Source organism: Pyxicephalus adspersus, chromosome 5 (assembly GCF_032062135.1).
Source record: "Pyxicephalus adspersus chromosome 5, UCB_Pads_2.0, whole genome shotgun sequence".
NCBI classification, from domain to species: Eukaryota; Metazoa; Chordata; class Amphibia; order Anura; family Pyxicephalidae; genus Pyxicephalus; species Pyxicephalus adspersus.
The window spans coordinates 59239579-59311667 of record NC_092862.1 but is presented as its reverse complement, the minus strand read 5'-3'; positions in this window follow the sequence as shown (position 1 = coordinate 59311667).

Here is a 72089-nt window from a genome sequence, read left to right as displayed (position 1 = left end):
TGAATATCCTCAGCAAAAAACAGAAAAGAAACATTACAGAATTTGTGAAACAATCATATCTTGCATATTTTGGCATTAAACTGGGGGAAAAAGATAAGTATTGGGCTCCCTATATGGTATGCAAAACTTGTGGAAAAATGGAAAACTGAAAAGTTTGAAATTTGGTGTACCTCTGGTATGGCGAGAGCCCAAAAATCATCAAAATGATAGTTATTTTTGTGCTGTGAATGTAAAAGGTTTCAATCGTTACAAGAATCAGCAAGATGACCTGTGCTGCATGGTGCCGATTTCCCTATAACAGTTTTCAGTACACTCCCTGACATGCCTGTTTTTGACATGGAGGATATACAGAGTTTGGAGTGTAATCCAGGAGTTAGTAGTGGAAGTGAATATGAAGGAAGTGTTTCATCAAACCAGCAGTTCTCCCAAGAGCTCAATGATTTAATACGTGACCTAAGTCTGTCAAAACAAGCATCTGAGCTTTTAGCATCCAAGCTAAAAGAAAAGAACTGTCTGAGACCAGAAATTAAAATAACAGTTTATAGGACAAGAGAGGTGACACTCCTACCATATTTCAGTGAAGATGGAGACTTTGTGTACGGGTGTAACATCCCTGGACAACTAGCCCATATGGAAGTACCAGAATACCGAGCAGAAGACTGAAGGCTTTTTATAGGCAGTTCCACATGAAGTTTGAAATCTGTTTTACTGCATAATGGCAACTGCTATGCATCAATTCCAATTGGTCACTCAACAAAACTTAAAAAAGAATATGAAAATATCAAAATGGTCCTACAAAAGCTTTGCTATCATAAACACCAATGGTGCATGTGCGTTGATTTAAAAATGGTGAACTTCCTACTTGGACAGCAAAGTGGATATACAAAGTACCCATGTTTCATCTGCTTGTGGGATAGTAGAGAAAAGCAGGATCACTGGAAAAAAAAGTGACATGGCCTCAAAGAGAAAACATGAAAAAAGGTGCAGCAAACATCATTAACGAGCCAATGGTTGACAAAGAAAAAATCATTCTCCCTCCACTATACATAAAGTTGTGAATAATAAAGCAATTTGTTAGAACTCTGAACAAGGACGGTGATTGCTAGAAATACATTTGTAGATTCTTTCCTGGATTGAGTACTGAAAAATTAAAAGCAGGAATCTTTGATGGACCCCTTCTGCCTGGCACAGCTATGTCATGGTTGTCAAGAACTTCTTGGGTAACCATGAAGCACACAACTATGAGGAACTGGTACTGGTTACTATGAGCATAAAGGTACACTATCTCCATAGCCATTTGCAAAAATTTCCCGAAAATCTTGGCGATTTCAGTGAGGAACAAGGGGAGAGGTTCCATCAAGATATAAAGGTGATGGAAGGAAGGTATCAGGGCAGAATGGATAGACACACAATGGCAGACTACTGCTGGAGCCTTCAACGTGATTGTCCTGATCATCAGCATAAAAGGAAATCATAAAAACTGAGTTTTTCAATGATTTCTTTGTGATTAGCTCTGTAAATATACTGAATATAGAATATATTGGCATTAAGTATTTCAAAAATATAATTTTGTATACGTAGGCATATCTAGTTTAATTTTGCTTAATTTTCATGTTTCATTCATTTTTAAGAGGTTATTATTGAGGTCATTATTTTAGAATCTAGAGCCAATCTAGTAAAACCAATACCATGTTTGGAATCTGTGCATCAAACATAACCTAAAATGACTTTAATCTGTTTTGCATGAAAATGTTTGTTGACCAGTGTAATAGGTAGATATACTGTAACGTTAAGAGCTACTAAAATCAACCAGCACAACAGTACTGAAAACCTAATATACCAGGCTGTCTATATGTAGTGCTTTTACTGCATTAGGCATTATCTACAAAGAACTGTTGTCTTTGCCTGGCCAATCAAAAGACTGTGGTGCACCATGCTGAGACAGTCACTTGCTCTGAGAAGCAGAGGAAAAATTCTCTGTTCTATTTAGTGGGCTGTACAATCTCTTATAAATATGTATGATACATATTTACATCTTTATGGTTTATTGCAAATCCATGTAGACTTGAAGAAAGTAAATATAGAAGACATGATAACAGCTATTACATAGGATGTGTTAAGTTGCAGCTTCTGGTTGTTCATATACTATATCATTTTCATACATTGTTGTGTGCAGGTCATATGCCCTCATAAATAGGTGGTGACTACCTCAGCCTGCAGGTTACTTTACAGACAATGGAGAACACGTGGTCAACAACACATGGCCTGCTGACACAAAGTTTATAGAGGATTTGACTCTCAGAGGACTGGCAGGGGAGCATAAATCACGCTAGGTGGACTGTGGAGTGAAGGTGGTAGACTATTCAGAAATTTCTCACATTGCCCTGAATGTAAGTAACAAATTAGACAGGTCAGCAAAAAAATTATTTTGAATCATCTGAAACTTCAGCAAACTTTTCCAAATCCATTTTTCAAGCAGATTTCAGAACTGTTTTTTTCTAACATGTACAGTTCCTGAGTTATGAGTACTATTATAGTTAACATTGTACGTGCATGTATTTTGTACTAAAACGTAAGCACCATTGAAGAGAATTTTAATACATCTTCAGTGTGCAGTAAAATAAGGCAAACTGTGGTATAGATCTACTGAACAGTGTCAGTCAGGTACCATTGTTTCTTCAGAAATGCTTAGAATTTGATTTTTTGTGTACTCTTTGTATGGATTGTTGCGGTACAGCATCCAGCAGTAGTCAGCCATCATACTTTCATTCCAGGAACCTTGGTAACGGTGATCCATTAACTGAATGTCCTGGTGAAAACATTCCCCTTGTTCGTCACTCACCATACCAAGATTTTCCGGTAAGAATTCCGGTAATGACATGCGACAACCCAGTTTCTGGTATGAATCAAGCAGATTCCGAATTCCTTCCTTGTGTGCAAGAGACTTATGGTTGCCCATGAAATTTTCACACAGCCACTTGAATGCATCCCAAGCTTCTAGCTCAGCTGCTGAGAGAGATTGTTTGAAAACATCATCCTGCAAAACAGACTTTTATTTATGTGGCCCTATAAATATAAATATATATACTGAAAACCCACAGAGTTTCATTTACTTATGGCCTTTACAAGGTTCTTCATCAAGCCTAACTTGATATGGAGAGGTGGCAGAAGTAATTTATGCGTATCAACCGAAAGCAGAAACTTGACACTGCTTGTTCCGGGCTTATAGGTATCTCTTGGTAGCCAATCACGCTTGGCATTTTGGTCTCCCATAGATTGGCTGTCCCACAGGCAAAGGAAACAGCAAATTTTTGTGAATCCTCCTTGCATTCACATCAGCAAGGCAATGACCTTTAGATCCCCATAGATGTTCCACTGCTGTGTTTTATACTGCATTGCTTCAAGTAGTAACTTCATGTTGTCATAGGACTCCTTTAGGTTAATGGATTGGGCAATCGTAAACTTGGTTTGGAATTACCATTATGCGGCAAGACTGCTTCCAAGCTTCTATTAGAGGAATCATTGAAGATACGCCATTCAGATGGAACATCCTCTTGTGACAAACTGTTAAAGAGTGCATTTATATCATGACAGTAGCACAGTGAGCCATTACTAATGAAGAACATTGTCAAGTTATGATTTCATTTTTTGTATTGAGTTACAGTTACACCCTTTTCAAGCAAGTTCTTCTGTTTAAGCCTTGAAGCAGGAAGTTCTGCTTTGTCTTTGGAGGCATTTACATCACGAACGAGATCTTTCAGCTCTGCTTGTGTAAAGGTCTCTTGCTCTGAATCTTCAGCCAAGTAGTCAGGATCAGATGATTCGGGTTGTAACTGGCTGCAACTCCAGCGCATTCCTTATCATCTTCTACAGAAGCGAGTCCATCATGTGGCGGTACTGGAACTGGTAATAAATCATCATGGGGAACAGGCCCACTTGCAGAATCCAGGCTGGGATATACAATTTTGTGCTTAGTTTTACCTGAGAATCTACTTTTGCCGATGCGGCAAAAATAGCAGTCGATTAAATGGTTTACGTCAATTTAGCCAGTCACACAGTCCGTTGGAAAAACTGATATAGATGACATGTGGAGCCCCAGATTTATCCTGGTCACCAAGTGGACAGCCGAAATATAATTTTTATATCTTTTTAAGTTCCATGGTAATTTGTCGTGAATGAACCACACACCTAACAGAAACTGTCTGGATCATTAAGGCAATTTCTAGGCATGATGACAAATGAAATCAATCGCAGTTAGTGCGGTGTCTAACCTTATAAAAAGAAAACTGTCAGTAAATGTTATAATATGTTAAGGCTATTTAAAATAAATTTCACACAATGTATAATTAGCTGCATCACAAAAACTAGACGTGAACACAGATTTGAAATCTGCATAAAAAATACTACAAAGCCCACATAAAATTATATCGCATGAAAATGACATGTTGACCTGTGTTATCTTTGAAGGCACACCTGTACCCTGTACTATGCACCTGTGCCCTGTGCCATGCGTAGCTCAGCTTTAATGGTCGGCACATCCTAGTTTCCCTTACAGTTGCCAGGACTGAATGAACTCTTATGAGTCTGCAGAGGAGTACATCATCATTGCCAATCAAGATGGCCAAAGATGGCAACAAGAAAGAGAAGATGAAAGAAGATGGGGGTGTTTGTCATTAAACTGGGACATGTAGGTATACCAGGGTTTAGTTCCACTTTTATAACACTAAATTAAACAAGCCATCCCTGATATCACTAGCTGTTTTAAAGTTAGTCATTTTCTATAATCCCCAAATATCACACTTAAAGACTCTAGAGTCAAATTTCAGTGGATTTTTAATCCAACACAGGTTCCCTGTAAAAATAGGTCCGCTTTATTGTTACTGCATGAAAGGCTTTTTCCTTTAAGAAAATAGAAGGTGATATGTGTAATTGCTCAGTTCTTCCATAAATTATGAATAAATTGCAATGAGGGTTCATTTTGGCCAGATGAGGTGCAAGGATTGCTAGAACTCATTACTGTATTTTTCCTGAAATATATTCAGGGATTTTACAAGTGTTGTAATATTCTTGTAAATTACTCAGTGCATCATTAAAATGCTTCACCTTCCTTGGTGAGAGATGTAATACTAATGGCTATCCGGATGCATGTTTGGGTGAACATCAGCCGTAAGAATTTCTTGCAATTTGAAAATAGAAAATTGTCCTTTGAGACCTGTTCCATATATGCAAAATACATCTGAATAAATGAGTACCTTATTTAAAGTAGGAGCATGCTGCATCTTCCATCTGTAGTCTGAATGATTGCCCCATTCCAAGCCTCCCGACTCTCATGGAGCCATCTGGTACATGTGCCATTGTGAATGGATGTAGGTAAGGGCTCTTGTTAACACAACGATCTTCAACCAACTGTGTATCTTCATGCTCAGCATTCGCTTTCATTTATAAGTGGAAAGACAGGATGGAATCAATACACACTCGTCACATCTCTTCTGTTCTAATACAGTTTCATTTCATTGGGAATAGGCTCTTTAAAAAGCAACTGGTGCATTGTAAATACACAGAACTTTTTAATAATATATCATTATCACAGTAGATACTAGCAGATGCCAGCAGAGACATATAAAAGCTGATTCATTAAAACTAAAGAAAAGAAAATGAGCTCAAAAAGTGTGGTCTATAGTGACCAATCAGAATTCCTATTTAATTTTTCAATAAAATATAAGATGAAACCTGATGGTCTGTGATAGGCAACAGCTCTAGATTTATGTTGTTTCTTCAGTTTTTTGTAAATAAGTTCCAGAGGTTTAAAGATATGTTATATATACTTTCAGCTAAAACTAAATTGATCCTGCTACTACACAAAAATGTTTTATCCAAGGTATACCTGTAAAGGGAGAGCGTACATACTGACATTTCCTGCTGCCTGTGACATTTAGAACATAGTCCAGGGGTCAATAACAATACCGACAGTGGTCCTTAAAAAATTGTGGACCATTTCAAATGTTCATATTTTTATTTTAATTTGACCTAAAACATTATCTGTCTTTCAAACAAGTCCTAAAATTGAATAAACAAATCCTAGTTAAAAAAATAAAGCATAAATTGTTATAATTAGTAACATTTATTTAAAAATAATTATCCAATATTATATCTGTGCATGACAAAAGTAATGGAATTTCAATTAGATCAAAGTCAAGATTTTCACTTGTGCATTCCAGAACCTTAACTTTAACCATTCTTTGGCAGAATTAACTTGTTTAGGATCCTTGTCTTGTTGCATGGCCCACTGTCCATTGCAATTCAGTTCATGGACAAATATCTTGACATTTGCCCTTAGAATTCCCTGGTATAGTTTATAATTCATTGTTTCATCAATGATGGCAAGCTGTCCAGGCCCAGATGCAGGAAAAAAGATCCAATTTAGAATACTTCCTCCAGCCGGTTTCACAGATGCGCTAAGGTACTTATGCTGGAACTCTGTGTTTTTCTTTGTTTCAAATGTAACGCTCCTCATTTAAAAAGTTTTATTTTAGCTTCATCCGTCCTCCAACCATTCTTTTAATATCCTTGTGGTCTGTCCACATGACCTTTAGCAAGCTGTAGATGGTCAGAAATATTTTGGGGGGACAACAGTGGCTCCTCCTTTCTACCCTGGCATACACACTATTGCTCTTCAGTGTTATTGGACTCATGAACATCAACATTTGCCAGTTTTGAGACTAACCTCTCAGACTTTTACAGGCCTTGAAGTTGGAGTCATCTGTCTGATGATATTTTGAATTTCCTCCATTTGTACACAATCTGACTGTTGATTGGCAGAGTCCAAACTCTTTAGAGATGGTCCTTTAACTTTTTTCAGCTTTATGGGCATCAGCAACTGTTTTTCTGAGGTCCTCAGACACCTTTATTGCTGGAGCCATGACACATGCAACACATTTTTGGATCTGTGTGATTAGGTTTTGCAAAATCCCTGTCCTTTAAACAAATCAGGATCTCTTTACTGATACTGCAGTGTTTCTTTACTTTTTAACCATGTGGTAACCACTTGAAATAACATGCAGGTCTTCAGGCCACCCCTGCTATATATTTACCATATCCACAGCTCACAGTACATTAGTGCGGTGGTCAGTAGAAACAATGCTTCCTACATTGCTGGCCAGTGAAAAGAATGCCACTTTTACAGATAGCCAAAGACATCGTTGGTCACAGGTAATCTGACCCGGGACCCACACCTTTCTCATTGCACAAGGAGCTCCTAGCAAGCTTTGGAAAAACCTTGGTTGAGAAATATTGCACTAGAAGATTGTTTAAAAGAAAAGTGGTCACTTTAAACTGAGAAGAATTTTAGAACTTAGAAATACTGTCTAAATAAATGTATTATATATTGCATTTTTACTGTAAGTGTATTGATGGTTTTTGTTTTAACTGATGTTCTTGTTATCAATTCACACATAAGAATCATTAACATAATTTTAAGATATATAGCAGATAGTGGATACCTTAAGCTATAGGAACATACTTTTTTATTTTAGGGGCCTAAATTTGACCACAGTGTTTGCATTTCCTAATAAAGATCACCGAACATGCCCCCTGCCCTCATCCCACAATGCAATGCTCATTGCTGGAGCAACCTATCAGTAGACTATGTGTTGGGCATGCCTGCAGCTGTGCAAATGACTTAAATTTCCATAGTTGCCTGGGGAGTGCCCCAGGCTGTGAGGGAGTGACAGCTTCTAGCATGAGTGGTATTATGACAGGTTATGTTGTCAGGTATTTGCAATAGATGTTAGTTACCTAGTTACCTAGTACCTATCAAAGTATCAAAAAACTTTTTTTTAAATAAAGAATTTGGTTTGAAAGAAATGTAGCTATCAAGCATATTTGTCATTGATTACAGCTGTTCCTCACTTAGAATCAGATCTCTCTTTCTCCCTTTCCTCCTCGTTTGCCCTTTTGTTTGGTGAGGTTTTTTCCTTTTTTTTTTTTTTAAAAAAAAGCAGTTTACCTACTAAAATCATACTATACTAAACATTTCAAATAAACCCTATATTATTGTATTTTTTACCTTAAAAAGTTATATAAATGAAAAGAGTAGGTAAAATGCAATTGTGGGTGTAACCAAGGTTTTGGCACATGGTACACTTCCTCTTTGATTGTATGTAAACCCCAAATCTTTTTTCAGTATGTTTGACATCATGCTGTACCAAGGAACCAAATATCTATTCTGTTTTTTCAGAATTGTTTGACACAAATTTTCTTAACTGAAGATCTGGCCACTAACAGCAGTTTTTGTTTTAGGGTGACAACACTAAGCTACTGCCTTTGCCAAATTAGCGGAAACCTTACCAGGTCTTACAACATGCCTAGTTGTAAGGGCTGGTAGGGTGCTGTAGATATTTGTGTATATGAAAACATCCAACCTTAGTACTCTTCTCAAGAGCCCTCAAGGTGCAAGCAGTGGGATAGATTTAGGAAGGTGTTATGCATTAATCAAAAATGTCTTGATGGGTGGATTTCAGACTACCCTAGGTAATGCCCACATGTGATGCTTCGAATCCATTAACAGGTCAATGAAAGGGTTGGGCCCTGGACTGTAGTCCTGGTGAGGAAAGGGCTAGATGATGATTGACATCCAGGATTCAAGAAATTAAACCAGAAGGAAGAAGAGAAGGAGAAACACATCCTACTGTGAAAGAGAGAAGCCTGGAAATCAGATTTATTCATGTTTTAGTTAGCCATGTCTACAGAACTAACTGTCCAGGTGACCCCCCAATGTTGCCTTATGGTATATTTAGACACTGTACAAAATGACAAGTTTGAAGTTTGATCTCTTGTGTGTGTGTGTAGGGCCACTGTACAAGACCTCGAGAATTACATTTAATTTTTAATTAAAAATTCTAATTCTTCATCTTTAGCATTTCCTAAATGAGGGGGTTTAGGAAACGAAAAAAATGTGAATAAAATAATCTAAGAAACACCCCAAAATAAATCACTTATAATCATGTGTAATTATAATTACCTTTAGAAACATGCTGAAGGTATTTTTATTTCTAAAATGAGTTAGTTGCTAAAACAAATAATGTCTTTTATATTTCAGCTGTAACACATTAACCTCAACACACTAAATATGTTTTAAATGCAAAGCTAGTTGTTCTCTCCAATTTTCCAGAGAAGTTGCTTGTAATTTTAAAATCTTAAATACAAAAGGCTTAATTCAAAGAGAAATTGCAATCTGCAAATGTAATTCACAATCAAGATCCTCAAAGTAAGTATGACTGCATCTCTGATTGCTAATTTAATCAGTCACCCAGAGCACTTATATGAAGAACCCCAAACACACACAGAATGTGTGTTATGAGTGGTATAGCAAGAGGAGCTTTTAAGATACGTCTTACTTTAGGAATAAACCAATGCTCAACAATACATTTTAAAGGGAAATCCCATTTGAAACAGAAAAGTAAAGCCCAACTTAAGCTTGTTTAAGCTTCAGATTTATATCTACTGTATGGTTTAGGTCATGATAAATTTAAACAGAAATATATAAATACATGTTTAACAATACATGCACATTTCCCAATGTATTTCCCTTTTTTCTGCCACCTTATGTATTAATGCACATCAATATTAGTATGTAATAATTCGGGTTCCTGTAAGCCACGCAATAACTTCTAAATGCCATGGATATACCCTCCTCCAGGGTTTCCCCTAGCTTACCTAACTTTAATTTTTTTAAAAGATATTAGTAACATCATATATTCTATATCTTTTTTTTGTTCCTCAAAAGTTGAGCTTACCTTCCATAAATTTGTGGTTACCAATTCTACTCCTACTAACAGAAAACAAATTCAATGTTTAGCAATGGTTAAAGTTAAAAACTTTCCTGAATCCTGCTAGATATTTCTCGGTGCATCTCCTGCACAGCTGTAGTAAACTACACTTGGCAGAAATGTCTTAAGGTGGTTCTCTTTTATTCATTGGTGGTGTAAAAAAATTATTTGAAGGTAGGTACCAAGTGCTGTTGGTTAGTCTATTTCCATCTTAGTAATAAACACTCAAATCTCAAGACAACCCAACAAAAGAAAATTGTCTCTTTAAACTCTGCTTTGGAAGCAACCAATGTCTCTAATATTTTGACTCCTAGATAACATTGGTTGCCAACCAGTGGTCTGCAGGAGAATTTTGGTGGTCTGCGGCTCTGGCCGGTGCACCCCCGAGCGAGGTCAGGAGAAGGACCCTGCTGGGGGGATGCACGGGCTAGAGCCGCAGACCACGACCCCCTACAAATCCCAGGCTCAGGCAAGTGGGCAGGCTGTGTCCCTGAACATAACCGACCCACTCTCCCATCGCAGGCTTTGATCTACGATAGGAGAGTGGGTGGGGTTATGTCGCTATGATGTCACTATGGGGGAGGTTCTTCCTCTCTTTGATTGACACCCGGCTCCCCGCGCATGCATGGTCAGAAGCCGGTGAAGTGTTGATGACCGCTGTCCCAGACCACATGTGGGAAATGAAGTTTATCCTATTTACATTCACTAAAGTGAGAAAGTCAAAAAAATTGGCTCCTGCCACACTGGCTACAGGGAAATAGAACAAGCACTAGTTGAAGGAAGGGATTCAGGAAAATACATTAACCACCCAAGTTCCTCCCACTCAGTTCTAGCCATTACATGGTTTGTAAATGGAATGTTACAATGGGTAAGAGATGGGGGCTGTGGCAGTGCCCCACTATAGTATACCACAGAGGCTTCTGTATATAGTATATACACTATATATACTATATATATATACTATACACTATATATAATCCACTATATAGTGGCCACAGACATTTTGTGGTTTGGGCTATTAATATCAGAATCTACCGGAGTTTTCACAGCCTTGGCTTTCACAGGCAATAATACGTTTTACAGCATACGTAGGCATCAGTAATAGAACTCTTGTCAGTTTCAAGAATTCCTAATGAACATGATCTGTAGCATAATCCCATACTGGCAATTCTTCTTGTTCAGGTTCACATTTTACAAATTTGTTGTGTTGATGCATGTATATGCATGTTTTTTTACACAATGATGTGCAAATACACATCATTGTGTACAAACAATGATACAAATACAACTGGATTGTAATCTTTTGGGCCTCTACTCCTCCTGTGTCATGATTTGTATCTGTCTGTCATTGGTGACCCCTACATATTGTACAGGGCTGCGTAATATGTTGGCGCTATCTGCATACAGTGTAATAGTAACTGAAGTTTTTTTTTAATAAAACAGCAAAACATGCCAAGCTGAAATGTTTTGTATACCAAAATAATCACTGGTTGGTTGCTGTGGGTGGCTGACTTTTACACTTTGGTTTTTGTTTTACTGAATATGTCTGTTGAAATGAAATGGTGGAATTTACTATAACACATTTGGGCAATTCTGCTTCACAACAACCTATTTAGTTAAAAGAATGATTTGGTCCACACATGACCACTCAAGGAACAAAATTTATGTCAATCTTAATTTTCACACAAGCCTGGATATCTCAAGTTGCCAGGCTGATGTAAGCAGGGTTTTGTGCAATTTTTTTCAAACAGTTTTATATTGGAGTTCAAGGCTTACTGCACAAATCCACCCAAATTCTAGTTTAAATGACATTGATGAATTGCAATGTATGCTCAAGGTCAGTTCCATCACCTTGTGTGTTGAATCAAATAGAAAACACAAAAATAGATCAGACATTTTAATCCCAGCACAGAAAATCTAAGAATCGCTTGTGTTCCTCATTAAATAATAGGCACCGCCAACAAATGGAACAAAGAAATGCAGCCACCTAGATTACCGATAAGGCCTGACAAGTATTAACCACTTAAGGTCCAGGTGCTGATTTGATGTCTGCACTGGGCTGAGGTTATGTTTACATTTGTGCATTTTAGGGCTGTGTGTTCAATAAAAAATTATGTTTGCTGCATTTTTGGAATAGTTTCCAGTAATGAAAATCTTCCTTAGGAATGAATACTAATGAATACTATAAAACATAACATTTGCAATTACACTGCATGAAATGCAGCCTAAGAAGGAATGTGGACTGGAGACAATGGCTGCCCACTGCTGTAACCCAGCCTAAAGTGAAGCAGATTAATTGATTCTGAGTGCGCACCACAATGTAAATCACATTATGTTTACTGTAATATACTATATAAATGGGAGATCCAGAAAAAATAAATTGCCACTACAATAACCTTCTTATTCTATTGATCACACTGATTTGATTGAGGTTATTGCATGAGCACCAAATGAACACCTAAAGTGGACCTGCTATAGGCAGGAGGAATCACTTTCTCGATCCATTAATCAGATATTGTAAGTTTGTTGCAAACCAAACAACCAGCATGAGGTTGATATGTGCCAGATATTTGTGAACACAACTAAATGCACATGCACCAGGTTTTACGTGAACTTAAACTCTCTGAGCCAGCATCTCTATCTGGTAAGAAGTATCTAACCTAGAAACATTTTGTATAGAGATGGCAATGTTCTTGAGAAAGAAAAAGAGATATATGTATTTTCAGGTAAAGTACACCAAACCTCAGTACTAAATAACTGTATCTGTTACACTTAGATACTATTTAAAATACATGCATATATGATAAAAATAAAAAAAAAGATATCTGACAAAATAATAGGAAACAATTACCATGTGTTTAAACAATTGTAGGCCTTTAATCCAAAAGGACTAATTGTACTGAATAAATATTCACATATTATCTTCTTATAAAGTGAACAACTAAAAAAGTCCTGGCTTTAGCAAACCAATATTTGATAATGTAATATAATTTATTCCTTCTTTTTTTCCGATACAACACAAAATGGTTATAACCCCTGCCAAAGAGATTTTCTCTTGCTTCCTGTCACATTGATAACACTGTCACCATGAAAAGAAACAAAAGGAAACTTACTAAACTGGACACACCAAGGACAATCTAAAAACTGTTCACTAGCTTAAACTGGATAGAAAAAAAGTTTTGCTGGTAAAGCATTTTAATGCATACTAAGTTATATGTGTATGCCATGCTTCTTTATATCTCTCCGACAAGGTAATGTGAATGGAGACAAGTGTGTCTGTATTTGTTCCAAAATAGAGAAGTGGCATGACATGCAAAAAGTGTAAAATGAGATTTAGGTGATTGGGTTTTGATGTACGTTAGGGTTGGAAAGATGACATTCCAGTCTCTGTACAAGAGACTTTTATCTTTTATCATTGCCCACTCCAACAGCTTGCTTCTCAGATCATTGTTAGATGAGACTATTTTATTATAAGTAACTATTTTATTATATTGTAGTAAGCTGAAAATGTTACATGACAGGATTTTTATGTGAATAACATCTGCAGTAAAAGTGCAAAGTTAACAAAAAATGAAAATAATAAAATTAAAACTAAGAGTAAGGTTCACTTACAAAAATCCCAACTGGCAGGCTTCTTTTCCTGGCATAAGAGACTAAGACGTCTCCTCTTATAAGATATTTTTGTCACCTGACTGTACAGGCCTGGCATGATTTTGAGCGGAGATAAGGTAGCTCCTGTGCATGGAAGTAATGGCATCCCCACCTCACCAATGAAGAAGGCTGAAGACTTTAAACCTGGAAGAAGACCAGTTGAGAATGACCGCAGCAACAACATAATAATGTAAACCATTATGACACACAGGTAAGTGTGCCATGATATGCAATTATTCTTTGCATATTTGCACGTTGTGGCGCTGCCAGTAGAATTTCCACTTTACCACTTGGATAATCCTAAGTGACCCATTTTGTTTCCATACCCTGTTTTTTTAATATTTACCATTGGCACAAGGAAAAACATTAACATTTACTACCCTTGTACCACCATACAGTGTTTTTTAAAAACTTAAGCTGACATTTCTATTGCGTCTGACAATTGTAGGAATGCTGAAAAGTTGTGTTCACTCGCTGTGTTCTGTGGTTTTATCTGCTGGAACCTGCGTCACTACATGACACAGTATGATGTAAAGGGCAGTGGAAGGAACCACAAAGAGCCACAAGGGATTAGGCATCTGACACATCCCAAGATGTGCTGGAAAATAAGGATTTTTTTTAGCAAGCTTTTGTCTTTGTCAGCTTGGGAGTAGAAACAGTAAATAAACTTTTCTTTGCAAGGGTGTTTTTTTTTCCAATATATGAAATAGCAACAGGGTTGCTTTAAAATATGTACACTTTTTTGGGCAGGGTCCTCTCCTCCTCCTGTGTCATTGTTTGTATCTGTTTGTCATCTGCTGCCCCTATTAAATGTACAGCGCTGTGTAATATGTTGTTTTTTTATAAATAATGTTTATTAATATTATTATTATTATTATTATTATTATTATTATTAATAATAATAATAATAATAATAATAATATTAATATTTATAAATATTTATTTGAATAAACCATCAAAAGATTTTTTGTTGTTGTACAGAAAATGCAGTTGTGTGTTTCAAGGTTATGACAAAGTTGCTGCCAAATCAGGAGGCCCATAACAAAACTGTGAAACTTGCTCTGGCCTTGAAAGACAGTTGCAGAAGCTGGTTAGTGAAAAACAAGGATGGTCGTTGGATAGTCGCAGCTCTAGTGTACCATGCTTTGTTTTTTGCAAGAGAACATTACTTTTTTTATATTTTACTATGTTAATGGTAATTTCACAAATTTCATTAAAACATACATAATTAGATAAATTCCCTTAAGTTTTTCATTATAGTTCCATCAAATTAAATTAATTAGCTGGAAATGTAACTATAACTCATTACACTTCTGATAAACATATCTGTGGATTAGTGAAGAAATCCTTTCTCTCTCTCTCCGCATATCTACGGTAGCTACATTTATTTTTTTTTAACAAAAATGTATCTGGAGTTTTAAATATGTACAAAAAAAAAATCACAATTTCCTAAATAATTGAATAATCAGACCTTTCACTTACCCAGTACTTCATTTGTGTTACATCTGGCTGCTCCTATTTAAACTTTCTTAGCAGGCCAAGATCAGCTCCAATCCTGCCCCAGCCCCACTGTTTTATAAGCATGTATTGCTTGATTGAGGTGAAGGCTTTTACATGCCTACTGTGGTGGTAATATTTGGGATCTCTACATCTTCAAGCAGTTCATTGATTCATTTCTGGAGGCTTCTTGTGAGATGTAAGATAGCATAAGCCAACCTCTTACCATATTTCTGTAGTTATAAAACTTCAAAAAATTCACCTGTGGCCACATATTTCTAAACTCTCCTGATTTCTGTTTTCCTAGTGGATGGCTCCAATGTGCTGTCTAAGAACATGTCTACATAACTTGTTGACATTTAATTCTGTATCACAGCATAGTCACATTGCTACCATATACTTGACATGAGATAGCATACTGTATCTAGTGCAGTGCTTTGTATCAGTGCCCTTTGCATGCGTTCCATATGTATCAAAGAAAGAGGCCTACAACACCAAAAATGTCTACTAAGTGTCTATTGTAAAGCGCTCTTGCTAATTTTATAACCATGTAAATATCATGTTCCGTGATCTGCTCTTTGTCCTAGCACACATATCTGAATGAGATCTTGATTTTCTACTCAGATCTTGCTCCTCTCTGTTTCCAAGTAAAGAAGGGAATAGGAAAGTTGTCTTAGTGATGTTGGATTGTATTCCAAATTTATATCTTCATTCCTAATTTGCCTTCAAGCCCTCTATTAGAAACATGTGCAAAGTTTCCTTGCAAAGTTTCCTGGGTTCCTGCAATTTCAATCTTTTACAAGACTAGTTACTATTTGACTAGAAGCAAATGTTCAATCTGAAGTTCATGTTCCCCAATCATGAACTAAGTCAAAAATTACCAGCATTTATTCTACCTGCATCTCATCTCAAGTTGTCATAAATCCCCCTTGGGCAGACCTTTTTGTACCATCCAAGAGATTTTATAAGATAAGAGTTTTTTTTCAATATATTGCCTGTTAACCTAACTGCAAACAAAATGTTTGAATATGTCCCATTTTGTGAGATTTTAAAACAAGAACTCCGGAAATCACTTTTGACATTATTTGCTTTAACATCTTTGGACACATTACTCTATTCTGTTACTCACCATTATATAATGCTTTTATACCAATTTCCTCTTGAATCATTAGTTCCATTCACAAATGCATGATTTCTGTTTTCTTAAGATCACCAATTCTTTCTATTTACCTCTGTCCTGAGTCCTGTGATCATAAACAGTAATTCGAAAAATACTTTGAAACCAGTCAAATCCAGGAATTGAAAATAGGAAGAGGAAAACCCAGTAATTGTTATTTTGAGGAGCAAAAGCCCAAAGAATATATTAGGACATTAGGATTAAGACTTTCTTAATCCATGATGATGAAGCATTTCCACTGATGTTTCCTGACGTACCTGATCCTTAAAGAACTAGGGGTGATAAGAACCTATAATGGTGTGCCAGTGGATGCTTACTTTTGCCAGCTCTCGTTAGCTTGTTCATGTCCTTTCCAGATTCTTCCTTTGCTGTTCAAGGATACCATGCCTTGTGAAGATCAATCAGACCATGGTTTTGTAGAATTTCAGTTAGCCACTAAAATGTATCACTTTGATTATATATATTTATTTCCTTCTCTACTTCTGTATTTATTCCTGGCTATTGTAAGGTTGAACTTTAGTTCACTGCTTTCTTCAGCAACAAAACATGTAACTATATCTGCAAGGACAATATCTATGTGTTGAATTTATCTTGTGAAAATTTGTCTGGAATTTAGAATATGCTGGCTGTAGCCTTATCTAACACTGGAATTAAACTAATCCTTTGATTCCTGCGTTCTTCAATTGCCTTTAGATATGACTTTTATAACCAAAATCTGCTCTGTCTTTCACCTGTCCTAGCATTTTGCCTTTTAGCTACGGCCCAGATAACACATAACAGCTTTAGTGAACTTTAATTAGCTGTTTTTTTCTGTATCCCACAGGTTGTGGCTCACATAAGCAGTTACTCTTTCACAAGTCTCAAAATCTTTTGTTAGCTGGTATTAGTATGCAGTATCAAAACGTCCACAGAACCCCTGGGAACTCACTCCTTTATAAAAGCTAACAACTTTAAAAATAGCCCTAATAAAGACAGCTTTTTAAGAAAAAAAATGAGGACCCTAAATTTAGCAATGGTCTTTGCAGGTCCCGATACTAACTAACTGTGGCTGTGTGTTTTGTTTGATTTGAACATCACTCGATCCCAATTTTCCTAGATACTTGATGTGTTGACAACTTTCAGACTCACAAAAGAACCAACACAAGAAAAGATCTACCAAGAGTAAGGTGCCTGATGGGGCCAGCTTTTACCAAGTTATTTCTCACACTGGACCTTAGCATAATAAACTACTTTTAGTATCCAAACCTTTAAATGGCAACCTTGAATAAAACTTGATGAATAATACTATGATTTAATGTATATACAGGTGCATATCAATCAGACATGAGATTAATAACTTTTAAAAAGATGGATAGAGAGATGGCATCTCCTGACTTCCTTGAATAAAGTTTATACCCCCTGAGTGTCCCACAGTAAATCTTTGCTTACATAATAACACTGTAAACTCAAGGCATTTTTGCAGACCTTTTGACCAATGTCAAAAAACATTTTATTTTCACCCTCTATAGCACATTCCTCCTAGCGATAACTGGTATAGTGACACGAGAGAACTCTTATTATTAATAATATTATAATATAATAATAATAATAATAAAAGTCCCAACATAGTTTTAAGCTCAAACAAGTCACTTATTTGTTTTGGGGGGCTTCTTTAACCTCCTGGGCGGTTCATTTCTGTCCGGATTTATATGTCTAAAAGCAGTACATTTATTTTACAGAATAATATAATAGTATGAGTATGAAAAAAATTTAAAACACAAAATCATGTCAAAATAATAAATTAAATTAATTAAAAAAAAAAATAATTTAGTGCAGAGGAATCTCTGGACGGAGGAAGAAAGAAGACGGACATCGCAGAGAAGGACAATGCGGGACGCTGGCAGATTAGGTAGCGATTTACTTTTACTTCCCATAGGTTTACCTACCCCGAGTGTGACGGGGTCGGGGTTACCGCTTTTAGCATCTTTTTTTCTACTCACACTCGGGGTTACCGCCTAGGAGGTAAAAGAAGAATGCAGCAATATTCATCCCCAATTAGTCCCAGTTTACTGCATGAGGTATCTGCAAAGTGCTTTGAAGGTATGCAGCTGATAGAAAGTCAATTCTCATGTATTTTATCACTTGCAGACTTTCAAGCCTAGACCTGACAATTCCTTTAGAACTGACACAGTCCTAAAGCCAAACTGTCCTTACAAAAAAACACACACACACCTTTACTTTTGTAGAGCCCTGATCCCTCTTGAGCTTTCCTGTCCTGCACCATCCTATAATCCTCCTTTGTCCCGGGTGCACCATCTTTTTCCATCATCTTTCTTCTTCTGGCTACGTCACCACGCAGGTGCGAGATAGGTAAAGTAGCCTGCTGTAAATGGGAAGAAAAGAGTGCTGATCTCACTGAGCATGTATGAGATCAGCAGTTTTGTCCCAATTGCATATCGACATAATTGATATTGGATATCATAGATGCTTCCTGGGATACCCATGTCACGTATCCCAGGAGGCTTCTCTGTGCTCCCTTTCAGTCTTCACTGCACCTGCCTTTTTCCAGCTCCTCTGTTTGAAGGATACCAGACATACGCTATAGCATCCAGAATTATTTTGTGATATACCCTTCCATGTATAAGGACAACTTCTACTGTAGCTCCTGAAGCACCTGACCGGCAGGAGGCAAATGTGGAAAAGTGAGAATGTGCTTTTATCCACTTTCAGGACTTCTCCTGGACTATGGCCTATCTATAATAAATGTTCTTTTCTACAATGTATGACTTTTCCAGCTAAACAACATCATCATGTTTAGATCATTTACATCATCATTTATTTCTCCATGTAATCTCTCTCTCTTTCCAAAGAAGAGTCTGCCATCCCACTTGCAGGAAACAAGAAGAAAATCATCTGTGCTTTACTAGTACTAGTGCAAATGTTTTAACAGTGGTATGTGTTGGAACTTGTGCTTCTCCCAGTCTCCTCCTTGAAAACATACAAATCTCCTGCATATGTGATCCTATGTGGAATTTAAGAACCTGTCAAACCTGTGGAAGCCAAGGTGAGAGGAGTGGTGTTCACTTAAACAGGGAACCTGTACATAAAAAAATCTTCTTCTTTGACACATAAGTCAATCACACACAGATAGGCTCATAAAAGTCTCACAGGCTCATTTTGTCTCCATATTTTGTCAGAAACCAGTCCCTGTTTAGCATTGTTTGGGATACACTATTAGAGTCTTTGTCTACATTTTTACTTCCAAATACTTAAAGAAAGATATGTATATAAAAAAAAAGTATGCGCCAATATTCCCAGTTTTCTTCTTGTGTTTAGACTTCAGAACAATTCACTGACATGTTTGAGTGTACTGAAAACTTAGAAAGGGCTGCTGCTCAATGATTAATAAGCTGAAATCAGCATTACACCCCACAGGGATACCCTCCTTCCTACTAATGTTTGACATTTTACTATTTAATTAGGATCACCCTCCAAGCAAGAAGCCACTCTGAGAATCATAGATTTTCTTTTCTCTAACAAGATGCCAACTGAAGGGCAGAACCCACATTTACCAGTGCCAGTGATTTTGTTCTGAGCAACCCTGGGGGGTGGCATGTCAAACGATAAGTGAAAAAGAAAAAGACAGAAAAACAAAAATGGAGAAAGTAAAGGGGAAAAGAAATGAAGCGGTTTAAAAATCTGGAATATAACTGCACGATTCCCAATCTAGTATTTTCCTTTTTTATACCATCAGCTTTATTTAGTACAGTAAATATTTCTCTGCATCATGTAATATAGAATAAATAGATTGCACACAATATATGAAACTCAGAAATGATCACACATGTTTAGGTAGACCCCACATTGTTGAATATTTTGGAAGTTATTCAATGCATGGAATAAAAAAAATTGGAAGTAAAATAATAATTTGGTATGTTACATTTGAAGAAAAAAATGTTTTAGAGGCAATATAAAGTTAACATCTAAACTTTCTTGTAAAACTGGCAAAGGCTAGAATTTTTAATGTTGTTAGTTTTTTAAAGTCTGCATCCCCAATGAGATTTTCCTCTTACCCCCTGCCACAACTAGAAATATTTAAATATATATACAGGGTAATTGTAATGATTTTTTTAAGCAAACATAAATATCTCAAGAACTATGCATAGGACAAAGGAACATGCTGATTTGAAAAAATAAAAATTTTCACATCAGTCTAGGAATGCTATCCTAAAATAAAATAGTAAACTGTGAAATGAAGGTGGCAATGGTTAATTCCAAATGGAAAAAAATAAAAAGTTTGGATCATTTTCTCCCACCTAATAATATCCACAGCTATCAACACTAAATTATGACAAAACAATACAGTATCTGGATTCAGAGAACTGATCTGTTTCACTTTGGTGGGTCAGATCGAAATTTTGGAAGCAGTAGTAAAAGTAGTCTTGTTTTGCTTTCTTCTGCACCAAAATTACAGTGGTTGTGAAATGTTGAACTTTATAAACAACAGACCACAAATTACGTTAAGCTGATGCTGTATGCTGATGTAACCATTGATAGGAATTTTATGTAAAGAATCTACATCATGTGCACAGCAAAAAAAAAAATACTTTTATGCAAGCTTTGTTCTTCTTTAAATAGCAAAGAATTTGTACTTGTTTTCTACTACCTGTCTGCCTTACACATACAGCACTCTTCCATTCTTTTCTTTCACATAACACATGAAATTGCAGCCTATGTCTGTGTGCTAAACTTTTGTGCAGTGAAATGTCATACAGTTTATATCTGCTGATTGGTTGCTGCTATCAAATTTACCTCCTTCTCGCTTAAGCACCAGCGCCTCTTTCCTGCCCAGGTAGGCAGTCCTGAGCCTGGGTGTGTTTGCTCTTCCAAGTTTTATCAGTTTCGCCCATCCCGTTGGCCAATCAGAAAATAGCCTTTTATTCACCCCTGACTATTTAGCTAGCTCAGATAAAGCACTCAGCATTTGTGCAACGTGTCTCCACTAGTGCCGCGCCCCCTAGCTCTGCTGAGCATTTCCTCTACACCTGTTGAATAATTCAGTGCTTTACCTGTCCAGCTTCTATGTTACCCCTTATTTCCCAGTCTGGTGTTTCCCTGCCTGTTCTCTTGTGCTGTTCCAGTATTCCTCCTGTGTTCCATTAAGTCTACGGTGGCCCCCGTGTCACCGGCGTCTGTTTCCTGGATCTCTGGTTCTTGACCCCTGGCCTGTTCCTGACCTTTCTTGTCTGCTTGCCTTCCTTGACAATTATCCTGCTTATTGATTTGGTATTGTGCTTCATCCTGCCTACCCTGCTGTGCCAATGGACCACAACTTGGCAGCTGCTCCTTAGACTCTGTGCCTTGGCCCCTTACAGGGCTCACCCCACTTCTGTGCAAGCCTTAGCACCCCGTATAAGCTCCGTCTCCCTAAGCAAGACAGATGCAGTAGGTGGGCCAGCTATTTCCTGGATCATAGGGAATTCTAATGATTTATGGTTCAGCCTGCCAGTGAAACAGATATGCTTTAAAAATGGAACAAGAGCAGAACTGGTGATTCAATATGCAGGGAGGGAGTTGCACATACATTCATTTTAGGTAGCACCATCACTTAAGGGTGTCATTTTAATTGAAAAGAAATTAATTGTCCATTTGTAATTTGTTCTGTTTTAGATTGAAAATAAAAATTAGTGTTTCATGATGGCTGTGTTTTTTGTTTTATTGTTTACTATTGTCGACCATTACTGTGCAGATATCTTGTAATAATCCTGGTAATCTCTCAGCATTTCAATGTTCAATCAGTGGTGTTCAACTCCAGTTCTTGAGGGCCACATACAGACCAGGATTTTTATGTGAACTCATTTATGCGAAAGTCATTTTTTGACTTTTTGTAAATCACACTTTCCAAATTTACTGCTCTCTGATATACAAAAAATTTGTAGGGATCATGGCCTTGGAGTAATATAGCTGTGCATATAGCCTTGGAGTAATATAGCAACCTCTAGAGCAGGGGGTGTCAAACTCTGGCCCAAGGGCCAAATGTGGCCTGCATTGTCCTTTTATTTGACCCACAAAGGAATCCTAAATATGAATTGCAGCTGGCCTGCTGCTGCTTTAAAATGGCGCCTCTACTAGAATTCTCGGCATCACTCGCATCTCTGCCTATGTGTGGCCCCGCATTGGACTGTTTTAAAGGCACAGGGATTCGTAGTAGCAGTGCTATTTCAGTGAAGAGGGAGTTCCAGCCACTCATAACATTAAGCCCCACATTGGATTGTTTTCTTGATGCAGGGAATTGTAGTAGTGGTGCTATTTCAGTTTCAGGTTTGGCTGCAACTTAGTCTAAGTTTTTAATTTTGGCCCACAGTATTGAGTTTGACACCCCTGGTCTAGAGGAACCCTGGTTGAGAAAAACTGGGCTAATGCATAAATATAATGCAAACAAACAAGTTAAGCATCTTAATTGTATTGATCAATAGAATGGGGGTTTATTTGGACCTTAATAAGTATGTGGTTTACTACATAAAAAATTCCCACTGAACTGAAAAAACCTTACACCTTCTGCCAACCTTGGCATTTATGACAACAGCATCCATTTTTCTTAAGCAGATCAGAGGCAGCTGAATTTCATCCAAGACAGTGGGAATGTGACTGTGCCCCCCACAAAAGTTTAATAGAATTAAAGGGAGGGAGGTTATCAGTCTGAGAGGAGAAGGTGTCCTCAGTTCAGGGTGAAGGCATTTCACCTAGGTAAATCCAGTCCAGTCTGAAGGAGAAAGGAAGGAATGGACCAGGCTGACTATATATATATATATATATATATATATATATATATATATATATATATATATATATATATATATCAAAATAATTTAACAGATAATGAATCAAATGAATAAATATGAAGTTTTGTTTATAAGATATAGACATAAAACATTACAAATTGTAAATCATTATATATTGATTGTATATGACAACATAACTGTTTGGCAGTTGTATTTTTAACAGGAAAGTTAAAAATATGTGTAAATTTCATTTTTTGTATTGGAAAATCTTCACATATAAAAAGTTATGTGCCAATAGGCTACTTATGTAAATCTAACCAGGTAGCCTACAGGCACCTAATAAAAGAGAAAATAGTAAGGAAAAAGAAAAATACAACAAGCGAGTAGCATATAAAGATAAAAACAACATGACATAGCTTAGGTCTAATGAGTAATAGTCATTTATTATGCTGATTAGTATGGCCTAAGGGTTTTCAGAAATGACATCCACTTATTTTCCCTTTTAAACTCATGTTGCAGAACCAGAAAGCGCAGTAAAAAAAACTAATTAGAGAAAAATAGGAGTAGAAAAGGCACAAATGATTAAAAAAACGCTAGTCTAAACATTAATGAGACCTGTGTAGGGAGCAAATGTGACAACTTGTCTTCAAAGGCATTATTGTTGGATGTGTCACCCTTACATAGATGGTTAGATATACCTTAAAGCAACATGCTGACAACTAATGATCACCAAGTATAAAAAGACAGGGAATGTTAGGAGAAAGAATAGGAGGCGAAAATACATTTTAATGAGAGCTTTTTTTTGAAAGCAGAGATGGGATACAGGATAAATGGTCCCTCTGCTAATGAGAACTGCCAAAAAAGGATCTGAATATATTTTTAGGACTTTTTGTTGTTTTTCTGTCTTATCTGATTTTCTGTTTTTTTTTTTTTTTTCAGGCGTGAGCTGTGAAAGGACTTTAATTATAAAAAATAAGGAAAGATTGATGGAGAAAAGAGTGAAAGCTTGTTTATTTCTTTCCTGGTTACATGCTGAGATCAAGCTATTTTCACACTGTGAAATGTAACAAAGGAATCCAAAGTGATTACACAGCTTCATTTGTCAGTATCACTGCCTTGTAAAGTGCCATATACTACAATGAAATGACAATGCATTTCTTGTTGATGTTTTTTATTAGTAGCATTATAAGACACATTAGTGCTGTTTAGTATACACAGACCATAGAGAAAATAGCTTTCTGGGCTTCAAACACAGCATGAAGGCATTGTCATTAAACTTGAATTTGGACTTTTTGTTTTCAAATAAATTGGAAACAATGGTTTAAATGTGCAATCTTTGGGGTTTCATTTCGCCATGATAGTTTTAATCGGATATATTGTATTGCATATTTTGGAACAGAATTAATTATAAGCATAGAAGAGCAGCGGAAAAGTGACACCTCTACGAATCTTATTATCAGTTCTGAACCCAACAAGACGCAGCTGTACTTGTTAAACAAGTGCAAATTACTCATGGGCAGTCTTTGTTATATGCTCTGTATTACAGTCTTATTTTGTTGAATTTGTAGGAGTTGTTTATGCATGTACTTAAAAAAAAAAAACATTTGTTGTTATTTTTTAAAATAACACTTGTAATATTACACAGAACTGCTAATGAGGGAAATTTCACAGTTTGACAAAATACTAGCCTGGCGGTTGCTGCATACATTCAGGAATAAATGAATAAATCATTTGCAGTTACAAAGTTTATAGTCTTCTACCTTAGTGTAAGGTATGACAACTAGAGGTGAACAATCAAAAGTAATATATATTAGTTTAATAAATAATTTCAGGATTAAAACAAATAGAAAACATATGTTCTTTTTGTAATCAGTTAAATACTATATGTTGTATGTGGTTGATACCTCAGGCTGGCAACCACTACTTTATTGTTTCTTTAGCTAACCCTGAGTGTTTTAGAAATTCTGTAAAAAATATTTCAAGTTTATATATTTGAAGTTTAAATGTCACTCAAACCATTTAGCTTTCCCTTAAAATATTGCAACATTTTCAGGTTGACTTCCATGATTAATTAATTCATTAATAGTTTGCTGCGATTTCACAATATGTTTGATTGTTATATTCTGCAGCTTTTCATTTGTTTGATCGATTAATAGTACTGGAATAATGATTATCTTGGCAGTGAGGGTTTTTGAAAATATCAGATTTCCATAAACCAATGTGGGCTGATCCTTTATGTTGTTTTTAAAGTATTTTTTCAAAGAACTTTGAATTTGGAAAATACCCAGTGAGAGACAGAACTCTTGAACAAAATGCCTTGGTAATGCAGAAGACACAACACATTAGGAAGATGGGCTACAGTGGGCAACCACACTGGGTGGCACCCCTGTCAGGCACCGACAACTTTAATTTACATGAGTGCACAAAAACTGAATAAAAGTAGATTGGAAAAACATTGCCTGGTCTAATACATTTTCACTTTTTTTATATCTGGATTGGCATCAACAACATTAAAGTGTGAATTTATTCTGCATTTAAATAATCATTCAAGCTGCTGCTAGTGGTGTAAAAGTTTGGGGGATGATTTCTTTGGACCCCTTAGTACCAAATGAGCTTTAAATGCTACAGCATAACCTAGTATTGCTGTTGACCGTGTCTGTGGCAGTGTACTCATCTTCTGATTGCCACTTCCTGCAGGATAGAAAAATGGCCTGTAGCATAAAAAAAAAAAAAAAAATATGCGAAAGGCCACATGACTGGGTGAGAAGGGGAGGCGGGAAGAAGAAGGTTAAATTTGTTTAATTTTAAAATGATTGGTTAAAAGGGCATGGGGTGAGGCTGGCCTGAGGGGCGGGTCAAAGGGCAGTTAAAAGGGGAGCCAACTGAGGGGAGAGGTCAGTTGCTGAAGAGACAGCCTGGAGAAAAATTTCCCCACCCTCCCTCCCTAAAATTTTTGGGTATACATGCATTGGGTTTTTTCAGTCATGGCAGCAGGGCGGTTCGTTGGTTGGTCCATGGGAGTTAAAATCTAAAACTAAATTGAGGATTGGGAACCCATCAAGGTATGGAGTTCTTGCAAATGGAGCCCCACACGACACTGGGTTGTCGTGGGGCAAGGAGGGAGCGGAAGATGCCCGCTGACTGCTCCAGAGCCGGCGTAGTAGCGGCTGGGAGCCTGTTGTTGGGGGAGCGATATTTTTGGGGAGGAGTTAGTAGAAGAAGGGGTACTCTCATGGACCTTTTAATAAAATTATAACTGTTTGGTAAAATGTGTGGAAAATGTTTTAATGTGTTTTTTTAAAAATGTTTTAAATGATTGTAAAAAGTTTTTGGAAGTTTGAGTTAAAAAGGTTATAGCAATAAAACGGGCTGCTATGGCCAAAATTTTTCCAAAAAGGTGTAGTGTGTTTGTTACAGGGGAATGTGGTCGGTGAGAACAGGGTGGTTTTTGCAAGGGTGAGCGTCTTCATATTCTCTACCACAGTCATGCCATATCCCATTGCCTAAATCATCTAAACCTGGTCTCTTGAACATGACAACTGTTAGTTCACTGTACTAAAATGGCTTCAACAGTCACTAGATCTCAATCCTGTAGAGCATCATTGGATTGTAGTGAAATGATAGATTCACATCACAAGGGGTCCGACCCCTAGCAAGGTGTACAAGTAAATGTGTGTGTGTGTGTATATATATATATATATATATATATATATATATATATACAGTTAACAAGTAAAATATTTCTAATTTACAAGAATGTTGGAGTCTTGCATCATTATTTCTCTTGAACCAGACAGAGCAATAGTAAACAGCATGCTTTCTTGTGCATCTTTATTTTCCCAGCAGGAATTTGTAATCCATTGTGTCAATTTGTCTAACTTGAAGAGACAGGATTCCATCCAAAAAGAAAGGGCTCACAGATAGCAACAAAGAAAAAAGCAATTCGATGAGCTCTTTATTAAACCCTCTCATTACATCTGGTCTGTCTGGGACTGAAAAGATGCTTTATTCATTAATAGGGCAAAGTGAAACATTTTAACAGTGTGGTAATGGGAGAATTGCTCTTTGACTTCCCTGAAGAGTCACAAGCAGTCTTAGTAACACAGTCAGGGTCCAAACAAATGTTTCATTTTCTGTCCTCTTTTAACAGGATTAGCCAACTTTTGCCAATAATATGACAGGAGAGTTGTTTGGGCCTCATAGTGAAAGCTCCACTGTTGTGTAGTTACTGAGAATTCTCTGCAGGTGCAGGCCTTGGTCTCAGTCCAGACTTATTTTGCAATACTGTTGGCCGTAACCACTTTTAAATAGAAACATGATTGCACTTTTATTTTAATATCACTTCTCTTCTTCCATGGTAAATAAATGCGGACAGCACAGGCTGTCTATTTATCCTTGCCAAGTTTCATGCTGATGTATAATCCCTTTGGAGTTAACATGCAGGGAACACCATGTAAATGTACTACAACTTCGTTAAGTCAAGTAAAACTATTAGCTAGATAAAAGTATAAAATATTACCCAACCTGTATTCCTTTTCCTATGTTTTATGAACACAATGTAGGTTGATATTTATGGGTGTGTTGACAATTACTTGACAAGCATCTATGGCAATTATGAATGTTTTTTCTTTGCTAATGGTCATATTTTATACAGATGTTTTCTTCTTTCATTTTAACTGATGTCCCTAATAGCTATTTTTACGTGCATTAGGAAGATGGATTATTTATTTTATATGGCTATTTTTCACAGACTGTACATGCATACTAATAATGAAAAGCTATATTGTCTGGTAACATTATTTAAATCCATCTAGGGAATGAAGCTTTGAACTGTTCATTGCTTGAAAAAAACAGTATACAAATGATCGGCATTTAACATGTATACAGTTTGCTTTATTTAAAGCAGAAGTAAAATTAAAATTCACCCAAAACAATAAAATCACACTTACCTTCATTCCCACAGAGCAGCCTGTCCATTGGGAGGTTTCTATTTTCCTGTCCAGCCTTCTAGTCTGGGATGGGGAAGTGACCCATATCTGATTTAGTAAAAGAAAAGAAAGGTCCCCTTTACACACAATAGTTCCCAGATATGTACTTAAGCTGTTATTTTGGAACTCAGCTTTAATACAGCACCTATTAATCTATATATATTTTGTATAAAAATCATTTTGTTTTGCTTGGTACATTTGATAAGCAGTAATGAGTTGCAGGAGCAACACTATTTACAACCCTTGCAAGGTCAAGTTCTCTGACTTTGTGAAAAATTTATTGGGAACCTTTCAAGAATATTTAGACACCAACATTGCTGACTTCACTAATTTTTGAGTGACTTACCTAAACAAGTAAGCAAACAGTCAGGACTTATTACTTTTATACTTGTTCTGTGACACATAAAGTAGTGGGGTGGGATGAGAATGACAGTAGCATTTAGTAGCTTTTATAATCACAATTTAGGTTGGCCATTTAAGCTTCCATGATTTTTTTTAACTTCATACATACTTCAACCCTAGTGAACACCTATGCAATTCCACAAATTTGTTTGAGCTGGAAATCCTTCCCAGAAGAGTAGAGGCTGTTACAGGAGGGCCAACCAACTTTATATTAACTATGTTCTTAAAATGGAAAGTCTAATATGCTGGTAGTCTAGTATCAACAAACTATTTTCAATATAGTATACTATGATATGTGCAAACAGGAAAGCAAAACATGGATGCTTTCACATAAATGTCAAAGTAGCAGAGGTTTTCTGTAGGGTTCTTTAAAGTCTGCAAAAGATATCTAAGACATTTGCATGTAAGAGTTATCTACATACGGTACATATTTTTTTTAAAGATGTACTGTGTGTTTAAAGTCTATATAGTAGAATGACAGGAAGATCTGTGAGATTTCTATTGCTGTTTCGTGCTTTTTCTGGTACCCTCCTCCCCTTCCACCATTTGGCAAAGCCAGAAAAATCTACCTTGGGTCTCTTTTGCTTTTTTTAGCCAGTTATTTTTTCTGTTGGTTTTAAAAGTTCACCATAATGTAATATGATCTCTTTACTTCCTAGTTGACAAGTGCTTGAGAATAAATGTGGTAGGTCATGGACATTAAAAGGACCAAGGCTTAGAAATGAGGTATACACCACTAGATTATTAGCAGAGCACCCCAGTGGGGTAATAAACTTTACTGGAAGGTATGCCAGGCCATGGCCCATGGGCATACCTGTGCATATAGAATATAGTTCAATACGGTGTCTATGCACTATAAAGCCTTGTATACAATCATAGCTAGGAATGCCCATGCAAGACTATGGGGCTGCTGTTGGTCTTAGGCATTTGTAAGTTGCAGAGCAATGGCCAGTTTGTTTCATCACAGTATCCGCTAACTGCAACAGGTACATACAAGACATATCATACTATAATCCTGTGAACATGGCACTCACGTAATATTTGAGGTCTGCTGCTTTTGCATTTCAGTTATATTTGATAGGTTTATGTTCATAAAAGCCACAGGACTAAGGTCTAGCTATATCAGAGTTTAGTGATATTAGATCTGGACTTGCATCTAAGGATTAATTAAATGGGGGATGGTGCAAAATTCGTAAACTTTAAGCAACATTTGCATTGCTAGTGAACTGAGCCCAGACAACTTTATTTATTATATTTTTGTTGTAACTTTAAAAATGTTTGCATGGTAATGTATCTATATTTAGATATATACCTAAACAATCCTCTAAGAAACTGAAAGTGAAAAAACAAAAATCCTACACTGAAAGTTTAGTGGCATAAATCAAAAGGATGCTTTAATGGCTGATCATATTGTGGTTGAGGCTTTTACAGCGGATTTTATACACCTATCTATTGAAGCTGAATTTTATTGATTGAATGCAGTTCATCTCAGGCTGCAAACTACATAGAATACTCTAAGAAAAGTAGATTGTTATTTATTATTTGCTAGTATGTTTACCCTGAACACTGGAGAATTGTTCTACTTTTTTAAAATATACATACCTCTATTTTTTTTTTGCCAACTTTGAGAGAGATTTCTGTAATATAGAAAATTATTTTGTTTTAAATTTTTTGTGCATACTAAAGACAGCTGAAGCATTTTTCAAGGCGTACTTATCAGGATTATATGTCATTGGTGGTGGAACCCATAGCTATTATCGTTAGAACCTCCCAAATAATTTCTGGATTTAAATATGGCTTGGTAAATGATTGTATTTCTATGTATGATGATACTTTATTCTATCTTGGAAACACAAATCAATCTATAAATTACTTATTTTAGTCTCTACTTTCAGAAGTTTATCTGGTCTCCGTGTTATTTGACACAAGTTCTGAGATTGGTGGTCTGGCTGTTCCTCATATTTTCTATATTTCTTACTGCTGCTTTGAATGGTCCTACTTGGTGTATATTAATAGAGGCCTTTGAGCCCTCTGATTTGTTAGATGTTTTGGATATCAAAGAGTCTAAGGCAGGGGTCCCCAGCCGTCTGATAGGTGGGCTTTGGTTCTGGCCGGTACCCCCCCAATGTGGTCAGGAAAAGGACACCACTTAGCGGGGCTCACCAGCCAGAGCCGCGGACCATGTCTCCAGTATGCATCGCAGGCTCAGACCTGCAATGAGAGAATGGGCGGGTTCTGGCATCATAACGTCACTCTGGGGGACGTTTCTTCCTCTTTGAGTGACATGGAGTCCATGCATTTAGTTATCTGCGAGCTACAAAAGATTGGGGACCACTGGTCTAAGGTATTAAATTGCTTGGGGTTAAAGAAAAACTATTTTTTCTACCCTCAACAATTATACGTTGTAATGGGATAATATTCGTTTTCCTCATTTACTAATATTTTTAGTAGGTCATTTCTTTTGGGTAAAATGGAGAATTAGAAAATGTGATATTTTATTCTTGAATTTATGTTTTTGAAATCTTTTTCTCAGTTGTGTAAAGAATTGTGTTTACCTAATGGTTCTTTTAATAGATGTTTGCAAATTAGATGTGCTTTAAAAGCCCAATATCCTGAACTTTTTGTGTGTGTTACCTCAGTTACATTAGTAGGATTTGTTCTTCTACTACTAATTAGGAAACACTAACTGGGTTGATTTTTTTATATTAATATTTCCTTGTTACAGAAACACTTACCTATATATGATTCACATATTTTAAGGTATTGGTATCACATGTCCGACTATCACTAATCAAAACTATGAGCATTTCAAAAATGTTGTGGACTAATTATGAAAATGGCAAAACTAAATAGAAGCGTATACATTTTTATTTCCGGGATATAGCAGCACCACTGAAGCACCAGAGCCAATTAAAAAAAGAAAATATAGATTTATTTTTTAGGATGTGGCAGCTGCACAGCAATCCATCAAGAACTTTCAAACTCAGCATCATTAAATCCAGCATCAGCAGGTTGGACAGGATTGAGATGCTGCTGATCATGAAGAATTACAAAAAATATATATTGAACATATTTACTGAAGAGTGGCAGCTGCAAAACATCACAGACTTCCATCCCTGCACTCAACAGGGAGATAATTAAGATTTAATAGGCTTATTTGTTAAGTCTTAAACATAGTAAATCACTGAAAAATATGGCATGCCCACTGAAAGAGATATAGTTTTGTCACTCTGACCTGAAGAAGACTGAAAAGATAAGGCTGACAACTTTCAGAGAACTTCTATGATATTGAGCCGAGTACCCTGATTTGATGTATTTCAGTCAGCACAATAGGAACTTGTAAAGTTTTGTTTTGTCTATACCATATGATAGGTGTAATTGTGAGTGACTGTCAGATCAAGGTGTTACACTCTTTATTCAAAAAATACATGAAAAACATGCTGATACAGTGTATTTTGTTTTAACTCCTATGACAAAATCAAAGGCTTCACATTTTTGTATGCATTATTTCTAGTTAGTTTGTTCACATTTGAAAATAGCTTTGTAAGGCTTTGTACCGGAAAACAAGTTTATTTTTAATAAAAATGGGACTAGTTGGTAACATTTCTACAATTTGCATTACAAGCAGAAAGTTAGCTTTGGAATTACTTGCCTATATCAGTTAATGTTTCAGTCTATTCACCTTTCTTCTGTTAAAATGCATTACCCTAAAACTTGTGATTCAGAAGTGTTTTTGTTCAGGTTGAAGCATTGATATGTATCTAAAGCATATTTTTAATCAGTTTCAGACCTTGGGTGTATAAAGTAGGGCAAAAAATGACTTATAGACCTTGGCATACCTTGCAGCAGTGCTTGTTCTACCTGAGAGCCAATACTGCCAGGTCCTACTGTTACACTGTAATCATGATGCTACAACATACGAATTTTATACATACATTCATATTTTAATATTGTTCCTATGAGTTGATCAAAGCTAGCAATTCCAATTAATGCTTTGCTTGTCTTTTTGGAATTTTTATTTTTTTACAACTTTTTATTCCCTGCTGTGTTTATTGGCTTGTTGGCAACAGCTAGTAATGAACACTGGCAATCAACCTATGCTTTTTGTAATAGAAATAGTAATACCATCCTGTCACTTAGTGTAGAATTAATGACAGATGACTTCTAGTGAACACTGACAATCACCATAATGTTTCTGACACTAATAAAGATGGTGATGATGACATGACACGATGACTCTAAATGACAGCACTGCTCAGTGCACTATAACTGTAACCTTGGGAAGCAGTGAGATGTCATGTCCAGGTTCACCGATCTAGGAAAATGGTGATAATTGTGCTGCTGCCATACTTTTATATGAGAATTGTTTTCTATTACATTATTACTCCTGAAAATAGGAGGTTTCAGGTAGACACGTAGCAGAATGGGACACCATTCACGGTAGTGTGGTGTAGCCAGGAAAAGGAATTGACTGACTTTACCTTTTTGTTAAAATTTACACAATTTCTAGCAATTTGGACTGGCGGATCATCACAATCCAGGTGAAGTTATGAATTAAATGTATGCTTTTCCTAACGTTCAAAATAAATGTAAAAACAAAAATAATATTGTTGCTTTGGAAAGAGAATAGGAAAGTTAGCTCCTCTCTCAAGTTTTTTATCATTTGGGCACATAGACTAGTCAGTAGTTTGTGTATAGGGAGTGTGGGGGTCTGGGGGCTCCAGATTTGATTAAATATTATGTGGCGGCCCATTTATGCTACTTGCCCTCTTGGACCACGTTAGCCTCCCCTGCTATTTGTAGTGAATTAGAGGAATCTTGCATTGCACCCTAATGTGATGCTATGGAGCTCCGCCCCTTATTGACAGATAAGGGTATGCTCTCGCCAATGGTGTTTACAAGGAACCTATGGCAGACTTATAAGAATAAATACAGTCTCCACTCTCTAGCTTTGGTACTGACATTCATTATCCACAATTCACTACTGCCCGATAGTCTAACCTGGGGGATGTGGGAGCCCTGGAGAGATGGGTTTTTTTTTCAATTTAGGAATGTCCTGCACCCTGGAGAGAAGAGGTTGTTCTCTTTCTTGGAACTTCAGGCTAAATTTGACCACCCAAAAACTTCCTTTATTGTGTACCTGCAGATTAGACACTATGCCCTCTCCCTCAATCACACAACCAGATTTACAGTGGTCACCTCTTTTGAAAGAATATGTATGGACGGTTCTTATACTCAAGGTCTTTTTTCCTCAATATACCGCCTCCTTCACATATCCATACAAAGGACCTCTAGCAAATTTGCATATATGAGTACATGGGAATCTATCTTGGGCCGTACTTTGGACAGTGATGAGTGGTCAGATTTTTGGGAAGCAGCACATAAAAGTTCAATTTGTACTTTATACAAAAAAAAATGTATACAAAATAATATTTAGATGGTACCATACACCAGATGTATTAGACAGATTGTTTCCCACTGTGGACCCTATTTGCTGGCGATGTGGGACACAGAGGGGAACCCTTGAACATATATTTTGGTACTGTCCCATTATTCAGAGTTAATAAAACCATGTCCATAAGCTGCTTAAGGATGTGACCCAACAACAAATCTTACTGGATCCACTTAACTATTTACTGGGGCTGCCCTTCACGGGTCTCCCCAAACTTGCCAGTAAACTTGCTACCCATATTTTAGTAGTGGCTCCCTAATTTCACCCTAATTTCAGCTAGGTGGAAATCCAATCTCCCTCCCTCTGTGTAGGATTTTCATACTCGTATTCAAGATGTTCGTCTGATGGAATATCCTACATCTCTTCTTCAAAACAAAGTGGACAAATTTGAACTGATTTGGGGACCCTGGGACACTTATTATTCACAATTACAGATCCAGGGAGCAGTTGTGAATACTTGAACCTGGAATATTTTACTACTATTGCCCCTTCACCCTCTCCTTTCCCTCTTTTCTATTCCTTTTTGTTTTTGTAATTTGTTTTGTTTTTTGTTTTTGTGTGTACTGTATATTGTATTGTATTTCTGTCTGTCTCCAGCAATACTTTATGGAATTCTGCTATGTATTCAGGACTTTACATTATTTGACAGTAGCACTTACTACCTCTGGACATGGACATATACTTTAAATGGATTGCTCTTGTTCATCTACGTTTCTCACACGGTATGTTTATGTATATTGATCTCGTACTTGTATTGCCATGTTTCTTTTTGTTCCTGTTTAAAAATTTCAATAAAAGCTCAGTTAAAAAAAAAATGTAAAAACAAAAATAAAATTGTTGCTTTGAAAAGAAAATAGGAAAGTTAGCTCCTCTGTCACATTTTTATTGCTGTGTCCCCACTGGGAAGTTCGCCACCAAAAGCCGAACTTGCGCGACTCACCTACCTTCATTCCATCGCAGGGCCCAACCATCTTTCTTCTCTACTTCTTCCCAGAGACTATCTTTGGCCATCTTAAGTGACTGTGCCAGGATGATTAGGAGCTCATTCATCCCAGAGGCACGCAAAGGAAATTGGGATTGCTCTGTGTTCTTTACATTTCCCCAGTGCGGTCAGGCAGGTAAGAACATTAATTGCAGAAGGGACAACGCCGGTCTTTACTTCCACTTTAATTTGTTCTTGTGTCCATTGTTATTAAAACAAAAAGTGAGTGGAAATTCTAGATTTGGGAGTTTACACTAGATCAAGTTTATAAATAATGTACAGCCAAAATACTTTTTGGCTATGTATACACTTTATTAAACACATACTGCTGTATTGATAAGAAAAATTGAAATAGATGAAACGATTATTTCTTGTTCTTTTTATTAAAAATAATGAGACTCTTTAACTAAATCATCTTATTTTTACACAAATATTGGTATGGTTTATATAAAATGATACATCCTGTACCTTTTCTTGTAGACAGATGATGATGGCTGGATATGCAGGCACAATATGACCACTCAGCAATGATCAGATTGGGATTTCTTTTCGAGCAACAAAAGGTTCACAAAGGTGTTCAAATATCTGCATTTTAATTCAACCGGTTGCCAATAAATGTGCTGGTTAGTCAATAATTAATACAACTCTGACTGCATTCTGCTTATGTTAGTGGATAACATAGTACAGCCGCACTGTCATTAGTGATCAGAAGTTTCTAAGGTATCTTTGAAATCTGAAAGCTCCTGGCTTGCAGGTAGAAATGGAAGAACTCCAAGTCCTCTCTCTTCACAAAAATGATCTGATATATTTCAATTCAAATGCAACTTCACAGTATTTTGGCTTTTAAACAATACTATAAAGTGAAACAATATATTTAGAACCCTGCACATCATTTATTTTGCTATTGTATCCACTGACGTTTAAAAAATAACGAATCCACATATTGTAAAACAAAGTGCTGTCTACTGTTACATAAATTGTTGTGTTCACTGAATTTAGTTGGCTTATTTAAAATGTACTTGATACATTAACATTTCTACTAGGGTGGGCAGATAAAGACACAGGGAGGCCTGAAATACTTTTCTTTTTTGTAATAGAAATTTTGTTCCAGGCTCCCTCCAGTGCTGGTCACGTAGTCAGAAGTCAAAGCCTTGGTTCATGTGTTCCATGCTTACAGGGAGCATCAACAAGGCTCCATGCAGATAAGTTAATAGACTTCCACCCGAAATGGCCTTAGACTTTATTAACGTGTGACTATAGTAGGGACATTAGATTGTGAGCCCCTCTGAAGGACAATTAGTGACATGACTATGGACTTTGTAAAGCTCTGCGGAATATGTTGGTGCTATAAAAATACAAGTTATAATTATTATTATTAATATTATTATTAATATCATTATTATTATTATTAATAATAATAATAATAATAATAATAATAATAATAATAAAAAAGGTAATAATAAATAAATTGACTTTTAATGTGAGCGGTAAAGGGTAACCTAGAGCAGTGAGGAATACCCAATCATATACAAGGAGAATAAATAATTTAAGTCAGCAAAGCTTCACCTCATTTACTAAGTTAAGAAAGAATTCCTTTGAAAATAAAATTTTGCAAAAATCACTTTGCTAAAGGACCACCCTATATTTATTTGGTAAATTTACTAGATTATCCAGAAACAAATTTTGCTAAAAATAGTGAAAACTTAAACTAGTTTGGATTCTTTCTTTCAACAATATCACAGTCTGAACCTGTAATCTGCTTCACAGGTCAGATATATTAGCTCAGGTACCAGTGAATATTATGCTGCTTATTTGTCCATATTAGGGGATAATCTTTAAATTCGACTTCCCCTAATTCAACAGGGTACAAACATTCATCATTTGTTTTGTACAGTGGTTGGGTTCTACCATGTCTGACCGCATCAGCTACCAATTAATATATTATCAATTATAATATTATATCCTGCTTAGCTCTGCATTTATAGATTATGTCTCTCATATTAAAATACTGCCCACATCATATGACAATCATTACTACCTAATTAGATGAACTATGCTTAAATTAAATGTGCTGAGATCATCAATAAACTTTCTTTGCTATAATAATTAAACAAGATGAAACTCAATCTTCTTTCAGAATGGCTTGGCTGGAAACAGGAAAGCTTCCACAGAGCACTTGGGATCTTGACAGGCCATTCACATTTAGCTGATTGATTTTCTCTTAGTTGGCAAGGTATCTTTTAATGTCTTCTAAGCTGGATACCATATTATTTTGGCCATAAACATAGTATACAGCTGCATATGTATGTATTTTCTTGCTATAAAGTTATGTGCAAACCTAGCTGATTGTATGTTTTTTTGATGACTTCTGAGGAATTATCACAAGAGAAGGCATTCACCTTGACAAGCCAGACCCCCTTCACTTCATTTTATAGACCTGGAATATGAAGCAGTAAAAGTTAGGAATGCAATTAACAAACGGTCATTAATCAGTGACTCTCCATTCTCTGTAGTCAAACTGACAGTGCCTGGCTAGATCAATGATTCTGAATGTTGCTGAAGCCCTGACGTTAAACACTATGAAAAAAACAAACCTAATTTCAAAGCAGAAAGATGTTGGCAAGTCATTCATATTAGAAGTTACACTGCTGGTGATTTAAAGTAATGTACAAAAGGTATGAAAAGGAAACCTTGGAAAAAAGCTATTGTATGTGGTTATTAAGATGTACATGTAGTCAAGAAAATAACCCATTGTGGCCTGATGATGTGAAGAGGGCCAACATAATGGATCAGTAATCATAGGTGTTATCACATTACCCATATAACATTATATTTTTAATAATATCGGGGATTGGGAGTTTAGCCTAAATTTTAAGGTTAAGGTAACTTTGCAAGGGTAAAAAAGCATGCATATAGCAGCACCTGCAGTACTTTCCTCCCTAGGTAGTATTTTATGTTTTTATACATACATTTTCCAGGTTTCATCAGTTGGGTTATCTGATGTAGAGGAGTCACTTCCTCTTTTGATCTTCTACCAAAAATGCATAGTTCTCAATTATGCAGAGAGAAGTACTGTAATTTTGATATTGGGGATGCTTTTTGCATTACCAAGCTAGTAATGAAAGGGCACCACAGTGATGCCTCCTGGGGTCTAAAATGTATTGTACTCGAAATCAGCTATGTTGCACAGGACACTGTGACTATGAAAAAAATATGTTTTCATAGAATGTTTGGATTATTACTTATGATGGGGAATATGTATGGCCAATGACTTTAAAGGGAAAACCCTCCTATTTACCTCTGCCTCCTATAAGAACAAACCTACTAATCCCAATCCAGCCAGCCCATTGGTCTTTTATAAACTGAAACATTTCTGGAGTAATGCAAACTTCCTCAATTTTACAACTGTAATCCTCATAACAAATAAAAAGAAGGTTTTCCTAAAACTCATATCTTACCTTAACATTCTAAAGATTTCCCCTGAGGAAGCCTGTCGGCGAAATGTGTCTGGGCATGAGACGTTCCAGCCTCTTCTTTATATAGGTATTCCTTTGTATAGACCAGGGGTCATATTTAGGTCTTTCTCTTTCTCTTTTTTTATTGAATATTTAAAAATATTGCATGAAATTGGGGTTGGCATTATCTAATTTGATCTCAGGGAGGATTAGTTACTTATTATTATTTTCTATGTTTAATGATGTGAAATCAAATTATATATTCCTATATTTTATTTAATCTATATAAAAAACAATAAGATAAGCCCCTGACAAGAGAGAGTGTATGAAAATGGAATAAATAAAGTAAAGTAAGTTAAAAAATATAGTCTATGAAATTTAAATAAAGTGTATTTATTTGATAAAAAAAAATTGATACTCAAATGAAAAAAAATCTATGTAGGAATATTTGAACAGAAGCAAACAAGGAGGCAGACCTCTAAAACTATTATTTACTGTATATAACAAAAACAAGGAAAATAATAAAATAAGGAGATACTTGGAAAAATCTCTGAAAAGTAAATAAATAAACTAAGTTAGTTTTCTTCCCTTCAGATTTGAATCATTGTCCAGTGATTGTGTGCATCTCTCCTTAGAACATAATTTTCCTTTATCTAAAGTGCACACACGCACTGAAAAACACAAACTACAATTGCATTTTTTAATTCTCTGCACAGGAGAGATAAGTGACCTTATGAACAATGGAACGGTGGAATTACTCCACGTTTCCGCTGCTTCACTAATTTCATTTAACCAGCTCTCCTTACTCTGATCTGTGCCTTACATTAGTGAATATATTTATGCATGACTATTATGAGAGTTATTCCAGCATAAACTTGATGCATGCTTACACACATGAACGCATAGGCTTCCACTTTTCACTCAAATGCTGATGTCCCCTGCTGATTTTAAATTGTGCCCCTTGGGCTTCATTTGATTGTGTGCAAGGTTCTGACCGACATTGAAGAGCATTGTGGTATAATAATGCCCTTAAAATCCTGCACATGGTCCTACATTATCAGAATCTATTGTTCGAATAATCAGTTCTTTCTTTTAATTTATGAGGAGAAATGTAAAAAAAAAAAAAAAAAAAAAAAAAAAAAGCTTCCCTTGAATTTCTTGAAGATGGCAGTAATGAAGCTCTAAAGGAATAGTCAAGGGATTCCAGCTAATTAAAATGCAGCAGGGTGGAGAAGAAAAGGTAACAGGCTCTCACTATGTTCTGCCTCTCGTTTAGCCACACTAATTGACAGGAGGTGTAGTGCTACTCAGCAAATGTACATGGCTAACACTAATGGAGTCAGCACAAGCTGATCTTACTGCCTGACTTGTCTCATTATCGACCTTGAACTGGCAAAGGTCAGAGGATGGCACTGCTTTCATCAACTTGACAGGTGTCTGAGGATCTAGCTTTTTTGTACTACAGTAACTTGGCAGTTGTCTAATCCTGTATGTGAATTAGCAAAATGATGCCCAGGGTTTTTTGTTTAAAAGGAAAATATAAACCGTTGGTGTAAACTGGATGTTTAGTGGTTAAGATTTGTGCATGATATTTTGATAATGTTAAATAGTCTTCAGAAAATTAATGAGCTAGAAAGTTATTATACTACATTTATTCATTAGCTAGAAAAAAAAGAGAAAATGGTATGAATACTGATCACTTAAATACCAAAACAAATGTCGTATGCATGAACAGGTCCCATGGTACACTACAGTGTCATACAAGGTAAAGTTTAGCATTGTTTATTCAAAAATGAAAATAATAGTAATAATAATAATAATAAAAAAAAAATAGAATTTAGCTTCCTGGGTGCCTGGAATCCCACAACACTGGATCATGTTCTTGCTCGATTTAGAATGCCATGGTTTCCCCGGAGGATTGACATCGTCTCCTACACCTCCTGGAAGTGTTTAACTATAGGGCCAAGGTAGGTAATTTTTTTGTGTATATTTTATTTTTGTGCAGCTGTATTTGGGGGTGGAGGGCTGTAAGTACAGTGGCCCTACATTTTTATTTGAAGGTCTGCTTTAAGCCTACTGCCTATATATATATATATATATATATATATATGTAGAAAGGTATAGAACACTAATAATAATACTAATCTGACTACATAAATTAAAATACTGTTTTATAGGACAATATGTAGGTCCAGTCTATCTGCTTGACTGTGACAATAAGTACTAGCAGCCTTACAATGTGTTACAAATAGAAAAAGGTTTCAGCAATTGGAAAATTATTAGCTTTTTGGCCCATTTGACTTGTCCTTTTATAATACTTACTTTTTATAATAAAAAGTTGATAAAATTGTGACACCATGTTGCATGTGATATAGTTAGCTTTGTATATGTTACATAAGATGTTAACCCCAGGTACAACAACTTGTAAATGTATTTCTCAACAGAAAAGAATGAAAAAAAAGAGGCTGCAGACAGAAAACTATAAAAGGTTGAAAGACTACTCACTCTGCCTCAATGGTTTTGGTCTGGCATGCTTTGGAAAACAATCCAAGCTATATTGTCTACAACTCTAAACTATAATAGTTTTTCTGCACAGGGTCATGGTGATATATAAAATCTTGCCCTTGCAACACTATTGGCTGGTATAAGCAATGGATTATGATGTTATACAGTCTTTAACTTTGAGTGGGGAACTTTGAGGGCTATGCGTTCATAGACACCATAGGTACCCTTCTACATTGTTAGGCAAAACCAGAACATAAACTATATGTAGGATGCATTGACACTGACCCAACATTTAATTGGGATGGTCTTTATATAAATTAATTATTTACTTCCTGACAGGGCTGTAGCTAGCCTCTAGTACATTTTTGACTTGGATAAAACTTATATATTTGGCCCTTTTTTTTAAGAGTGTGTATTAATGCACTTGTAAACACCTCATTTTGCAATCAAATGCAGCACTAAATAAATGCATCTACACTATATAAAACATATGCATTTGAGTAGTGTTTCAAATGTCTGTTTTTTTATTATTTGCTTTTTTTAGTTTTGCCTAAATATTTAAGGGGTCTTAAAAAATTAGATTTTATGGAGTGTGCCTTGCTTACAATTTTATTTAGGTATAGAGCTTACAATTTTATTTAGAGTATTTGTGTCTAACAATCTTTATAAAAAATGATTTTCCAAAAATGTTTAGCTATCAGTTTGAATTACCGTATTTTTCGGACCATAAGACGCACTTTTTTCCCCCAGAAGTGGGGGGAAAAAGTCCCTGCGTCTTATGGTCCAAATGTAGCCTAAACATATGTTTCTTACTTGTCTCTCCTCTGTTCCTCTGTGCCCGGAGCGGTGAGCGGTGAGCACGGGTCTGGACCGCGGCCGCAACACAGCTTGCCCGGGCCATCTCTCCACAGTCCATTCCTCTCCCTCTGTGCCCGGAGCGGTGAGCTTGAGCACGGGTATGGACCGCGCCAGGCAGCGCTGCACTAGCCTGCCCAGTCATAGTAAGCCCCGCCTCAGCTCCTCCCCAGGTGCTGTCCCTTCCCCCCTGTATAGCTCCTCCCCCTCCGCCTTTTACTTACCCTGTTCTCCTGTCCAGCGCGGCCAGAGTGACTGTGACTCCTGTCACTCTTGTATCTTGCTCCTGGCGTCCTCCCACTTTCAGCATGATTGGCTGACAAAGTCATGCGGGGAGCAGGAATGCTGGGAGAATTCTCCCAACATGACTTTGTCAGCTAATCATGCTGAGAGTGTTCCCTGAATAGCGTGCTGAACCTCACTGAAGATCACTCTTCACCAGGATCTTCAGTGAGGTACAGCACACATAGTAAAATCACATATACACAACACAAACACAGTGAAAGCACACACATACACAACACAAACTATTTTATTACTGAAGTCTCTCGTTATTGTGTTTTACAGTAATTTTGTCTTTTGCTGACTTTATTTGTTAATAATGGTTCTAAATGCTGCTGTTTACTTTACAGGGTTTATTACATGTGTTTATGACTGTGCTGTTGGTTTTTAATGCACATAAAATATTTTAGGACACTATTTGTTTCAAAATCTTTTTTTTCTTCATTTCCCTTCTCTAAAAACTGGTGCGTCTTATGGTCCAGTGCGTCTTATGGCCTGAAAAATAAGGTAGTCTTTTAATACTACTGCATATTGAGGTAAATCTGGGTCAGGTTACAGTTGGACAATACATGTGTGAGGTGTCATGTCTTAACAGAGAAACAAGTGCAAGGAAAGTGTTCTGATTCTAGCTATAATGGAGGAATTTGCATACATGTGGAGGGTTGGTTGTGTCTGAAAAAAAAAAAAAAAGTAGGTAAAACGCAACCAAAAAATCTTTCTCAGCATTACAATATTGCAGAAATTTTAAATCTGCGAAATAAAAAAAAAAAAACGAAATAAAGTCAAATGCAAAAAATAAAGCCTGTCTAAATGGTCTATAAAGGTGAAGGGAACACTTTGAGAAAAAATGCCAAAAGGGAAATCATTTTCTATTCTTGCTTATACAAAAAAAATACAGTGTTTACAGGACTTAAAATAACTTTGCAACTGACTGTCAAAGTAATAAAAAGAGTTACCTTTAGTACTACACATGAATAAGGGCTTTACCACACCATCTGCTTGCACATACAAGTCATCGTTCTTCAGGTCCATTTCTCTAGGGCACAATGCTGGCATTTGTAGATAGAGCCAAAGAAAGCCGGCTATAGTTGTGTGTCCTTGAGAGTTTTTCTGAGGTAAGGTTGCAGGGATTTATCATTTTGGCAGACCAAACATTGCACGGATCTGCTTTATTTACATTCCTTAAGGTAAATATATGTTTTAATTTTTCTAATTATAATTAGTAAATGGTTTCACCTTTTATAGGCATTTCTAGATGTCTGATTTTGTCAAACAATTTATTATATGTTGTATTACAAAACTAAGAAGCTTTGCTAAACTGAATTAGTTTGTAATGCAATTTTAAACAAGAGTTCTGGACTAACAAATAAATTCACAGGCGGAACATATATAGAGTATAATAAACATAAGTATTTTACTTGTTAACATATTGGCTAACATAGTAACTACACTGCACACAACACATGTGTGCCAGAAATGTGCCAATTATATTTCTTTGTGAAAATCTACTGTCAGTGTGGTGATCCCTTTTGTTCAATAAGCTTGAAGATAACTCAGGAAATCATATGAATAATCATTCCAAATATGTGTAAGTTATTGAGTTGTGTAAATAGTAGGAGAATTTCAAAAAGTTCCTTCAGAAGATAACATTTATTTAGAGGTATGGGGAAGGATCATCAAAAAGTATATTTAGCTTTGTTTTGAGAAATATATAAAGAATACACAGGGGACAACAATAAACACATGGTTCAAGTATTACAAATAGTTTTGTATGGTGTAAGTATGAACAGAAATGTCTATGAGATGAGTATAAATAATATGCACAAAGAGATCACTGTCACTGTAGGTAATTTCAAATGGAAAGAGGAGATTGGTGGCAATTATTGGAATACGCAGCCTGTTAAATGGTATATTTTCTATAACGAGAGTAGACTCTGTGGTTCAACATAGGAAAGAAAGTGAGAGTGACAGGAAAAAACAAGTAAAGGAGAAGGAAATGATCTGTCTGGCCTAAGGCATCCTAGTTCATAAAAAATGCTTTGAGATCTTCCGGAGAACCTTTAAAGAGATATTGTACTAGACTGTAGGTTAAAATTTATTATGTAAAAAGATTGAAGTGTAAAAGTGTATCCAGATCACACTGAAGAGGCTTATAAAGGGAAAACAGCATATAATTGGCAAGGTCCAAAGAGAAAACACATCTCCTCAAATTTGGTGAGTGGCCCTTGAGGCAATATGTATGATTTTTGCAAAATTGGCAAATTAATTAGGGTGTAACACTATCAAGGGGTTGGAGATGCCTCCTAAAATGTCTGGGTTACCAAATAAGAGTGTGGAGGAGGGTTAGGGAGGGAGCATATACTGCAAAGCTCTTGTATTGACAATCAAATTTGTGGAGCAGAAGTGGTGAAAGGAGAAAGTCTTTTAGGTAATGAATTGTTCTAAATCAAGATGAGGGCATGTAAGTTGTGAGGGGAGAGATCTTGTTCAGTCAGAGTGGCAGTTTCTGATTGAGTGTGAAAAACAATCTAAGATGTGAGAGAAAAGAGGAATGCTATAGTTTTGGGAGACCCATGCCACTATTGAATCTGTGTTATAAAGCAGTCTGTGCTTTAGATCGGAAAGGTTGCAATTTAAAATATATCAGGGAGTCACCATATAGGATATTGGATATTGAAGAAATTCTTATGGGGTTTTATAGGTAAAGTTTGAAATAAGTTTTTTTATTATTATTAATATTATTATTATTAATAATATTGGTAATTACTATTATTAGATTTAGAGTTTTGATACTTCCATACAATAGAGCAGCCTTTTTACCTAAGTGGAACCCTTGAAACAAACTTTGGGCTTCAGGGAATGCCTGATAAATGGAATTATTTGGGGTCCAGGGAGAAAAACTCCCCCAATATGGTGAGAATCAGACAAGAATGCCCTTTACAGTGTTAGTAAAAATTCTGCCTTTCTAGACAGCTAAGAGAATATTGGTAGCTTCCTTCTAGGTCTGCCAATTATGCATTGAATCCAGAACTTTGCAGGCTCCATTAGATGGGATGTCAATCAGCCTATGCCCTTAAAAACCTTAGGGTTCCATGGATCTCTGATTAAGAATGACTGCCATAGAGGTTAGCACAGTTAGTAATGTTCTTTGTGTAACATTTAACCCCCCAGGCGGTATTCCCGAATGTGGGTGAAAAAACATACAGAAAGCGGTAACTCTGAGCCAGACTCGGGTAGCCAAAAACAATAAACACACTAAAATAAAAACAGTAAATTAAACACAGTAAAATAAAAACACTTACCCGGTCCCATTGCATCCTCCGACGTCCTGCCCGACAGATCTAATCCTCGGGTGGCGTCCTCTTCTTCAGATCATCCACCAGCGAGTGCAGTGACATTCCCAGAGAGTTCCCGGTTACGCCGGTGTGTGCGTGAGGCGCAGTGGGAAATTCAAATAATTTTGTATTTGATTCAATACAAACTACCTGTATTGAATCCAATACAAAGTAATCCTTATATAATATGTACAGTTATATAATATAACTATATAATATTACAGTTATACAATACATGTACAGGTATATTACAGGTTTCAGTATTTTTATGCACTCTTGTTTTAACAGATTTTTTTTATTTAAAGTTTATTATTAAATTAGTTAAATATTTGACACATTTCAGTGAGTTATGCCTAACAATTATAAGCCTACAATGTAAAATACAGTTCCATGCAAAACAATGTAATGCTTTCTGCGTAAAAAAACGGACAGAATTAGAATGCCAGGGGGGTTAAAGGAAAAAAATGAAGGGTTAGTGGCCTAATGAAAGGAGGGAGAATTTTAGAAAGAGTACATTGTCTTTAAATTTGCTGACTTCACTGAATTCTTTAAATTATCATTATTATAAACAGTATGTATATAGCGCCAACACATTACGCAGCACTGTACATTAAATAGGAGTTGTAAATGACAGCCAGGTACAGACAGTGACACAGGAGGAGGAGGACATTGACACAGGATTGATTAAAATCTAAAGTGAGTAAAACATTAAGAATTTTACTTTCAAAACTTTTTGTTTCATTAGAATTAATGTCAAGATTTGACTTGATAATTAGACCATCTTCCCCTTCAAAGATTATAGTAAGAAGACAGCATAACTACTTTATTACTGAGGTTGAATATTTTCCTCAGTAAATATCTAGGTGGGAAATCATAATTTAGGGGAAATCTGGAATACCATCTGGACATCAGCTGTCATATATATCCTTATCGAATAATATTCTTACGGCCACGAGCCTTGTTATGCTTTCTCCTTAGAAAGCTCCTTCTGGCTAATAATTGCTTAAATGATATGGAGATTTAACTCTGTAATGTAACAAAACATGTTGTTTTGTAACAAATATACTCTTTACAATTTGAATAAATGTAATAAAACCTAGCGATATGTTATAAGAGCAATTTTAGTTGAACTTGGGGTACAAAAAAGGGAATTTAAATATATACAATAATAAAGGATGAAAATTCACTTTGTGTGCATGAAATGCTTTTGCAAAAACATATAATGTGACAACATTAACGGAAATTACAAAAAATCAAATACACTGGACAGTCTTTATTACAGTGCATATGTTGTTATATGCTGGATTACTGCACAAACCATGCAAAACTGGATTCATGGTGGATTCCGGCGCAAGAAATACACAAAGGACACCAAAAAGGAGATTCAAAAAGAATATGTGTCCCTTGCATGTAGACAACATTTGTTTACCCAGATTTTTTATCTTTTACCATACTTTATTCAATAGCATAACCTGGACTTAATACAAAAAAACTGTTTTCTGTAACTATACTGTTTTACAGAAGACATAAACATTTACATTGATACAATCTCCAAAACATGAAATTGTAGGAATAAAATCACCTTGGCTCAGACGCTATGTATTTAGAAGATTTCATAAAAATGATGTTTTCTTCATTTTCTCCAAACCTGATTGTCTCTGCTTGTTTATGGCTGTCACTAATTTGCTCGTTTGCTGCTGGAAAATAGCTAATTAAAACCCACTTCAGCTAACAAGCTGTCTGGGACCATGCAAATGTCATTCTCTGCTGTCTGCTATTTCCGTTTACACTTTTCATTATTAGTGTTGTTTTTCCTACCACCACCATAATGAATGCTAGGGTAGACTTAGTGTCCTCTTCACAGGTGTGTGCTTGTACATCAGTACATCATCACCATCAAAGTGCCGCTGTGTTACTGCTCTTCTCTGCTTTGAGTGTTATTACCTCTGACAGCAAATGGCTCCAGACTGCTCTGCTTGTTAGCACTACATTCTGAACAGCTTCATCTATCTTTTTGTTTTTTACAGTGACTAGTTGCATTAATTGTATCCGTCTGATCTATTAGTGGCGTCTGTTCATTGGATCACACATTGTCATCTGTATATTTCAGCATATCAACTTGTGACATAATTATGCTGTCACAATGGTACCTCCGTGCGTTCCTTAATTTATAGTGGCTAAATTACACCCAATATTACCAGTTTTGCAGCTGTTGCTATGGAATGCGCAGCCCTGTTCTCATACATTATTGGGTAATTGGGTTTCAAGACCTGAGGTGAAGTTATATTGGCTAATATGGTTAGAATAAAAAATCAAGGAATAAATTAAGATTATATTAATTTTATAACACATTCATTCAGTCTCATCAAGGTTTTCAATGTGCAAATGAAAGACAATTAGAGTGACAGCGAAACAATAAAGCATAAAACATAGCTAAAAGAATGTTGTCTCTAAATGTAGAAAAGCAGCTCAGAGTATTGAATTTTGAGAAGCAAACATTTCAGTGCAGCTATGACCCTGAATATATATATATATATATATATAAATATATATATATATACCGGTAGATAGATGGATGGATAGATAGATAGATAGATAGATAGATAGATAGATAGATAGATAGATAGATAGATAGATATGCTGAGTCTTTAGAATATTCTGTTATATTTGTTTAGCTTTTTTGTTTTCCCTTTGACAGTTTTTTTTAATTTTTATTTAAGGCTCAGTCTACACTTTGTATGAAAATGTGTGCAGCTTTGTACATTTTTGGTATGTGTTTCAGTATTCTAAATGTCTGGTTAGTTTATTTTGTGGGAACCAAAACATTAATTGATTGATGAACAGTTTACACTTTTTTTTCTATTTATAAAGTAGCACATTTTACATTTAGCAAACATTCTGTGCTGGATAATCAACCACGCCTGTTCAAAGCAGATGGAGCTGGAAGATTCTTCACCAGAAAATGTTTGGTGAATGTCAGGTTCACTGCTTTATAATTAGACCCCAAATGTTTACTGTTGTTTCCCTGCATGGTATTTGTGACTGCATTAGTTTGCTTACGCTTTTGTATGCACTGCACAGCTATGTGTATGTTTTAAACGAAAAGGATCCTACTGAGTTTATCCCTCTTTATTTAACCAATCATTTTTTGCAAATTCAATAGGAGTTGATCAGGGTGTTTGGCTATATACTTCAACAATTGGGAGATATGCATAAAGGGTGGTCTCTGCCTCTAAACAGCACATGATGAATATGGATGAATATCAAAGGGTGCTATAAGTAGAGCACAGTTTGGAAGGTACTATGTCCATGGCTCAAAAACTATTGCTTTGACTTCTGGATCAGAATCTTCCCAGTGACAAGAAATGTAAACAAATTGAGTACTGTACCTGATTTGTTTGCAGGCATTACGATAGAGTCTACAAGTACTAACATACCCCAGATGTCTGCATAAAGAAGACCTGTCAGTGCAAAATATAACATTACATACGTCTTTGTCATCCCTTACAGGGCCTACGTGACTGAATATTAGTGTTGGTTGAACATCTGAGTGTTCGATTGGGCAGCTATTCAATCAAAATACCCTGATATTTTTCAAGTGATCAAATGCCGAATTTGATCACTATTAAAATCTATAAGCGAGGGGGTGGGGGGGGATTCAGGTTTCCGCTCCCCTGATTGCTTTTGCAGCCCTAGCGTAACTGTAGTATGTGTTCTTGGATAAAGATTCTCTATCCAAGAACACATACGGAACAGCATTTCATCTGCAGTCACGACTAATTGGAAGAACTCCTCCAATCAGCTGTGACCGAAAAATTCCCACAGTTACTGGGCTGTACTTATCAGCCCGGTGACCGTGGGCTCTAGATTAATCAACCTCTAGTGCCCCGGGATTGCAGTGGATTCTCAAGGCTGCAATTATTCTTGCATCCCTGGGAATTCTCCTGTTTGCGTTACCTGGGCACTAGAGGCTAATTAACCTCTAGTGCCCGGGGATCGCAGTGGAACTGCAGATGAACTCTCAATGGAGTTTCTCCATTGAGAGTTTATCTGCAGTCACAGCTGATTGAAAGCACTGGCGTGCCTCCTATCAGCTGCGATCGCAAGTTCCCACGCTCCCCGGGCTGTACTTATCAGCCCGGTGACCGTGGGAACTGACCTCAGATGAACTCTCAATGGAGAGAACTCGGTTAAGAGTTCATCTGGAGTTCGCCTTTTTTTTTTAAACATATTTTTAAACACAAATTCGCAACGTCGAATTCTGGGTTTTTTGGGTCGAATATAGGGACAACCTGAACTCAAACACCAACACTACTGAATATATGTTAAATTGATGATGAATGTATGTCTTCATATTACATTGTTTTAGAAAATCTGGTAAGTCTGGTAAGGTAAATCTGGTAAAAAGTAAGCCTGAAGCTGACAGGGCACCAAAAATGTCAGGCTAGAAAAACCTAGAGGAATCTGTCTAATGCTACATGTAAATAATATCCCTTATTCACAGCTTCTCCTCCCATTCGTCATGACTGATCCTCTTCTTGATGTGACAGCATCTCTCCTACAGAAAAAAGGGTAACTTAACTTGACAAACACTGGGTACTGTTTGTGCTTATCCTAAAAGCTCCAACAAATTTCCCTTTAAAGGCTACCCAAATAAGCCATATTTATGGTCAAATGTTGCCATGGTCCCAGTCTGTCAAGCTAAGTATTGAAAGTAAACTTGTTTTAGGAGACTGACAGCCACATATACCATATTTGCCATCAGACAGACAGGTTGATGGGGGCAGTGATGTGTGTAGAAGCTCTTAAAAAGCCTAACATAGTCCAAACATTTTTAGAATAGTGCACATGGAAGACATCTACTTGGTGCTTAGAGAGACCATATTTACAAATGCTTTGCATCAGCAATAACATTATTTATTACTGGGATGTGTTTCATCTTGAACCAAGAAGGCATTTTAGAACCAAATAACTGGGAGGAGCAACACTGGGAAAAGGGGTGGGGTAAGCCTTCACACTATGAACTACACTCATGTTACTTATATAAAGGTCACTCTCCCCATATTTCCATGACTTTAGTGATCAGGATAAAGTTTTAACATTGGTAGGTTGCTGAACAAATCTGACTGGGCCCATTAAGACAGCTTGCACTTTTAACAAAGGGCCCCCGAAGTTTTAGCAGCCATTGGCATTTCTAAAGAGCCCAAAAGTGGTATTGGACACTTCCTCACCTGCCAATGTGACTGACCATTGTGTTTCATGTGACGAAATCATTCTGCATAAATTAGGTAATCTGCACCTAATGGAGCTGAAATTTGACGCCTTTCAGTGCGCTGATTACCCATTGTCCTTGCCCTGAGTGCCTGCCAAAAGCAAAGATTGCAAATAGAACAGTATGCCTTCAAGTAGGAGAAATACCATGAAATACCATCTCAGTACCAACCTTGTTTTCTTGGGGGGATTATGCCTAAGAGAGAAACTCTTGGATAAATAAAGATAGGAAATGAAAAGAAATCTGTCATATGCCCACTATTTATTTCATTTTGGATTTTTTCCAACACTATCACTTTTAGTTGTTCAACTCACTTGAGGTTATTTGGTAATACAAAATCATTAGCCTGGGTAATAAGGGGTCCAAAAGCATTTTTTTTAAACATTCTTATAAAAAACTACCTTCCTTACTGTGAGGGTAGCTGTATAAACACTGAGCTATATTTGCACCTTTTATTATTCTATTACTATATAATAGTAAGCTGAACAATTGAGTCTGATTTGGCTCATGGCTGTTTTTTTTTTCTTAAAGCAGGGAACTGCTGGATGAGACCTGCTGCAAGAGGAACACTCATGTTCTGCATAAAGTTTACCACCTTCAGTAATCAGCAATACCAACAAAGGGGCATCACTATCATACTGAAAGCGGTAATGCCTTATGTGGGCACATTTAGATAGCCATAGACTACTGTTATGGCAGTCAAACCTCAGTTCTTTGAATTTTCTTGTCAGAATTGGGTATTATAATTTTATTAGCATTTTAGTCCACCATATAATATTAAAATATTTTGAGGGCAATGTTATTGTTAGCAGAGCATTTACAGAGAATGGTACCATTACCAATAAATCATAGCAACCAATTTACAAATGTTCCAGAAAGCTTTTTTTTGCTTTTCACCTGTCTTGATTTGTTAAGAGGTTCTTTATCAGTCTCAACCAAAGATACAAAGATAGAATGCCAGTAAATTGCCACCTTAAGATATTATAATTTATTTCCATAGTGACATGCCCAAAGGTTGCGTAGATCATGGTTGGCTAATTTGTTCTTCACTACCTCCCTGTAGCATAAAACTACCCAAACTAGAAGTTATGCCCATGTGTAGTAAGACAGATTTATTTAAAGTAAAAACCCATCATTAGGGATGAGCGAGCGAGAATATTAAGTTCGATCTGACAGGAGAACCTCCTGACATTGTAATATAAGTATCTCTTACAAATGATACATTTGTATCTGTAAAAAATGAATCATTTGTAAGAGATACTTATATTACAATGTCAGGAGGTTCTCTTTTTCTGGGCATCTTATCAATGATTGCAACTGTGGCTGCATTAATTGGTAAGAGTGTGCGATCCCCTCTAGTGCCTGGAGATCGCGTTAACAGGAATATTTCCAGGGCTGGAATGCATCTCTGGGAATCCTCCTGTTTTAATTTCCTCTTCTAATGGTTTTGCAAAATCAGTTCGCGTAAATTTTGCGGAACCATTAGAAGTTTAAGGAAATTTTCAGGAGAATGCCAGAGACTCCTTCCTACCCATCATCAGGGACCCCTCAATTAATTATTGGTCACATTTAACCCCACAACTTGTTGAGTAGCATGAGGCTCTGGAATGTATTGCAGGAGGTGAAGAGAAAGAAGTTGCACTTATCAGGACATCTGCTCTTTCTGGACCATGTGGTCATTTCTTGATAAGCAATGAGGGAAAAACAGTAGAAAGTTTCTCTGCTTATAGTCTTTTTATTAAACCTGGCTGAATGAAGGTGTTAAGGATAAGTGGGGTGTCCTGACTAAAGGACTGTACTACCCCAGCATTGCTGCCATTATGTGCACAGCTGCGGGCATGCAGGGTAAGCTGGTTCCTGTCTGAATTTGCAGGCTTTCCGTGGGTGTAGCTTAGCTAGAGCCTTCAAGTTTAGGGGGGAATGCCAAGAGTTCCAGTGCAATCTATGGGCTCTGAGATCAAATAATTCTCAGAGAAGCCTGGATAGCAAGCAGGCAGCAGTGACAGAAGCCCCTGTGGTACTATGGTCTCAGGGTCCTAGTATACTTCCACTGGAGCAACAGTTTGGGCTATGATTTATGCTTAGTGGAAGATGTCGGGGGAGCAGATGCTAGTCTGTTTCATAGCAAAGTATGAAGCCAGTCAGTTTCACCCCCTCTGAGCATTCTCCTAACTCTTTGTAGCATGTCGTTTTGCTCCACCAGGCAGAAAGGCTGGACACTGAAAGGTCATCTTTTAATGCAAGAATCAATTGCAGGATTACTGTTCAGGTTCCAAAAAGGAAAATGATACCACCTCTCATACCTTATTAGCAGTTTCCTTTACTCCACTTGAATTCATTATGGCCGATTAGTAGCACAGTGTTACCCAAGCAGGACATATGCAATTTAGATACTCAAACTGTCCTTATATCCTTTTACTTCATTTATGTTGCTTTATACCTTCCATTTGTTCCTTCAGTAATCCTACGACCTTGTCGATTTACCATGTATTCACCAGAGAAATATAACCTCTAAATTTACATAACATGCTTTTTGATTATTCCTGTGCCATCATTTTATCATCCATTCTTTACCAACTTTCTGCCACTTCTGTTTTTATTTTGATCACTCTTGCATCACTTTTCTCCTTGTATCTCATGAAGACAAATCAAATCAAAAGGTAAAAAGACACACAAGGTCAAAGTATTCTGTACCCTATGAAGTGAGTCGTGGCAAAAGACCTGGGGTGTTCCAGTCAAGGGGTCCCTGGTTTATTTAAAATTGGCCATGCATAATTTGCAAATTTCATGAGTTAGTCTAATAATACTGATTAAATCTTATGACTCTATTTACAAAGGAGGGAACCTGACATTCCCTCAAACATTCCCTGGTGTAAATTTTCCAGGTCTACAGTATGTGTTTCAAGGGCAGTAATTGATTTCCACCAAGGAATGTTTGGGGGAATGTCAGATTCTCTCTTTTATAAATAGCACCCTTACAGTTGATGTGACTATCCATCACCTTAAACCTTAATGGTAATGACATTTTTAAAGAAGAGGGCTTCAGAACTAAAATATCGCTTGGTGAAATTGAGCATACATTGTAAGATATGTCATTGATCCAAATGCACAGATTGGTGAAATGTTCAGATAGATGGCATTGGTCAAATATGACAGAGCCATTTATTCGAAGGAAGACCAAACAACCAATTTTTTTTTTTTGATGAAAAGCCAGAAGCCATACAACACCACGGCACTTTATTCCAGGGTTCCAAAGGAGTGCACGTGGAGTACCACATATGAAAAAGAAAAATGTTGCAATCAGTTATACAATGATATATAATAAAATACATATATATAACACAAAATTAAACAATTATATTTAGCAGTAAAGACACAAGAGGAAAGGATTTAGTTGCAATATATTAACAAATTATATTTTGCATTTTAAAGGGTTTTATGTGTGGGTTTACATATTCCTTTTACTGTTTTTTTATCAGCTTTGTGCTGCATAATATACCAAATTGATTATTGTAATGTGAAACATATTTCTTGACCTATGTAGACATGCTCACCTATTCTAAAGCACATGTACTATATGTGTGCAAGGTACAAATCGTAATTTAAACAGCTTTTGGGGAAAAAAATGACCTTGCCAGACTCTTACTGGGTTAAAACAGAAACATGAATAATAAAAGTATTTTTATAGGGAAATGAAACATTTGGCTTAATATGTTACTATTAGGTTTATAGTGTTATCAGATGGACAAACTAATGTGAAGTAAGCATCCCTACAGATCTGTAAAAATATGAATGGGATTGAATTAATTGAACAAGAGAATGAGAGAAATGTATTGATTTCCAAACATGGTGTCTGCCTGTATTGTTTTTAGATTTTTGTTCCTTTGTTCATGGTTATATGATCCCCATCTATTCAATGTTGCAATTTTTTGAGCCAGCAGGAGGAAGACACTGAATGTTTTCTTACTAAGAAAAATACTGCAAGTCAAACACTTCATTTCACATCTGAAAAGCTAGATGTTTGAAATATTTTGTTTTTTTCAATTTAGCTTGGAAAATTTCAGCACACAAGTTGATTTGTTTTCTTGCATCTGTTACACATTAATAGAGTCTGAAAATAATAGTTTTCTACAGATATTTTACTTTAGCAATGATGTCTAACCCTTGCCTATAGCTGAGTTAAATAAAACAAATATCTCCTGTTTTAGTGGGACCTCAGTGTTTGGAGAAAAAAACAGTTTTAAGGTTCCTGATTTTACAGGTTCCATTTTTGCTACCTTATGGCCGGGCAATAAATAGTTTTTGTGGACCTAGAGTGCTGCTTCTGAATAAAATATTCTGCCAGTAATAGGGATGTTAAAATGATTTGCTGGAAACAGTCCATGCAATAATTTCAGAGAATATTGGATGAGCCAAATTATTAGCTGTTAAAAATGCTTGTAAGGGTTTACTATGGTTTGGCAACATTCCCCCTCATGTATTATAGAAACAAAAGATACAGTTCTTCAATTGAGATTGTTGCTAAGTGGTGAGGGTCATTTTAGGAGCAGGGGTTACACTGCAGAAAAGGGCCCTTTTTGCTGGCACATCAAATTTGTACAGATTCAAGTTCCTATATTTGCTTTATGGTCTGATATGGGTAAGTGGTGTGCCAGCTACAATGTGCCATTACTGCAAGAGTGGAGATACTTTCTTTACTTTGCTTTGATACATTTAACATGAGCCAATAAAAATTAATGTTCACTTTTTTGCTTGTCTTTTGCATTGAAACAAGGAGGGGCACTAACACAATACCTCATAGATGTGTGTGTTTGAGTGAACCCTTTATCATATGTAACACTTTCTTCCTCACTGAGTTGAAATAATAGCTGTTAAAACAAATGTTGCTTTTCAAAAACAAAAAGTTTTTTCTTCCTGTTCTAAAGTAGGTAACTATATCAAAGTTCAGGCAATATCTCCCAATCGTTACCTGGTAAAATATACTCAATATAGTGTACAGGACGCCAGATCTAGGTCCTGGATGGTAGATTTATTGCTATCTTTTTTAGGTCATGGTCCTTCTAAAAAGAGGTTTCATACTCTAAAAGAGTCCGGGAATTTGGTTTGGTAACCTGCAGTGGACATCTTTACTAAGTTGTCACAGGGCCCAGACTCTTGGATAGGAGGTAATGATCTGGCTGTGCTATCCTTTTCCACTGCAGTACAGCCCAGCTTTTACAACTCACTTGACAGGTATGTCAGGGGCTGTCAGGGAGTAGGTTGGGCAGGCAGGAAGCTAAAAGGAGCAAGACTGGGTAGCTCAATGCTGTTTTTGGGTGTAAAAACTTTTTGAAACTGCAACACTTGATCCAAGAGGCAACTAGAGCTGCAGGACTTTTTTTGCTGAAGTAAGACTTTTTAGAAGTTTTTTTTTTGTACCGCAGGATTTAGCTGCTTTTGTTTTGCTATAGCGAAATGAAGCTGTTTGAATTATGTCTGTCCCTCAAAAAACGGAATTTAAAAAGACCCAATGGTGTCCATGCAATGTGCTGATCCCCTTACTTCACAAAAGCCAAATTAAAAATGTCGTTGTTTGTGATGTTTCGATTCTGTTAACATTAATATCAAACTTCCCACCACCTGATTACCCTGTAAATGCATACTGATGTCAGGACAATGGCTCAAATTACTGAAGTCAAAGGATCAGCAAGGTGGCCAGACAACTAGCATTAGGGAAAGAGGTCAGTAATGGCAGACTTAACATGTTTCCTTTAAAAAGTGATTATCTCATGGAGATAGCTGAGACTTTCACTAAGCTTTATTACATCTAATGTTAAATTCTACATTTTATTTTGGGTTTAATGTTGGCTTATGACCTTTAAAAAATACAAGAGTTTCTTTCTTCTTCAATTTAAAGTATGGCGAAAGCCTGGCCATGTTACAGTAAATGAAAATAACTACCATACGTAAAATGAAAGTTGTATAAAGATTATTCTCATTGACTAGATGCCTCTCACTTGGATTTGGCTCTTCTCTTTCATTCTTCTCTCCAACATGCACAATTCTGCAATTGAATACATAGAAAACCACATTTTAAGAGGCTAGACAGCCACAGTGATTTCATTTAGTTGGAGCTGGATGCTAATGTCATTTCATAGGCCAATTGGCTGTAATCACAGTTAGCAGGTTGAGCAGAGATGTGAAAATATTTTCATTATGCAAAAGGAGACGCTGCTCACTTTGTCACAGCAGAAGTTGCTACAGCTAATGTAAAATGACAAGTGCTTTGGCAGTAAAAGTCACATTTAATAGACACACTTTCTATGTGGAATGGGAAAAAGAAGCGTACTGTGTGAGATACTCTGTTCCACTCTTCTTTCTAAGTAAACAGATCCAGTTAAAATGAGCTCCTATCACTTCCAGCCAAATGACTGCTGGGAAACGGCCTTTTGTAAGATCAATTTGTTTTTTCAGATAGAAGCATCGTGGAAATGTTAATCCAAACTATGAAAATGCTTTTACACGCTGTGCCAAAATGTCTCTGGCTTTCACATGGGGGATTGTGAATTGCTAATAGTTTTTTGGAGGCTGTAAAGACAAAATCCTTCCTTATGTTTTCCTAAACTGATTTTTTTTTTATTTCATAGGGTACATGACCATATTTTTGGTGAATAATAGCTAAGCAAAGAGAGTGACAAGAAGTAGTGCTGTATATCTATACCCATGTACTTTTTCATAAGCTGTTTATAGACAGTTTTTCCATTTTTCATCATTAAAATACACAATACACAGTTTCTTAGAATGTATGAAGAAGATGAAGGAATTAGTTTTATATCACTAAGAAGCATTTCATATTTTGGGGCTAATGTAGTTTTAAGGTTAGAAGTGTGCTTTATGATTACAAATTACATTATAGCTCCACTATATCAGCATAGATAACTAAAGTTGTTGGAAGTCACATCTTTGTATTGGTATAGATATTGCATGGGATACTTTTTGAAATACCTGATGGAGTTTACACATACATTTTATAAATGATCCTTCGTAGTGATGCTACGAAGGATGTTTTAATAATAGTAAACATAGTAGACTTTAGGGGCCAAGCTCTCACTTACAGGTTGTACTTGTTAATCCTTTGCAAACTGACACAAACTTGTTTAGCCATGTAATAATGTTGTATTGGAGCAAATAGTAAACAAATAAAACCTCATTCTTGAAAATTTATCTTTTGTATCTGGAATATAATAATATACTCATAAACCAAGCATATTTTCTTTCAAAGCTGAAATTTTATGGCCAGGCCATTCAGTCTTTTAAAGCAAGCAATATATTAAAAAATGATTGATGAATCGAGTTGAATACATTTGAAAGCCATAACATACCCCAAAGTATTATCACCTGATCATGAATTATTATTTTCATATTGTAATACTGCAAATAAAAATCTTCACAAAACTTTTTTGAAAAAAGAAAGTGTGTGTGTGAGATAACAATATCCTAGATAACAGTTTTCTAACAGTATTCTGAGCTATGGATATTCAGAGTCAGTCTACGCAGCTGTTCTGGAACTGTGCCTGGTATTTTAACTTTAACTTTAGTATTTTACTAAAAATACTTAGAAACTGGCAATACATATATTGAATTTTTTATACTATCTCCTTAGTAGTATCCTGACCTTAACGATATACCTTAATTCTTAAAATAATTTATTTTTGAAAAGTTATACAGAGTTACTTTTTCGCTCAAAATGTTCCTTTGAAGATTACAGGAAAAAGATCATAATAAAGAATAACTGCATTTTCACTATTAATTATGGATGTGTACTTGTTCCTGTGGTCTCTATAACAAAAATATAATAGAAAACCTTTACTGAAGATTTATTTTAACAGGATAGGCTCTCTGTGTTTGCATCTTTCCATGCTGTTGCTGTCTATGAGTAGAGGACATTTTTTGAAGATGGGAGAGCTGCTCTGCATTGGTTTTATTTATTAGTCTGATTGAAGCAGATTTTAAACAATGGAGCAGGATGTACAACAGGGCTTTTTCAGGTAAGGTCACCCATAACACTGAAATTTTCTGCTCTATGCAACTGCTTAATTAAAGATAGAGGAGTAATATCCACTATTATAATGTGTATAATGTGGGAGTGTGGGGATATTGCTGATGATGGATGTGGATTTATAATATATAAAATGAATAGTGGCCAAGGAAACATGAAAGGGGGGCTATGTGTGTTACTAGTGAACCCTTTCTAGCGCACTACAACTATATTTATTATATCATATAATGTGATAATACCCATACAGTTGGAACAATATCCCTACATAGTGATATGCATATTGCTACATATATATATATATATATATATATATATATACACACATAATGCTTTAACTACCTATAACCTGAATACTTACCCACATATGATTGTTCAACTCATTCCAGAGTTAATTCCTATCCTATATGCATGGTTATCATTATACTATATTATATTATGATCAGATTAGGACCTATGGGTCCTAATCTGAAGAACAACAAGAAAGATATTGCATCATAAGACAATAATTTATGTAATAAGTCAACCTGTGGCAAGTCTTCAGACAGTAGTTCACACAAACATGAAAGCACAGTTTAACATTCCAGTGGATAACCCATCTTCGGGTTTAGAAAAACGCACTTTGGCCAAACATTCACCAACTGTGTGTAATCCAAGTGAGAGACTAATCCAAGAGGGAAATAGATCCAAGGACGTTACAACCAGCAGCATTTTGTGAGATACTCCCCGCTATAGGCTGTGCAGTGTGACTTTTTCAAGTGACCTTCTCCACTGGGGGAAAAAGCACTAGTTCAGTTATGGGGCGAAAGAAAAGGCGTGTGGAACCTCCTCTGGTCACCCTAACCTCCACTTTACGAGTCTTTCCATCATCACTGGGCATAACCTTGGTGACCAGTCCCATTAGCCACTCATTGCCATTAGCTTCCTTCTCCTTTAAAAGGACAAGGTCTCCTACCTGTAGGTTGTCTGCAACTTGTGACGGCTTTGGGGGATATTTAGGAACTCCTTTTTCCAACGCTGCCAGTAAACATTGGAAAGGTGTTGAACCTGTTTCCATTGGCTCCTGTAGATGTGTTTACAATCAAATTTTCCTGGAGGAATTTGCAGGAGTTCCAACCTTCTGGGTCAGAAGTGTGGCATTTGTGGGTCTGACTTCTTAGTCAGATTCAGAATCCACCAGTTCATGTGTGGAGTTAGAAGATACTACACTGGGATCCTCACATAGGAAACTTGGAGGTGTAAGCCACATTTCATAAAGAGCTCTTGCAAGTGTTTGTCTTGTTCCACAATCAGCAGGATTAAGGTCAGTTAAGCTGTAGTGCTTTTGCTCAGGAGTAAAGAAACTTGTGATGCGGTCAACTCTGTTGCTGACATATACATAAAACTGTTTTGTTTGGTTGTATATGTAGCCAAGCACAACCTTGCTATCTGTGTAAAATGTGAAAGAATCAATCGCAATGTCCATTTCATCTTTAATAGCTTTGGCGATCTCAACAGCAAGCACTGCTGCAGTGCTTGGCACAATATAAGCAGGTTTGGGAGTTAACTTTGTCTTACTTGGGATGAACCCACAGCATGGTTTGTTGTTGGTGTCCAGGATTCTCAAATAGGCTACTGCAGCTATAGCTTCTACTGATGCGTCAGAGAAGACATTGATCTCTTTCCTGATGGCAGCTGAAAGGGAACTAGGTACGTAGCAACGTGAGACCTGGATTAGTTCAAGAGCCATCAGAGACCTCTTCCATGTTGCCCAAATCTGCTGTTTCTCACTCTGCAGTGGAGTATCCCAGTCTGTTTTCAGTGGCAAGCTATCTAAGCAGTATCTTACCTTGAATGGTCACAGGGGCCGTGAACCCATGAGGATCGTAGATGCTGTTCACAACCAATAGGACTCCTTGTTTGGTAAAGGGTTTCTCACAAGCCGACTCTTGGAATATGAATGTGTCTTGTTTGATATTCCACAGCAAACCTAAACTGCGTTGCATGAGAGGAGTACCAGAACTGCGTTGCATGAGAGGAGTACCAGGTCCTTCAAATTGGCAGCATGATCATCAGATGGAAAGGCAGTCATTACTTCTGGGCTGTTAGAGACAATCCTATGAAGTCTGAGATTTGCTACAGACAACATTTCATGAGTTCTCCTTAGTATATCAATTGCTTTCTCGCTTGTAGGCAAAGACTTAAGTCCATCATCAACATAAAAGTTCTTTTCTACAAATTGACGAGCATCAGATCCATACTCACTTTCTCCTTCCTGGGCCGTCTTTCTCAGTCCTTAGATTGCCACAGCAGAGGAGGGGCTCTTGCCAAAAACATGCACCTTCATCCGGTAATCTATAACATCCTTGGAGAGGTTGTGCTTGTGCCATAAAAATCTGAGATAGTTCCTATTGTCCTCTTTGACAATGAAGCAATAGAATTTGTTGGATGTCAGCCATCACTGCGACTGGCTCTTGTCTAAACCAAATCAGAACTCCCAACAGACTGTTATTTAAGTTAGGGCCTGAGAGAAGTAGATTGTTAAGGGAAACACCTTTGTGCTGAGCACTGGAATCAAACACCACTCTAATTGGGTTTGGCTTTCATGGGTTATAAAGACGCAAAAGAATGGAAGGTACCAGCATTCTTCACCTTCCTTCAGTGGTGGTGCAGGTTCAGCATGATCTCTGTTGAGTATATTCTGCATAAAGTCTATGAAATGTTTTTTCATTTCTGGGTTCCTTTTCAGGGTACGCTTTAATGATGAAAATCTAGCAGCAGCTTGCTGTAGATTGTTTGGGACACGGGTCTTGTTTAGGTCTTGGGACACGGAATGGTAAGGGTGCTACCCAGCTGTTGGACTCATCTTGTCTGAATTCCTTGTCCATAACTCTGAGGAATTCCTTGTTTTCTCTTGTGGGTGCTGGTTTATTGTCTTCACTTGATGAAGTAAACACTGTTGAACCAAAGGCGTCATCCCAGGACAGGACAGAGTTTATGTTGTCATGGTTGTTGCTCTGCTGCCAACCACTACCTGGCTTTCCATTTACCCAATAATGGTGTGGGCAGGAGTCAAGGCAAATGTTGCGGCCATTTGGCAAGATGTATGTCCTAAATAAGGAAATGTTGGTAGGTTTTTTCACTTTACTTATGCATACATCACCTATGATGACCCAGCCTAGCTCACTGCGCTGGGCAAATGGTGCATTATGTGGGCCATCAGTTTGCTTCCATACTTTGTGTACCTGAAGAATGTCTCTTCCAAGTAGAAGTAGAATTTCTGCATTTTGGTCAAGGGGTGGTATCTCTCCAGCTATACTCTCTAGATAAGGGTGATGAAGAGCAGCCTCTGGTGTAGGTATCTCTTCTCTGTTGCATGGTATCTGGTTGCACTCCACAAGCGTGGGAAGGTTTACCTCTAGATTTCCTTCAAGAGATGCTACCATGAGTCCCCTGGCTCTTCTCCTAGAGACCTCTGCGATGTACTGCAGGTACCCAGGGTGTAAGGGTAACAGTCTCCTTCTATGTTTAGAAGATCAAAGAGCTCTGGTCTAGCAAGTAACTGATAACTTTGATCATCCAGGATGGTATTTACCTTTAAAGCCCTTTCTGGTTGGCCCTTTGGGTAAATTTTGACTAAAAATATCTTCGCACAAGACTTACCGTAAAGACCTTCTCCACAAACCTCTGTACACGAAGAAGACACTGTGGGAGGACTTGCTGTCTGCTCAGGGTTCTCCCCGCCATGCCTTGTCAGGGAGGAAGACCCTAAAGGATTTGGCTCATTTGGCTCAAAGTGGTTTCATTTTAAAGCCAATACACTTTTTGAGAGGATGTGGCTTCTTATGTATGGGGCATAAACGATTAGGGTTTTTATTGTGATCACCTCGTTTAGCTCTGTCTGGAGCTGATGTAGGTGTAGGAAGGGCATCAGTCTTTTTCACAGACACTGGACAATTCCTGTAGCTAGCGTGTGGGTTGTGATACTTGGCAGATGGTATTACAGGGGCACTGTATTCGCCAAATAAGAAGCTTGGGTAATTCTTAGTATCTGCAATGTCTCTAATTAACTCAAAGAAGGAAGAGAATGGTGGGAGGAGGACACGATTCTGTCTTTTGAACCTTGAACCAACTGTATTCCTCTTGTTTCGGGTATTGAATGGCAATTTGGGGACAATTAGGTTTAGCCCATAGGCAGAGTCTAGGCAACTGAGGCCAGGTAAGTGAGTGTCTGTCTTGGCCAGCTGTAACTCCAATAGCAGGTCACTAAGTTCCTGAAATTTCAAGTCCTCATCATAAATCTTGGGAAAATCTTGCAGTCATTTAAACAGAGATTTCTCAATTTCTTCAGGACTGCCAAAACCTGCGTCAAAAAGGTCTGCTGCCGGGTTGTGGACATAAACTGATCTAAGTCCTTTAATGTGTCCTATAGACCGTGGGCTTAGCCACCTAATCAGAAGGTCTAGCTCCTCGGCTGCAGTAATGCCAGGGTCACTGATTGCAGCTTTAAAGGTACATTTCCAGCTTCTATAGTTCTCAGGTTGATCGTCCTGTTTTGGTAAGCTCACAACGGACCATAAACCTTGCAAAATCTGACATATCTGCTCTTTCTGACTTTGGGCAGATGGCTGTTGACTGAATAGTGTTTATCAAGTAATTTGCAGTGGTCTGGCTAACAGTCACTGGGATGTATGGGGAAGCACAGGGACACAACCCAGGAGCTGGTTTAGAGTGTTTAGGCTTAACCACCTGTGGCTCTCACACTGTGAGATTAGCAGTGTTTTGATAACTTGCAGGTTGATAGACTTGCATCTGAGCATTTGTATTTGGGGCCTGGTGTACTGTGGCACAAGGGAAAGTGTCAGAATGACAAGTGAATAGTGCACTGTACTGACCTTGGGTGCAGAGCGCCGCAGAAGAATCTGTGACTTGTTGTTCTGGTAGAATGTCTGTGCTGACAGGAATGTCATGGGCAAATGGGGATCACTGTTTTGACTTAACTTATGCGCTGAAGGGGATCCATTGCTTCCACTTGACTTACACTGATGCTGTCCCTATTGCTTCCACTGATGGCTTGTTGCAGGGCCTCCAACCTTGCCAAGGCTGATGCATGCTCACATTGCTTCTCTAGGGCTGCTTTCTCTGCCTTTTTGCGGGCTGACTTCGCTTCCATTTCTGCCTTTTTGCGGGCTGACTCCGCTTCCATTTCTGCCTTTTTTGCGGGCTGACTCCGCTTCCATTTCTGCCATTTTTTGTGCAAAGACAGCCTGTACCTTAGGGGCCTCTGCTTCTGCACATGCTCTTATAAGCTGCTCACTGAGCATTGAGCTTCTAGAAGATCATGACCTAGAAGACTTTCTGGAGATGGGGCGGTGAGATGACAGTTCATGTAACTGTGTAATCCTCTCCTCTGCTTTAATCTTAGCTTGAGACACTAAGCTTCCACGCTCTAAATTTTGGTGTTGGAAGCTCTTTATTTCTTCTAGAGATTCTGGTGTTAAGTTTTTCCAGACCATTAATATAATCTTCACTTTGTTTTGCATAGAGTTGATATGCTGTGCAGAGCTAATCTAGGGATCCCTCTACTAACGGCACATCTCTCACAGGCTTTGAGAGTAAAGTGAAATGACTCTGCAATTTCTGCCATAGACTTGAGACTTTGGAAAAAAAATCATGTTTAAAACTTTCTAGGTTTTCTTTACTTTTCCAAGTAGTTTTAACAGAGCGCTTGGCTGTGTCACTGGACTCTGGATTGAGATCCATGCTTGTTCCCTGTACTGCTGGGAGCTTGTGGTTCATCTACTGCAGGCTCGCTGCTTGCAGACATAATGATACACAGACAGTCTAGATCTGGAAATACTGCGGTGGGCTACTAACTTGCTAGAAGGATCATTGTTGTGGGCTTCTAAACGGCAGCTATGTCACACAAACACTGATGACTTCTGACTCCACAGGTTTTCTAGCTGTTGTCTGACTGTATCTTGATAAAGCTGTAGTGGTATACAGCTGTATCTGGCAGTCTTCCTACCCTTTTTTACTATTCTGACTCTGTCATAAGGCTGTGAGGTAGACTCAAAGATTATCTCATTTAGACATCCGTATTGACGGTACTCACACACAGATAACGTCCTCAGATAGCTTCAAGTTGGCTGCAGACACATGTAGAAAGATTCCAATAGAGGTTTATTTTCTCCAGACAGGAAATCTTGTAAAATGCAATCATTACAGCAGGTAAAAAGGGTATGGTTTGCCAGGCTGAATAGGACATGGTAAATACAGCATGAAAAATGGCTACTACCAGGAAGGGAAGGGTGGAGTTAGCAGTTCAGAGGTTGACCACAGGGGGAGGAGAAGATTGACCTGTAAGCACATAGCTAACAATTACATCAGTGCAACAAACACATATAACCAAACAGTAAGATTGATTTCTAAAGTCGTGGAACATAACAGTACCAATAGTGCAACATTACAAAACTGTAAAATGTAAAACTCTATCTAGCTTTTAGAAGTACTAACATTTCAACAATACCAATATTGCAACTGGTGCAATAGGAAGACCCACTTTAGTGCCTAATATCAAAGAATATGTATTGGAGTGAGGCTTATAGGGGCATTGCTGGCAACATTACCCAAAATTTGTGAAAATGCATACTGTTTAAATATTATGCTTGCTTTTTGTGGATTTGGCAAACTTAGGTTGTTTTTCAATGGGTGTGTAGATTTGTAGAAATTTAACATCTATATATGTGCAAAATAGGTAACACTACAAAACAAAACAAAAAAATACCACATTATTTTTTACAAAAACAGTTTTATTTATATATAACATAGTAATGGAAATAGGATTCTATTTTTTCCCAGATACTGTACTACTTACTGTAATTAGATGCCTTGATGGAATTTTGTCTTTCAAACCCTATCCATGTCTAGTCTATGTCTGTATATCCCAGTAAACTCTGTTGGTGGATTTTGTGTATATATTTCAGACATTTTTATAGTGTTTTAGTGTACACCTTTCGCCCAGTGTAGTTTTTACCCATATATCTCTAGTTGTGTCTAGTGGTGCCCTTTTAATTTTAATAATTAATAATAATTTTATACCCATGTTCCTCCCATCTAACAATTTTTGTTTCTGTGTATTCCTGGAAACATGTGGTTCCATATGCATATTAAGGAGGAAGTAAACTCAAACCTTACCCAAGACAAAAAAAATACACTTACCCTCAATCCCGCAGAGCAGTTGATCGGTCTGAAGGTCTTTTCCATCAGGTCCCGCGTCCTCCTGGCATCAGTCTTTGAGCTGATGCACCGGGTGCCACCATCTTCTTCACTTCTTCCAAGTTCTTCTTCCTATGCCACCCCGACACAGGGGCGAGATCAGGTGACGTGGATGGGAAAAAAACTTGCAGTGAGATCGACGAAAGGCTCAGGCATGCGCAGAAGGAGCACTCAAGAGCCTCCAAAGATCAGTGATGTAGGTGTCCCGGAGGCTTTGCGCTCCCATTCGTTCTTGATCACCACAGTGCTTCAAACTTTTTTGTTTATAAAGAGGGTGTACCACTTAAAAACAAACAAACAAACAGAATTTTTACCTTACATAAAAGTGTTGTCTATCCTTTTTAAATTTAAAATTCATTGAATACATAAAAATAATTGTGAAATGTGGGTTTCTTGGCATATAGGTGGTATAATTTTAGACAGTCAATTGAACCTCTGACTAATCAGGGGCAAAAGGCCAGATTAAAAAAGGTTGAAAGAGAAAAACAATCCTCCAGAAAATTAATCAAGCATTTTATTTTTCAGTGTTTACAGAAACCACAGGCAAATATGAACTATTCAGCCTAATCAGCTTATTTATGCATAATCAGTAAACAACTCCACTAAAAATTAAAAATTAAACAAAAAAAAGGCCCAGGGAGTAGCATGGAAAACCAGAAGAATTATTAAAGTAAAATGCAATGGGGTTTCGGCTAATGTCTTAACATATTTCTCATGAAAATATGATTAACCATAAGGCCAGACAAACGGCAAACTATACATCAAAGTATGTTTGGGTTTATTGGGTTTAAAAATACTTTAAAGAAACTTAAAAAAACCTCAACATTTCATTTATTTGTTGGGTTTCTTCAACTCACTTGCAGACCTGCACCAAAAAAAAACCAAACAAATATTAAATGATCATGGCACTGATATTAGTGGAATGTTTTTACAAGCTAATCTTGCAAATAATGTTTTTTTACATTCATCATTGATACAGAAGCCATTGTCAATAGGCCTACAATAAAGACCAGGACCCGGCTGTATTTCAGGAACCACTGACAATGCTTTTAGACAGTATTTGCAGACTTTGTTTATACTTTAGGCCATCATTGGGCATCAGCTAGGGGAGGTATTGGAGGGGAAAAAGGGGAGCCTGTAGCTTAGCTGATAAAGACTTTTGTATCAATAAAGTTGTCTGCAAGTTCATTTATGCAAGATCTTCTGACAGTCCCCTGTATATGTATAAACAAAGCCTGTAAACACTGTTCGAAAGCTTCAAATATATAAGAGCAACTTTTAATGGCTTCTGCAACACAGACCAGGGCTTGGCTTTAAAAATGACTACAGGTCCTCTCATGTGTCTCCCAGCATAAATCCCCAGTGCCCATTTAAACACTAGCCCTGCTCATTTGCAGTTTCATCTTCTTAATAAATGTCTTTCTGTCTTAAATCCGCTTCTTTTCTTAGAGATGCCACACCTTCAAATAATTTTCCTTAAAACAGAACATAAATAAATCATAGTTAGAGTTAAAAAATAATCATATCTATTGTAACACACATAGGATGTGAAATGTGAATTCAGCTTGACTTAATGAAACAATATACATATAAAACTACCTATTAAAAATAAAACAGGGAAGTAATTTACAAATTTTCCTATGACATAATAAATTAAGCATGGAGTGCACCCTGAATGCAATTTGCAGTCATTTATAATGCAGTATTTTATGTTAATAATTTAAAATTGCATGCTATTTGGAGACACTTCTAATTAATGTATTTATGAAATTGTCATCTGTGACTGTTTCGGTTCCATTTAGCTAAACATGATGGCAGAATGTGCCTGTTGATGTTTTGTGTTTGCTTGACAGCATCAGATATACTATTGGGAATGGAAGACATGATTGTGTATGTGCAAGGCAGGCATGCTTCCTCTTTCTTCTATAGAGCCTATGGAAAGTTCATCATCACCTCCATCATTGTAGAACTGAATTAAATGGTGCATGAAAAAACATAACAAAAAAACTTCTGTGGATCAATAATTCAAGATGGGAAAGTTCACTAGTTTGATAATGAACCTTTTAAAATATTGAATACTTTTCATGTATTAAATTTCGGACATGCTGACATTTCTACGGAGTGGAAATATTGAGCATGTTTTCTTTTTTTTATCTTTTAACATAAAATGTTTTCATTGATCTGAATATAATTGGTTGCACAAACACAATGGGGTATCAGACTGTCTTTGAAAGTATCTGTTGAAGAAAAAAGAGTGCACCAGTAGGTACAATTACTAATGATTCTCCTTCAGTTCATAATTATCAATTGTGTATACAAACATGTCATTTATATATATATATATATATATATATATATACATTTATCTGAGATATATCTGTTTTAAAAAAATGGGTTTTTAGAGCGCTGGTTTGGTTATTAGATAGGCAAGTATTCTTTTTACATGATATGATCGTTATTTCTTCAAAAACTGATTTAACAAAGCAAATGTCATGTTTATGTCTTAGGTTTACCCTGCAATTGCAGGAAATGTAGTGTCCTGATAACTTTCTTGGCACTAATCTAAAATCTTGAACAATATCAAACAATGTAAGTGGCCAGCCTAAATTCCTTTAGTAAATTGGCCCATGCATACATTATAAACATGACTTCCTAGTACTAGTAAGAATTGCCAATATCTTCTTTTCTCCAAAGTACTTTTTCACTAGCTTTAGGTTCTGTTCTTCAGTGGTCATCTGTTAATACCTCCTACTAGTGCTCTCTGTTTCCCAAAGCCAAGACATTGGGCCTAATTTATTAAAGCTAGATAAACTATCATGTGTCAATCCGGGTGATTCAGCAATTCCAGAAAAGATCTATTCCAGAATTGAAAACATTTGCCATATAATAGCAAATCAAACAACAAACTTTTCCAAGTTTTCTGCATCATCCAGGTTTACCCGTAATAGACTATTTTATCCAGTCTTGGTAAGCTTTGATAAATCAGGACCATTGTGTATTAAATTTGACTATAAAACACATTCTGTCATGCTTTGGTCGAAGATGTATTCTGCCTGCTAGGATCCCAAATACCTTTAATGAAATACAATATTTTCACCTGTTCCTCAGCAGAATCTTTCTACCTGATGCACCTCCAGAGATGATGAATATCTGGTCCCCCTCTGCGTGCTTTGGTTCTGCCAATTATCTCCTAGGACAATGATCAATAGTATCTAATTCAACTGGCACTGTTGGATATGGATTCTGATGGAGGTGATTCCTCCCAAATATTCAACCTGGAAATAGCAAACATCTTTATCCTGCTCACTCCTCCACTGTATCAATAGATGTAGCATTAGTTTCCACCCAGGCTAGACTTACTATTACTAATATTTCAAATTAAATTACGCAAAAGGTTATTAACCACCTGGCCGTTAAACCCGACCATGTTCGGGGTAAAAACACTTGCAAAAAGTGTTAAACCCGAACTTTTCTTACCAGGTGGTTAAAATTGTAAACAAACGTTATATTGCAATCCGATTGTCATACATTGTATGACAATCCGATTACAACTGAAAGCAAATACTTACCCAGTCCCCGCAGCTCCTCCAGCAGCAATAAAAAATTTGCTATTGCTGCTGGCATCTGCAGTGAAAAGTGAAGCACAATGCAGAAATCCTACATTGTGCTGTGCATCTCTCTGGAGATGCAGAGCAGCATCATCTCTGTCTCTGTGAGCAGGGCAGGGAAATCCCCACTCACATCACCCCGGAGGATGAGTCATCTTCCTGGTGATGCGAGTAGTGATGTATGGGGGTGTGTCTGGGAGGGAAATTTAAAAGCAGATTACAATGTAATCTGCTTTTAAATGTTTTTTACAGTACAAAAACACCACACAACATGAAATAAAAAAAAAGTACATGTTTAATTTTATATTTTATTTTTAGATTACATTGTTGTCTATTATTTCATAATTTTTTTAAATTATTATTTATAATTATGTATTATATTATAATTTATGATTCTAATATAATAAATAAATATAATTATCATACCCGGAGTTCATCCTAAAAATTACAAGCCCACAATATAAACAAAAATTTCTATGCAAAAAAAAATAGGATAGGATTTTATTAAAAGTACGTTTTTTTTTTTTTTTACATGATTGTGTGTTTCAAACTTTTTTTTATATTCATGATATCTACTAGAACCCTGTTCGGACATATTTCTGTAACTTACAGGTCTACAATTTAAAAAAAAAATTTCATGAAAAACAGTGTAACGCTTTTGGTACAGAAATCTAGACATCAGTGTAACCCCAGGTCGTTAAGTACAATGGGGAGCTCTTCATACCAGTTTAAACTTTTTAAAACTCCATGCAAATTTTCACAGATTCTGAGGTTGTCGGGCAAATGTGTGCTTATTTCAACCCTTCCAGCCTTACATCAGGTTCATGTTGTTCATGATGTGTACTTAAGTATTTAACAAAAAAAAAATAATTTCATTGATTTGAACAAACCAAAACGGCCTTGAAACGTTAACATTGTATTTTTCCTTTAACATATTAACATTGCAGTTCTTATGTAAAAAAATATATGTAAGGTTTTTTTTCAGCTCCTTCCTTTTGTTTTTTAGAAGTATATGTTGTTTTCATCAAGTAATGCTGTGTTTTGAGAAGCAATATGACAAAAAGAAAAAAAAAGAAAAAAGAAAATGTGACCTTTTAGTTTTTTTTTCAGTGCTTCCTTTCAAGAGCACATTTTACTGCTTTAACTCCATTAGTGTTAAGGTTTATATTACAGTGGAGAGTACTACATCTGCTCAGTCTTTGAAAAGTGTTCTTCTCTACTTTCCTTATCTTCTTTTAAATTACAGTACAGAGAGCCAAAGGAATTTCAGGAGCTATTCTGAATTTCCTAGCAGCAAGAACAAAGGTATTGAAATGGGCATAAAAGGGTAAAAGCACAAAGCTCCTGCCAAGTGAAGAGATGGCTGCAGTATCTTAAGCCTTGAGAAATTGCACATGGGTAATGTATTTCTTGGCTCTCATAAGGATTCATGGTTCCATTTAGACATTTTATAAGCAAAAGCAAGATATTGAAAATTAATTGTCTCACAGAGATAATGAGTTTGAGACTGTTGTAATTCACATTGGACACCTTTTTCTAAGTACAGCTGATCAATAGTACAAAAAAGGTCAACTGTAAAAAAAAGAAACCGTTAGAGTAAAACAATGAGACTGAGTAGCCAAGACAACTCTAAAAGAGACCAGAAAATTATCACCATCTTTTGTAATATATCACGTGCTCATTAAACAGCAAAATGTAGCTTACAAAAAATACTTTATATGTTAATGCAGGAACATTTGCCTTACTGAAATTACTATATTTTAGCTTAACCAGTAATGTACAAAGTGTGGGTCCGGAAAGCCAAGAGCTCTAGAAGGGACCAAGTATGCTAACAATCAGTAATATAAAAAATATTGTGCATGGAATATAGATATGCCACTATTTTGATCCAGCATTTTTCCTGTACATTAATGGAGCAAAGAGTATTTTTCTAGAATGTCTCACAATGGTGTTCTTTAGCTGAGTATCCCTTAGGCAGATGATGCTGCTATGCAGTTTTAAAACTGTCTCCTACAGAAACATATCATAGCATCCCTTCATATGTTTTGTTCATCATTCCATCCCTACAGTTTGCTCTGTAAGCCATTTTGGAAATCTTAGATGATAGCAAGTAGTTGTCCCATAGAATATTTCAGTGATTTTCAACCATTGTGCCGCAGCACACTAGTGTGCCGTGAGGGATCTTCAGGTGTACCGTGGGAAATTATCCAATTTCAGTTAATTGGTCCAAAAATTAATATTTATTTACTGCAAATAATTTATCTTCATTTGTCTATACCAGCGATGTATAGTGATAGGCAGAAAAAAGAAATACACATTTTTGTTTAGTGGTGTTCTGTGGGATTTTTCTAATGTAAAATATGTGCCCCACCTTATGAAAGGTTTGGAAACACTGGTTTCGGGATGAGCGAGAATGCCTCTGACATTCTCGTGAAAATTTCCTCGAACATCTAAAGGGTCAGCAAAATTCCCATCGGAAGGATCCATAGGAAGGTCAAGGAAATCATTACAGGAGGAGTACCTTGGCTGCAATGCAGCCGTAGGAATTCTCCTGTGCGCAATCCCTGGGCACTAGAGGTTAAATAAGGGTACTCCTCCTGTTTGTGTGAGTCCCGCGGCTGTGCTCATCAATGAATGCAGCCCAGGGAATCATCAGAGGATGATTCCCACGGCTGCATTCTTTAATGATGAGCACATAATGCGGGAGCATACTACAGGACTGCAAGAGCAATCAGGGGACCAGAGCTG